This window comes from Protopterus annectens, chromosome 5.part1 (assembly GCF_019279795.1).
Source record: "Protopterus annectens isolate FY-2018-M chromosome 5.part1, PAN1.0, whole genome shotgun sequence".
NCBI lineage: Eukaryota > Metazoa > Chordata > Ceratodontiformes > Protopteridae > Protopterus > Protopterus annectens.
Genome location: NC_056736.1, coordinates 717,758,198 through 717,830,286, shown reverse-complemented (window position 1 = coordinate 717,830,286; position 72,089 = coordinate 717,758,198).

Sequence of the window (72,089 nt, the reverse complement as noted above, 5' to 3'; positions counted from 1 at the left end):
AAAAATATAAAATAAAGTAAAAAGTAAAAAATGCAATACAATAGCATATCAGGTAAAAATAAAATAGAGTAAAAAATACAATAGTCTAATAGTTTGTAAAAGTGAATAGAAGAGTACATATAAGCATGTGAAAATGTTAATACAGCTGGAATGTGAAGCATAGTGACAATTCATATCAATTTACAAAAATGTTTGGCAATACTTAATTATAATTTGCCTCGTCATTCATACCAAGGTCATCTGCCACATACAACATATCGGGATTTGTTCCACAAGCATAACCTGCGATACGTTTTGTACAAGAAAGTCACCTGTGAAGCCCCTGAGATGAATTCCTTGGTGCAGCTACTTTTTAAAATAAAGGTTATGATGGGGGGGGGGGGTACATTTCTATTATTGTACAAAACCCTTGGAAAAACAACATTTCAGAACACACTGTGCTCATACAATGACCTTACTTTGCTGCTGCACTGTGTTCTACATAGACTGCCTGTCCTTCACACAGTAAACAAATGCTCAACACTTTAGGCAGGCTTTGCTGCGACTGTGATACATGTGCAAAGACATCCCACGGAAGAGTCAGTCAGTACCACAATGCAGCAAGAGATAAATGCATGGAAAAACAAAGTTATACTTTTTAGGAAAAAAGTACCCTTCAAAATACTGCAGACTAGCCTAACGCACTCTTATGATCAGTTAAGCCTGTTTATTTTTAAAGATATTATTGTTTAAATAGCGAGATCATCATTTGTAAGTACTTATTTTTCAGAAGTGGTTCACTTTGTATTTCCTCAACTTCTCTGCTCAAGAATCCTGGACAAAGCCAAAAATAATATGGGGGGGGGGGGGGAGCAAATGCTCAAAATCATGGATAATTTTTAAAATCCCTTCCAATTCATGTTTTACATTAGCCTATACGTTTATAGACTAAGACAAAAATAAACCATCCTAGACCAATATATCACGAGTGAGCACAGAAACACATGCATACCATATTAAGAGATAAGGTGACAGTTATTAAATTATTAAAACCGTTACTTCCATATTCTTTCAAACAGTTTTTTTTGACAAGAAGCATCTTTATTAAAACTAATCGCCTATGACACAGGCATTCATTTATATAAACAAACCATATTGACATAATCCTTGTTGCAAGTATTATAAATCACTTATAATCTATCCAATAGTCAAACATTACATGGTTCATTCAAATCCTGCCTTCTTTTAAAACTCATCTCTCCCTTGTATGTATTTTCCCACAATTCCCATTTTCCTCCTATCCTTTTCTAAAGATCCCAATTCTAGTTGTTTTATCTCCTTTACTATACTCACTTCTAGTACAATTGGTTTAGACCAATTTCCACTTTCTAGCAATTGCTTTTTTGGCAGTCACCATTACTAGACTCAGCAAGCATTATTGTCTAGGCAGTTCCTATTCTGCATCACAGCACAGAGAAAGAATCACTTCCTTAGTTACAACAACTTGCTCACCCAGCATCCCTGATAAAGTAGTCTGCCAAATCATACTCTCAGAAGAGATGTTCTCCATTACCTCTTTCTTCTCCATCACACTTCCAACAGTTTCGGTCTGTCTGAGAAAAATTCTCTGGAGTCTGCTTTGGGGTATAATCTATGTAAACATTTCCAAGCAAAAATCCTAAAAATTTTCCAAATATGTAACAAAATCTGGGAGACATATTCCCATTGTTTCTTTGTGAATTACTTATCCAATCTCTCTTCCCAATCCTTTCTAACTTCCTCAGACTGATTTTTGTATAGTTATGCCATAACTTATACGGTCTACTAATTATTCCTTTAACAGCAGCTTATGTTCTAGATTCTAGTAAAAATTCTACCAGTGCTGGTCTTTCGTTAAGGAGCAATCTGATATCAATCCTCGATAAGGGAGACCATCTCTAACCTGCAGTCCAAATAAATTCTTAGTGTCTTCCCATTCTATTACCTTTCCCTAATTCCTCTTTAGCTTTTTGCTCCCAATACCTTGGTTCCTTTGCTGGTTTTCTCCAATAAAATTCCAGCCCCCTCTTGCTTATTGCCTGTATCCCCAATTGCAGTCCTCCTCATCAGCAGAGTCTTTCTACATTCCCATGTTGGCTTAGTTCTTGAATACCTTCTGAATACAATATTATGTATGATCATTCTTATGCTTCGTAAAGTTGTGCATCCAAAGCCACAGTTACACTCTTCCAGTCTTAAACTGACATTACTGAATGAATCCATCTACCCACAACCCCCTTTTCCCCATTTCTGCACACCAGGCCGGGGTGTCGCTTCAACAGTGATAATCACCTAGAGCAAAAGTTTCCGCTGCTGCAGTAGTTTTTCCACACCTCACATTTACATCTATGGCCAATTTAGTGTGTCCAATCCACCTACTGCATGCCTATGGAGTGTGGAAGGAAACAGGAACACCTGGAGAAAACTTAATGAACACAGAGAGGACAAGCAGACTCTGCACATAAGGCACCCCACCTGATAATCAAACTGGGGAACCTTTTGCTGTTAAGCAAAATACTACCTGCTGAGCCACTGTGCTGCCTAACATTACTGAATGAATAACCTGCTGTAAATGGATAGGTCCAGCTGGCTGCAACCCGCTTCTTAGTGGCAGCTCTGGGAGAACAGTCCATTTAAAACAGTGAATGAACCAATACAAAACATGCCTATTATATGCATGTAACCATGCAGTGCAGTTCTCTTCCTGCACAACTGACAACCAAATAAAAGCAAACGGGGGCAGGCTTGGTACAAGATGTGATCATTCCATCTGTGTGATTATCTGGCAAGTGGATTTAGGAGGGCCAAAGCAGCTTAATTACAAAAAATAAATAAAAATCCTTCTACATAAAAATTAAAATAGTGCCTCACCTAGGAGTCGTCAATGTTACTTACCTTATTGATCATTGAGAAGTAAACCTGAAGGCTTCTATGCAAGGTTCTAACTTCTTATATTTAAATGAAGGCCCACTGATGCCTACAGTGTTGTGTATGTATTTTAATCCTGTTCAAAAGAAGGAACGCCTCCCACACAAGACTGTGTGGGTTGTTCCCCACAACAAAAGTGTTTAAGTAATGCTTAATAGAATAGATCAATCACAAATAACACTATAGATTGCTCTGTTGTCCCTTTTGTTTGTACGTCCATCAGCTTAACACACTCACTCCATTAGGAAAGTTCCAATCATATTTATTCAGCAAAGAATCTCTCTCCCATCCTTGGATATCACCCAATATGAGTATTTATACTTTGCAGGAAGCCAGGTATAGGAGAGAGAGTGGGAAATGCAGTGTCTTTATAGTTTTCTTCAGTCAGTGTTAAAACATAAACCACTACCCTTGCCAAAAACGTACACCACCACCCTTGCTGCAAGATGCCTTAGACTGGGTCTCTATGTTAAATGTGACATCTCAAAATCTTAAGGAAACTTACTCTATCCAAGGAAAACACAATAAAGACAAAATGCATCAATAAAATGGAAACACTTTAAAATGAGGAGGGAAGCGAGGGTTACTAAAGAAGCCTTCAACAACTGTGGTCACGTTCTGTTAAACTAGTCTGAGCTCACTTTGTGAGCAATAAAGTGATGTCAAGAGTCACTGAATGTCTGTTAATAAAATGTACCAGTGCAGAAGATAATATCAACATGGAACACTAACATCTCAGCAGTCCAGAATTTTGCCTCATTTTGGTCCGTTTCTCAAAATGTGGCTTTCTGGCAAATCACGGAGGACTGAAGTCAGTAAATACAGACACCCATTTGACTTCGGGTTTCATATCTTTCAAAAAAATGCATGCAAATAAGGGTTTCATATCTTTCAAAAAAATGCACGCAAATACAAATCTGATTTTAACAACTAAATTTATAAGAGCAGTAACGTAAAAAATCTTCCCGATTTGTGGCCTTCAAGACATTTTTGTGTTTGGCCATATTTCTTGTACAGAGAGGTATTCTAAAATGCATACTTACAGGTAAGGAAGCCTCACCCTTTTCCCACCTTCTTACTTTATTTACATTGTTAAAGTTTGTTCTTGGTGAATTTTTTGGCATCCAAGTCTCGAACAACGCAGTTAGCATCAGCAAGCCACTCATAATCCTCTATTTTGTGCATTTGAGACATGGATGCCACAGAATTCAATTTGAGAGCGAAGCTCGAGAGGTGAATCTTGGCGTCCAGATGCCACAGAATTCAATTTGAGAGCGAAGCTCGAGAGGTGAATCTTGGCGTCCATGTTACAACGGATTACAAAATTGGAGGCATGATCATAATTCTTTGTAATTCATTGAGCTTTATCTGCTCCATGTACTACTAATTACAAGGGGGGGGGAAATCGCCAAGTGTTCCAATGACTTTGAAAGCCATAAAACTCTTTAACACCAACTTTTTTTGACGGTGCATGCTAAGATTCTGTTATGTCAGAAAATGTTAGAAAAGGGGGCGTGGCCAAGGATGAACACAGGATAGCAGCAGATTTCTTCAGCTCCACCAATTTCACTTCACTGACAGGAAATAATTACTTTAAAAATTAATTTATGAAGTAATTTTCTTCCTAAATATGTTTGGTTTATCTATTTCTTGAATAATATCTAAAAAAGAAAGAAAATTTTAATAATATTCCTGTCAGAAATCACCTTGGAAATTTTCTTGTCAGTTTCTCTGTCTGAAATGAGTTCCAGTAAGACAAATTCTCAAGATTCCAGCCTCAAGAAAGAACTTCAGTCTCTGATATCTACAATCCAGCAACTTACTGCTAAGATGGATAAACTGGATACTAAAATTGATACCTTCACAGAAAAAACTACAAAACAAATAGACTTGTTACATATAGACTTGCAACAACAGAAGACCCAGATTACAGGCATAGAAGAGACTGTAAATGACATGGAAAATAGAATTCAAGAAGAGGAAGTAAACATTGAGTTTTTGCTGAAACAAAATACATATCTCCAAACAAAGCTTGATGACCTGGAAAATAGATCTAGGTGCAATAACATTAGGATTTTTGGACTGCCAGAAAATATTGAAGGTAACAATATTACTTCTTTTTTAACAACATGGCTCCCTAAAACTTTAGACTTGCCAGAAGCATTTTCTTTTGGTATTGAAAGAGCCCATAGATCTATAACTAATACTAACTCTAACAAAAAGTATCCTAGATCAGTTATAGTTAGATTTCTGTCATCTTTTGATAAAGAGATGGTACTTAAATCTGCTTGGGCTAAAGCTCCTGTTAAAATTAATGAGGCAACTGTGCGTTTTGACAATGACTATTCTTCCTTGGTAATAACTAAAAGAAAGGTTTTTCTGCCATTAATAAGGGAGCTTAAGAAAGCACAGTTTAAAACCTACCTTCTGTTTCCTGCCAAGCTAAAAATCTTCCTTCCTGATGGTCCTAAAATTTTTGACGACTTAGACTCTGCATTGCTGTTTATCAAAAAAAATAAGATTTTGGATAAAATAGAGGAAATGGAATGGGCTAGTCCTTCATTAAAGAGGTTGGCAACAGAAACTTCATGGAAGACTTCAGAGAAGAAAAAGAGACTAAAAAACAAAATGACTTGTTCTATGTTTTTTTTTCTTTTTTTTTCTCTCTCTTTTTTTTCTTCACTATTAATCTTTTTAAATATAGTTACTGCATTTTCAGAAAGTCACAAATATTCTGAAAAAGATTTAATCAAAGTTATTTTCTGTGTACAAAGAACTGTTTTTGTTTCATAATCAGTCAAAATATATGAGGAACTAATAACAAGCTATCATTCAATATGTTTCTCTTTCTGACAAAGAGAACTAAGGTTAGTAACTTGATACATTTTTTTTTCTTCTTTTCTTTTATTTTAAATAATGACATCCTATTTAGATTATGTAGTGGGTAAGGGGTGGGGGAGGGCAGGGAGAGAAGTGTAATGAAAATATGATAAATGGAATAATAACTTATTTATTCCTTGTAAAAAAGTATATATGTTGTTTAAATGCTATTGCTAATTATACTTCCTTGATTATATTGCTTACACTTGTTTACAAATAATTTGTCATGCTTTAACTAATAATAATTAGAACTAAATAATAGTAAATAGTATGTTTCATATTCATCCTTATTAATATAAACAGCAAGTAATATTCCACTGTAGATACTTTTTATAGCTTCCTTTTTCATTTTTTTATCTTTTCCTCTCTTTTTATTTTCTACTCTCTTTTTTTTTTCTTCTGTTCTTTCTCTATTTTCTTTCATATTAATATATTCACATGCTTTTGATCATAGTGATACAGTAAATAATGAGATTTGTATAAAAATTGAATTGGGGCATAAATAATTAGTTCTATTACATATTAATAACGGTGGGCTTAGTTTCACTTTCATAGAGGCTGTAATAACTTGTAAAATACTTTGCGAAGATGTTTAGCTTCATTTATATTGCAAAATGAATGTCAGTCACTTGTTTTTAACAAAATTCCCGCCAGAATGTTAAGGGAGACAATTTGGGATGTGGGTTACCTCGTGAATAGTGTCCTCGAGTTGTTTTAAAAGCTTCAACACTCAGAATTCACGCAGAGAAGCTGAAAGCAGTCAATTTGAACTTTGAACCTGAATTCACACAGACACATCGCAGATTCATGAAGAACACTCTACCAGGAAGTAGAACTGCTGCAAATGCGACTCTGCGATGGAAAATAAACTCTATAACATTTAAATGTGAGTTATCTTTTATAACTACTTATTTATTCATGTTATAATTTATAAAATATGAAAGTTATAAGGATTTTAAATGATTCAGTATCTCATAGTAAGCAAATGTGATATTTTAGAAGACATAGAAAGTGAAACATTTATACATGTGTTTTTGAAAGTTTACTTGACTGCAACATATTAATGTATGTAAAAAACTTATGATTTAAACATATACATTGCTATAATTCATTTGATTTATCTGACTGACAAGCATAAATATTTTTATGACTATTTTGGAAGAAGTTGTCATGTGACATTTTAAAGCAGCAGTTCAGATATACAAAATACAGATGGCTTTCTTCACAATAATGCAAGTATTTCTGAGAATTTACATAGCTATTCTGTATGATTTATAACAATTTCTATAAATATAATATTTTATTGGCAATAGTAAGTATGAGAAAAAAAGCTCTGATACAAGTAATTTAAAGTCTTTTGGAAGCTGTTAACTTCATTTCTATGACAGAAAATAGGTACATCTTAATATATCTAATGTCTGAACCATAATAGCCAAAGTTATTGATTTAAATGAACACCAGAACTTATTTTTACAAACTTTGAATAAATTAATATGTAGATATGCCCTCTTTTTTTTTTTTTTCTCTCTCTCTCTCCCTCTCTCACGTCTTTTATTTCTTTCTCTCTTCTTGGTTCCCAATATCAAGTTTATTTGAATGCTATTTGAGTATAAATGTATTATATTAAATAGATGTACATAGCAGTATGAATTGTTTTTAAAAGTTTCTATTTGTTTATATGATGCTGATTTATCAAATGTGTAGCTTTGTCTTGCCAGATAATCTAATTGAAAGTTGTTAATTTAAGTTAATAACAACTAGTATTAAATTGATAAGGTGGCAGCTGAGGTACTGCTGCTTAGGGTAGGGGGTTAACTTGAGTAGTATGTACTACTCTAAGTTGGAGTTTTTAACTCCAGGCTGGGTGCAAGGTTTAATCCTTACATTATTTTCTTTTGTTCACTGTTGTATGTATATAGTTCTGACATCCACAATACATTTTGTAAGCTCATTGTCACTACAAACAAATTTGAATCTTATACAAAATCCCATAAGAGATTCAATAAATACAGCTATATCTAAAGGTACACCTAAAGGAGGAGGTATAACATTACTTATTTTGTTAATTGTTATTTTGATTATAACTTTTATATGTTTTAAAAATGCCAAATGACTTCTCTAAAAGGAATTTCTTTAAACATTAATGGACTGAATAATCCGTGTAAAAGGGCAAGCCTAATAAGATACATTAATTTACATAAGGACAACTTAGTATTCCTTCAAGACCAACTTAGTATTCCTTCAAGAAACACATCTCCTGAAAAAAGATATTGATAAATTAGCCACAAATAAATATATAGTATTGGTTAGTTCAGAGCACACTCAGAAAAAAAGAGGAGTGGCTATTTTATGGAATAAAAGTATGCCCATTCCTAAAACTATTAAGTCTTATCAGGATGATAAAGGAATGTTTTGTATGGTTACAATACAAATTAATGGGAAGACTTGTACATTAATCAATGTATATTGGATACCTGGAATTGGTATCAATACAGTGAAATACAATCTTGATAAGATCATATCATTCTCTATAGGAGATATTATTTTGGCAGGTGACTTTAATTGTATCCTACATGAAAATGATACTACTACTATAGGAAAAAGGAAAATTACATCTAATGCAAAACATTTAAAGGATTTTGCTAATTCTTATCATTTAAATGATATTAATAATCAGATAGAAAAAAGGTGTATGGTAATGATTTTGAGTCTAACAGACACAAAACTTATTCAAAAATAGAGTCTTTATTTCCAACCAGATGGTAACAGAATGAATTAACTCTAAAATCATTTCATGTCCTATATCTGATCATAATTCAATTGTTTTTGAGTTCATAAAAAATACTTACAATGTTCAGATCAAAAGGATACCAGCATACTTAACTCAACTAAAAGACTATAAAGAATATATACTTTCAGAAGTACAACATTTTCTAGACATAAATAGTACTCCTGAAGTCTCCATTATTTATGTTTGGGATGCTTTAAAATCATATCTATATGGACAAAGTATCAGATGGTATAATAATAAAAGGAAATCTTGGGATAAGGATTTACTAGATATTCAAAGTAAATTAGACTCTTATAAGCATAAATAATAAAGAAAATATTATGGACAAAAAAGTCATTGAAGAAATAAACAAACTAAATGAGAAATACAAAGAAATGTTAACTCAAAGTTAAAATAACTTTAGAGAAATACAAGTTTTTGTCTTACTCAATAAGCCCCAAATACTTACATAGACTTAAAAACAAAACAAAAAGGTTGAATAAGCAAATTCATATCAAAGAAATATTCTCTCTAAGGAAAAGAAGAATGTTTCTAGTCTACCAGAAATACCAGATGAATTTAGAAATCACTTTCACAAAATTAATCATAACAACATTAACATGGAACCTAAAGATAAAATAAAGGAATTTATAACTACAAACATGAACAAAAAAACTTAATAAACAACAGATTAAACTATTGGACAAAAGTATTTCATATACAGAGGTAGTTACACAAATAAACAAGCTTAAATCAAACAAAGCACCAGGTAATGATGGCATTATACCAGAGATATATAAAATTCTTTCTAAAAAGTACATACTCATTAATACATAAGGTTTTTATTTTGGCCCAAAATGAGCTAATAACCCCCCCCCCCCATCTTATTTCGCCAATTTTAAAACCTAATAAAGTCCCAACTAGATGTACTTCATATCGACCCATTTCATTACTTAATGTTGATTATAAAATGTTTATGAGTATTTTTACTGACACAATCATCCCTGGCATTATAGATATAGAACAGACAGGCTTCATTGTAAATAGAAATACTTTTGATAATATAAGGAGAACTCTAACATTAAATTGACTTTGCAAATAGGAGAAAGAAAGATTTAACACTTCTTAGTCTCGATATAAGTTCAGCATTTGATTCAGTAAGTTGGGACTACTTGTTTACCTTACTGAAGTGCACAAACTTCTCTGATGCATTTGTAAATCTAATTGAGCATCTATACAAAGGAGCATTGGCTTATATTCAGATAGGAACATATGTCTCACAAAAAATACCCATTTTTAAAAGGTACAAAACAAGGGTGTCCACTCTCTCCACTATTATTCACTTTAATAATGGAGCCTTGGGCTAATCTGATCAGAAATTGTACTGATATAGAGGGATTTGAAATAGATGAAAATACATCTAAAATTCAACTCTTTGCAGATGATGTTCTAATTACATCAGCAGGATCTAATTCTTCTATGCAGTCTCTATTTGATAAAATGATGAATTTTAAAAGTATTTCTGGTTTAATATTCAATGAAGAAAAAACTAAAATACTACCTATATATACACGAAAAAATGTTCTCATTAGTGATTTTACTAAATATGTACCCAATTCAGGTCAGATAACTTATCTAGGTATAATATTAACTAAAGATATTAAATCTATTATACATAATAATTATAATACCTGTCTTCTTAATATACAAAATCTTTTCAATACCTGGAATAATATGTTTTTTACTATGGAAGAGAGACTTACAATTATTAAAATTATAATATTCCCCAAGATATGATAATATTCCCCAAGATATTATACTTAATACAATCAATAATACTCCCACCTACAAAAATAATTATCAAAAAATTAAATACACTAATGTTAAAATTTCCTATGGGCACCTAATAGACCTAGGATTGCATTAAAGAAACATACTAATAGCTGGTCTCAAGGGGGTATTTCTTTTCCAGACTTTAACTTGTATACTATCTCTTCTATTATTACTTTGTTAATAGATCAGTCATATGTTGCAAAATGGAAAGATTACTGGGAACTAATTAGTATTCACTTCATGAAAATCTCCTTAACACATAAAAATAGGATTGTAAATAACTCCATGCTATGGTTACTAAAAGAATTTTGTACTTCACCTATTACACCTAAATATATAGTTAGTTACCCATTAAACATTATTATTATTAGTTATCGTAATTTTATATTCATGCATCCTAAATATAAGGAATGGAATTTTATTATATTCCCTTTAATGTTATACTCAAGGTATGCTTTTGTCATCCACTTCTGAAGGAACTCATTTAGCTACAGATAATGATCTAAAGTACTGGTATCAGTTGCTATCTGATAATAAAGTTAAAAATCTAGATTTCTTAAAACAAGAATTTGATCTAAGAGAAACTTGTTGGTTAGAAGTTCAGACCTTTAGACAACATCTCATTAATAAACTTGATCTAATGTCTATAACAGTTAAATAATCTATTCCAACACTGATTGATTACTTGACATTAAATTTACAACATAAAGTTTCTGATAAAGGTAAGCTTTCATACATACATAAAATTATCAGACAAGAAACTTTTTACAGTGTAGATACCTACTGGAATTATTTCACTTCCATTAATGGTGACCCACCAAATCAACAAGACAAACAATATATATTGGAATCTGCCTACAAAACTACGTCTTCCATTGTCTGAAGACTTTTTACATAGATCCTTTTATACACCTTTGATGATGAATAAAATAAATAATAAAGATAATCTATGTAAAAGATGTAATGTAGAAATTAATGCTGACTGGGCTCATATGTTTTATGACTGTATAAAATTGAAAGAATATTGGAAGTCAATCAATGATTTTTTGCAGGCTCTTTTTACAGATAATTTCATTATTTCTAAATCTCTTATATTATTCAACACACCTGTACCTCAAGGTGTTAAAAAGGTTAAGCTTCCCTTGTTATGGTGTATTCTAGCAGTGGCTAGAAAAATAACAACCAGAAATTGGATTTCAGATACACCTCCTTCGTTCAATGAATTTAAAAATGTTATGACTATAGTGTGCCATATGGAATTGATGACAATAAAATCGAGAACTACTAGAAAAACATCTTATTATATTGTATGGGATACTTTACAAAACTTGTTAAAAAAATCTTAACTTCAATAGTATGGTATTTTAGTTTAATTAATTGATCTGATTGTAGTGGATGTCTTTGTAAATACTTTGGTTATTTTGTTGAATGTTATAATCATATCTATTTTAATTACTTGTATAAAATTGTTATGATATTTCTCTTGTATGTTAAAATCAATAAACTTGTTTTAAAAAAAAAGAAAATGTTAGAAAAAGTGAAGAACACATCCCAGCACAGACAGCAAGCAGTAATAAGTGTGTGTTTTTATTCTGCCGCTGTTTTCTGGTCAGTACTGGCAGGTTTAACTGCCTAGCAAGATGTCCCAAAACAAGTGAAGCAGGGGTGCTTAATCATTCACACGGGCCTATGTTAAAGTTAGCAAATTTATGCAAAATAATTTGGCCTTAAAAGGTGGGGGGGGGGTTGATTTGTGTGCGAGTAATATGGTTACCACCACAGCAAAGCAGCATGACCATCATTAAAATATATATAAAAAAATGTTTTAATGACAGTCATGTCTTGCTGAATATTCACTTTCAGTGCAATTTAAAAGGCACAGTAGGCATTGCTACTGGTACAGAAGTGTTTAAAACGGTTACGATTAAATGAAGTATCAATAAAGTAGTATCATCATTAAACAAGTCATTAAAAATCAACTTGTGTCTTACTGACTTGTCAACTTTTAGCCCTGGACATGTACATGAGTTTTTTTGTCAAACTTGCCTCTCGACTTAGCTAAGAGGGTATAGTCAGAGTTTATTATGTAAATGCTATGTTTATATACATTTTATATCACAAATTAAAAAACATATACAGCCACACTTGCTATCACGTCTGCTACTTTAAAATGTCTACATATACATAGAAAGTTACTAGGCTAAGGGCCCTAGGGCCCTTACAAGCCCAGCCAAGTTCTACCTTATTTCCAGGATCAGCACCTATTGCCCCTGTCCAAGAGGAACATAGGTAGAGCCCCCGGGATGAATTTACAGTTACCCATCCAATCGTCCAGATTGCGTTTGAAGAGGGCCAATGAGGTGTTCTGTTTGACAAGAAGTGGTGGTGTATTCCAAAAGTGTGGTAACCTCTGGGAGACAAATCTGTCCCTCCAGCAGGTTTTATTAGTGTGTCATACCAGGTTAAGGTCTTAGAGCAAGTAACCCAAGTACCATTTGACTTGTGAATATGCAGCATTTGCAATAAAGCAGGGTCAGCGATTGGGAATCTCTGCCTTGCATACAAGGCAATGAGTAGTATGTATGAATCCGAATAAAGTGACAAATTTCAGACGATCCACATACGACAGATGCTGAAGATCTTTAATCTTCCTTGTGAGGAACATTTGTGGTCTTTCCAATTGTTGCAGGTGCTTGGAAATGTACATACTTAAAGGGGCGTTGTACTCAGTTATTGGCCTGTGAGGGAATAGTACAGGGAGGTACTAAACTGTTTTTTTTCTGGAGACAATGCCCTTACTTATGAAATGAGCATTTCTTACCACCATGGAGACAATATGAATATCACACATGTACAACACATTTGTACTGCATGAAAGACCCTGATTATGCTCAAAAAAACCGCTAAATTATATCCTGGTTCAGCACTGCTACAGCATTTTGCTAAGTTTGGGTCTGCACCAAAAACAGAGCACGGACCAGTAAATAGCAGCAGCAGGGTATGAAAAGGCTTCATTTCAGCTCCAGTTTCTGCCCGATGTCTGCTACAGTATACAAGTACTTTGGTTGCAACTGCTTCCTTTAACTAGGAAATACGCAAGAATATCAACCACTTCCCCACTGCTTTACTTGCTTTCAAAGCCTGAACAACACATAGCATTTTTTTAAATCTAAATTTTTGACCAACTAGTAGTACATGAAGATAAATCTCCATGCACTACAAGGAATTAGGATGGGATCACCGATCACAATGAAGAATTATATGTTCTCAACATGGATGCCAAGATTCACCTCTTAAGTTGAAAAATAATATGCTAGTTATAATCTGTGACAATCATAATTCTTTGTTATATCTGGACATTGAACGTATGCATCTGCTTACATACACACACTATATTATATATATATATATATACATATATATATATATATACACACATATACATATATATATATATATATATATATATACACACATATACATATATATATATATATATATATATATACATATAAAAAAATTGTATTATATACACACACAAATCTTATATAAATTGTACATGCATACAAATATATACAAACTTTCACACACACACACCTGTGCAAGTGCGTACCCCTACCTGTATACACAGGAAGTTAATACGATCATATAGAAAAAAAAAAATGCTTTTGCTATAGCCACCTGCCCCGATATCCTCACACTAGGTCCTTCGATTTCACAAATTTCACCTTAGAATTACAGTACCTTTATGGCTTCATGGGGGTTCCCGAGATTCTGAAAAATGTCTCCCAACATATTCCTTCTCTCGTCTTTCCTCTATACTACACAGAATAGGATCTTCTCAACTGCCCTTGTGCAGTTTCTGGCAGCACTTTCGCTGCCTGCCTCTACCAGGAATCCTTTCCAAGATGAGGTCTATAAGGCTGAGCACATGACTCTGCTCTGGAATGGGAGCCTTTCCTACCTCTCTATAAAGAACATCCTTGCTTCCTACTGCTAGCATCCCAGTATTCCACTGCTCCTGTCTGCTGCATTGTCACGTCTTCCTTACGCTTAGATTGTGCATTTATTCACTCACTTATTAAAAAAATAAATCATTAGTCCACTTTTTTAAAATCCCTTTACAGCAACAGTATGGAACTGAGGGAAAAGTTGCAATTGTACATTACAACTTATGCTTAGAAGTAGCAGTGAATCTAGCAAGATACCGCTGTATCAACATCAGTGCAGTGAAGCTACATTACAATCATCCAAGTTATTTGCATCAAAACTTCTTTTCCACTGGGTTAGATAAAATTCAAAGTAGGAATAGGAAAGGATTAGATAAAGAAATAAAGACATTTGCAATGAACGACAGTCTACCTGGGGTCAAAACCTTGTTTAAATGCAAGGGGAAGGATTATTTTTGATACGGGATGAGAGAATGTTTCAAACTCAGAACAATTAAAAAAAAAAAAAAAACTGTCCTGTAGTTTAGACTACGAAAAAGAGGGCATTTTTGCAACAGTGATGTGAGCAAAGAGAATGCGGAAAGGTTTTGCGTGTGTTAGTGAGGACATTAGTCTATAGAAATGATTAATCAATTACCATTTGCTGATATCAAAGTCTTTTGTCAAATGAAGATGCTCACTTTTTTCCAGGAAACACATTCAAGAGTGTGGTGCAGTCTGTTTATCAGGAATTAAAAATACTAATTTTTACTGAAAAAAATGAGAGAGTCTGAAATTAGCAAGATGGGAGATTTTATACGAAGTAAAAAAAAAAAAAAAACAAACAAATATCCTATAATGTATCTAGAAAGATGCTTAAAAAAATGACAAATACAACTACCTATAAGGCCTATTATATCAACAATACCAAAAAGCACAGCATTCATTTTACTTGGGATTGCCATATGTATAGATTCCATGTTATTTACTTTCACCGTACACAGTTTATTAACTATGCAAACAAAGTCTCATAGGTTACGACTACATTGACAGTCTAATAACCTTGGAAGATAATCAACATCACCAACTGACAGTAGAATTAGCATATGCCCATGCATGAAGTAATCAAATTTCTTTTTAAATAGGGGAGGGGCCGACACCGTTTTAGGGGGAGTGGGAGTTTATTCTAATGGTGCGAGAGATACTGGATTATGAATCTACTGCATCCGCTACTTTTGTTAAATGTAGAGTTTGAGATCAACTGTAGTTTCTGGGCCAAAGACACCAGACACTCCTGACTCCTCCTTCTAGAAGGTTCTTTTTATGACAATGGAAGACCTGAAACTGATGCCATGCTTGGCAACTGTGGGACAAGTGGAGGACAGTTTGCAGTAAGGAGGTAAAACTTGTGACCCTATCCCAGTAGGTTCACAGGAAAGAGAGGTAAACACATACGTGACCTCGCCTCTGGCATACAGAAGTGGTGAAAGAAGGCTTGCTGTCCAGTCCAACATAACCAGGCCCACTTTCAGAGATCAGGGTAATGTTAAAACAACTGCTAACCTGGCTCAAAACCTTACAACTTTATAAGAACCAGAGGAAACAGGGCAGACAGCTGGTTGTAACATGAAAGCCCAGGGACAGAGAGATGGACAAAACTGACACTTGTGAGAGGTTGTATGGGGCAGAGTTCAATAAGATGGGGTGCGCTCTTCCTATGAAGCGCCAGTAAAGGTGGAGACATTCCAGAGCGGGTTGCGGTAGGGGCTATCTGAAAATACTACGGGAAAGAAATAAGAGTTGAAATGAGACAGGAGAAAAGTTCTTGTTCCCGATATAACTTCTTAAATGTAGAAGTAGAAGCTGAAATTGTGTACTATCATTAAAATGACCAGGAGAAGTTAAAAAAAAAAATGCTATGTCACCAGATGTAAAATGTTCTAAAAAGCAATAAAACTTACAAAACTTAAAAATACTATTAATTATCCAGTATTAAGCTCATATCTTGCTGAAACCAGGGTAGCTAGTCCAGATAACAGGCTTACTGCTTCTGGAACGGTTTGTTCTGAGCATGTTTTCCAGGCCATCTTATACTGGAAGGGGCCTATCTGCACTTTTGTTAGAGAATTGTGCTGATTGGGAAATGTCTGGTAAAGGGAGGCCAGTCTAGGGCTTGGAATAAGCATCCTCATTGGTCCTTTTGAATCTTTTTAAAGTTTTTTTCAAGTTTTTAGTACTTGGGTCCTGCATATGAGCAGGTTTCTGCTTGTTTGCACGTTACGCAGCACCACACACTGCCATATAGTTGTGCGCCAAAGCTGGACAGTTAAATTCAGCACATTTTCTGTAAAACCCAGGCAGAAATATCCATCCAATGAGCTCTTCCGGGACAGATTCCAAATAGCCACCCCTAGTGACAAAGGCTTCAACCTAGCATCACGGACAGTTGTACTACCCTTGTTTCTCCTGCCAGCCTTGTTAACTTGGGTCTCTTGGTGTAGTGTAGCAATTGCCCCATGCACACACAACCCTCTACTAACAACACACACTGCTAGAGTGCGAGAGATGTACTGACACCAACAATCTAGAATCAAGCTTTCATCCTTCTAAGTTGGGAACTGCTGATTGAGAGCCCAGTGTCCAAGTGTATTAGTTCTGGTTTAGGCACTTGGGCTTCAGGCCAGTTATTTTACATTAAGAAGGTTCGTGGACTGCACTCTTGTGGGAGAAGAGGCTGGACTCTGCCCTTCTGAGCTGGGAATTTTCTGGTTAAAGGTTTATAGTGCCTGAATATTTGAACTGTATCTTACTGAAATTGGTTCACCTTGTTTGCTCTAGCATAGACTAGATCCAGGCCTACTGAATCTAGCTTTGTTTATATACTTGTTGTTTGTTTGCTTGTTATTTCCTGGAAGCTAATTCACCTAATGCAACTTCTCAGCTTCTGTGGATCACTAGTGATATCTGCATTGCTTACTGTACTTATTTCCTTGTTTCACTTGAAAGAAAGTTACTGTTTGTCGTTTTGCATTTAGTTACTTGTATCACATTGCACTCAAGTTACCTGGCACTTGCTCACTAAAGCAATTATATAAGTCAGCACTAAAATTAAAAGCACTACACCCTCACTCCCCACTGGCCCTTGTTTTCAATTAAGGATTTCCCAATATTATTCTAGCATGTCCAAAGGTCAGTTGTCAATCTCCTCTCCGGTCCAGCTGGTGAATCTGGGAATCTTGAGGCAATGTTATAACTGCCTCATGTACACAGACAACCCTCTCCTCCTCCCACATAACACAAATACTTGAGAGATGCAGCTATTTAGCCAAACTGGAGGCTGAGCTCTCTCAACTCAGGACTGGCAAGACCAGACAGGAGGAGAAGGCAACTACACACACCACAAAACCAGCCTCACATAATGCTACCACTCCACTGAATCAAACACATAAACACACAAAGACATACTCGGAGGCTCTGAGTAAAAATTTACCTAAACAGCAGAGGCCTCCAAAGCAGACACCCAAACAACTGCTACCTCAAGACACCCCACAAGCAACACATAAACCACAAAAGCAGTGTGCAAAGCAGTCACAGCCCTTAAGGCCAAATACAACACCAAACATACTTGTCATAGGTGACTCCATAGTCAGACACACTGACGTCCCACTCACCAGACTGAACAAGGAGAGGGTCACAGTAAGCTGCCTATCGGGCGCTAGAATCCGCCACATAACACAAGCACTGGTCACTCCACAGCAAGTACAAATATGACACAGTCATTGTCCATGCTGGTGTGAGCGACCTGAGACGCACCTCCCTGGACTGCATGAAAAGAGACATAGAGGAGCTCTCTGATTATGTAGCCCAGGCAGGTATGACCCTAACCCTGAGCAGTATCCTTCCTTCACCAAGAATGATGCCACAATATAGAGACAAGATGATCAGCTTTAACAATTGGCTTAATGTCTGGTGTCATTCAAAGGGGATCCAGTGTCTGTCTGCCTGGGATGACATGCTTGACAAGCCACGCTGCCAAGGGACGGCTTGCACCTGTCACCCTGGGATTCCGGATATTGGCTAAGGCTCTTGCCACCCCATAGTGCCTTTTTAGGCAAGGCTCAAATTCTAAACCTACCACCCTAGAAAACAAAAATGGGAAGAAATTGAGGGTAATGCTGCTCAATGCCAGAAGTCTAAATCTCAAAATGCACGCACTCGAGGCCCTTCTCAGTATGGAGAACATCGATGTCTGTGCTGTAACTGAAACCTGGTTCAAGGCTCCTGAGAGCACCCGGCACTATTAGGTTTTACCTCATATCATGCGTTCCGGCCCCAAAACCCGGACCACTCCACAAAAGGACGGGGTGTATCCATATTCATAAAGGATACTCACACCTCCAGGTTGGTGGCAACGCATGAAGCTTCGGAAACCATCCAGGTGCAACTAACAATAGACAAAACTGCTCTACAAATTGTAGCATGCTACAGGCCACCCTCTCAAACTCAGGAACCCCACACAGCCTTCCTGAAGACACTGGAGGGTATAAATGTATCTCCAAACACCATCATATTGGGTGACTTCAACTACCCGAATATAGACTGGGAACATTACTCAAGCCCTAACTTTCTAGCCCAACGGTTCCTGGAGTTCATAAATTCAAATGCCATGGAACAGTTAGTCACTGTTCCCACGAGAGGAGAAAATATACTAGATCTCATTGTCACAAACATGGGGACAAAATGCTCCACACCGGAAGTATATCCCTCATTGGTGAGATCTGATCATAAACTAATCTCACTGGAAATCCACATCCCGCCCCACCCCAAACAAAAAGACCATAGTGAAGAACTTCTCTAAAGCAAACTTCACACTACTCAAGACTGGTGTGGTATCCTTCAAGGCCCCTGAGTCAGAGGAAACCACAACCCAAGCTCGGAAGCCCTTACAAATGCCTTCTATGAACACCTCCAGGACTGCATGGATCAGGCAATCCCAAATAAAACCAAGACTCTTTCCACAAAGGGCAAACGTCCAGTCTGGTGGACCCCAGCCATTAACAAACTTTACAATAAGAGGAGAAAGCTATTACATGATAGAACAAAATCCATAAAAGGGAAGTCACCCCTGATCATTATTAGTAAAAAATACGAGCACTCATAAAATCAACTAAGGCCAATTTTGAGAGAAAAATTGCCATGGATTCAAAGGACAATCATAAGGCCTTTTTCAGCTATGTTAGGAACCTGGGTGGAAACTCACAGATATGCTCAGAATTAGTCCAAAATGATACAAAATCACTGAACCCACAGACATTGCCAACATACTGGCAGACAGGTTCAGTGCAAACTTCACCCCTCTCCCCTAAAGGAGAGATAACTATCCCAGCCGAGTGTAGCCTCCCGGACATCTCAAATGCGCAGGTGAAAGCTGCTCTCTCTAAAGCTAAAAACACAGCATCAATGGGACCGGATGGTGTCCCCGGCTGTGTGCTACGAGCTAAATGAGGAATTAAACCCGCACATAAGGCAGCTGTTTAATCTCAGCCTTACCACAGGATACGTGCCCAAGGAGTGGCGTCACGGCAACTGTGGTCCCACTCCACAAAGGTGGCCTCACGGACCCTGGTAATTACCGCCCCATAAGCTTAACAAGTCTAGTCTGCAAAGCTATGGAGAGGATCATAATGGAGCTCATAAACAAAGATATAGGGGACTTGCAGACATTGGACCCGACCCAGTTTGGCTTTGTCAAGGGAAGATCATGCCTTTTGAACTTGGTCGACTTCTTGAAATAGTCACCAAGGCCATTGATGAGGGAAAGGCAGTCCATACAGCCTACCTTGACCTTGCAAAGGCTTTCGACACAATACCCCACTCGGTATTGTAGAAAAACTTACCAGCTTAAATGTAAACCCATATGTCACAAGATGGGTTGCAAACTGGCTTAAGGACAGAACCCACAGGGTTAGAGTTGCTGGCGCTGTGTCAGACTCCAAGCCGGTCACAAGTGGTGTCCCACAGGGCTCGGTCCTTGGCCCCTATTGTTTGGCATCTACTTCTCAGAAGTACAGGCCAACATGGGAGGACTTTGGCTGACAAAGTTTGCAGATGACTGCAAACTGGGCGCCATAGTGGAAAGTGCATCGGACACTGATATCCTTCAGAAGGGACTCACGGAAACAGATAGCTGGTGCCAGAGCCATGGCCTGAAGTTAAACGCCAAAAATGTATAGTCATACCCTTCGGGAAAAACAAGGTAACCCCAAGCTACCATATAGGTGGCAATCCACTAAGCACAGAAGAGGTTATCAGGGACCTGGGGACCCAGGTTGACAGTGGCCTTTCTTTTGACACTCACATTGCTAAAGTGGTTAGAAAGACCTTCTACATTGCCCACCTGATCATGAAGGGATTCACATCCAGATCTAGTGAGGTCATTGTTCCCTTTGTACTCTTCACTTATCAGACCAATGATAGAGTACAATGCCCCATTCGGGATGTATCTCACCCGACATCTGCAGCAATTGGAGAGACCCCAAAAGTTCCTCACCAAAAGGATAAAGGGACTCCAAAATCTGTCATATGCTGCCAGATTGAAGAAACTCCAGCTCTATTCAGTCGCATACCGTCTGCTCAGAGGTGACATGTGCCTGACATACAAGGCCATGTCCAACCCGGAATTAATGGACATGCTCCACCTCAAAAATCCAAATCCACCAAAACCACTAGAGCAAGCGACTTAAACCTTAGCACGGATATAAATAGGACGTGCTGGAGGGATAGATTTATCACTCAGAGACTCCCTATGCTGTGGAATAAAATCCCGGTCCATGTGAGGCAGAGCACCTCGCTGACTCTGTTCAAGAGAAATCTAGATCTGTGGATGGGAGATCGTAGGTTTACCCCGGGAATCATCTCTGGGTCACTGCTGGACAGAGGCACAACAAACTAATGGGCACAGTATTTTTTCATATAAGGGGTGGCGTAAGCCACAATAATTTGGGCTAGGCTTATAAATGCCTTAGGGCAGATAGCCTAGTATAAACCTATGAACCTATGAACCTATGAATACTCTCACTCACTCAACAATAACATAGAGAAATTTGCCAACTCACCCACCACTACATATGCTCATAGTGCCACTATTCATACACATAGTAGGCAAACACAAATCCACATACATGGAAGTTCTTGAAAAACTTACCAAAACACCAGACACCTCCAAAACATGACTGCCACAACTAACACAAGTCGCCACAGCACCCATGACACATAGCATCACCAGTGTTTCACCCACCAAGCCAGTACGGCAAAACACTCAAACTAATTTTCTTGTCATTGGAGACTCAATAGTGAGACACATGGATGTCCCACTCACCAGGTTGGACAAGGACAAAGTCAATGTTAGCTGCCTGTCCTGTGCTAGGATTCATTAGATCACGCATGCACTCAGGTCTCTCAGCAACAAAGTACCATTACGACTCTCTCACAGTTCATGTTGGTGTGAATGACCAGAGACGTACCTCACTGGAGATGAGACATGGTTGAGCTCTCTGAGTACCTGTCCCAGGCAGGTATGTCCCTAGCCTTGAGCAGCATACTACCCTCACCTAGAATGATGCCACAGTATAAACAAAAAATGACTGATTACAACAACTGGCTCAGTTTTTGGTGTCATTCAAAGGGGATCCAGTTCCTGTCAGCCTAGGAAGCCATGGTCGACAAACCTTGCTGCTTTGCCAGAGAGGGTTTGCACCTGGCACATCTAGGCTTTCGGCTGCTGGTAAAGGCTCTTACCTCCCCCATAGTGCCTTTTTTTTTTTTTTTAAAGAATGGTTAATTTTGCATCTGTATTGTTGACCCAGAAAAAATAAGGGTCGTGCTGCTAAATGTTAGGAGCTTAAACCAAAAACTGCACCCCCTGGAAGCACTTCTATCACTAGAAGATGTAGATGTCTATGCACTCTCAGAAACTTGACTCAAGGCAGACAGCCCACACTGTACCAGAGAGGAAAGAAATCTCCCACACTGTCCAATGAGGAAGTACGGTGACTAAAACAGAAGGTGTCTGTACTGTGACAGGTAAACTTCTCACTGAACTGATGCAGTAATGCACGCATTTCAACAGGCCTCCCTCCAATCAATAAAGAGACTGAAACTCAGAGTGGAGCTGCCAAGGACAGTGAGACAATTAAGTACATAATAGTAGCCTACTCTTTGGCCTGACCTAGCCCAATTAGTGTCAAGAATTCACCAGCTTCTCTGTAAATATATCTCTACTCCTCAGACACAAGACAAATAACCTAAATGCATCAGCTCTGCTACTTCACAGACAGTCCTTAGCCCTTCCTTTCATTCAGGATTCTGTGGTCTCAGATAATGCATTTCCCTCCTACACAATAAACAAACATTCATTCCATGTAGCATCTCTTTGAATTTCTAAGCCATTCACTTTCCTCTGGACATTAGAGGCTTCATGATGTGAACCTTAAACATCAGCATGCCTCAGCACTCTCTCACACACACACTAGCCACTACTGCATACCTGTCAACTGTCCAGATTTTCACATCATATTTTTGTTGTGTTCCTCATAAAAACTGTGGTCCTCTGGCAAATCACATAAGTCACTAAATGACAGACATCGGAGTTCCAGATTTAGTATCTTTCAGAAAATGCATGCTAACATGAGACCTTTTAGTCTAGCAACCAAGTTTATAAGAGCAATATTTAAAATTTGTCCCCATTTTTGTACCCTTGCCCCCCCCCCATTATTTTTGGCTTAGTCCAGATTTTTCTGCTAAGAGTTGAGAGGTATGCGTTGCAGACCAAAACAGTACTATGAGAAAATATGGACAGAGACCATACAAATTTTAAGCATACCCTACTCTGAGTTATACTGGGAATTATGTAAGGAAAGTCACACTGTTAATTTAAACGGATGGACACTTGGGCCCCCAGGATGTTCACTCTGTCAAAACAAAGCACCGTTTCCAAGAAAAAAGTCAGTGCAGCCTACAAAAGCTACACCACCAAAAATAACTTCACCTTGGCAATTCACACTTCCCTCTCACAAATGTCAGCAATCTGCTACAACAACCTTCATAAACAAAATATGTCAAAACTGAACACATTAAAAAGTTAACATAAGCTGGGAATCCAAGTATGTTGTTACAGGAAAGGGTACAATATAACTGGTCACAAGCATGTTCGGAGCCCAAGTAATTATAATTATTGCTTAAAAGTTGTGCAGTTTAGCATCTGTCCTACACAGACTTTTAAGTATTAAAACATAGGTTGAAGCCAAGTGCAGCTTTGTAGTAAAAGCCTTCAACTGAGAAGAGAAAAAAAAAAAAATATATATCTTAAAATTACAGAACCAATTAATCAGCTATAAAAACACTTGTAAATAACGTCTGCATTGTTTAAAACTTAAAAATAAGGAAAATATACAATTATAAACTTGATCCAATACTGTTGCTTTTAAGACAAGCTATACTGCTTAACCACTAAATTAGTATATTCATTGTTCTTTTATGTTCCTAACATGTTAATGCAATCTAGTCTTAAACTGTCTATTAGTTTCACCAATACAGGACTTGCTGCAGGAACCAGAAATAACAAACTCACAAGAAAAACGTCTTAAAAGGACTAGATTTCTGTCCATTTTTAAAACCTGAAGTCACACCATTTGCTGCAAGACATCACCCAGTTGAGAACTGTAAACAAACAAAAAATTTAAAAGTAAATAATTTTCTTTTACATACATAATATAACAAAAAGAAACCCAGATAGTAAAAAAAAAAAATGTAAATGATTAGCCCAGTATTACCCTGACAAAAATAAACGCTTCTTTTATGACTCTTTTTATAACAAAGCCTGTAAATGACTAGATGTACATCTTAAAAAAAAAACAACATACTTCAAAGAATAATACCTACAAACAGGCATATCCATAATTTATTCTTCCAGAGACTTGGGGATGGATTCTTCCATCCTTGGTGGTCTGGCACCAGATTCCACCTTAGAACATATCAGAGGTACCATAAAGCTGACACAGCACCATAGGTTAGACACATTTCTGAAATAAAACATGTTAACTACTACAGTGCAGATTTATTTGCAACACTGTTTGATCTTTATCATCTCCTACATATTCTCAAGAAATCCAAAAATAATCCAGGTCAGGCAGAAGTCAGTAAAAAAAAAAAAAAAAAACGACATCAGAAACCCTAAGACGAAGAGACAGGGTGAGTAAACAAAAATGAATGTCACCACTCCATTGCTTCAGGAAATGTGCAAACTATTTTAGCAACTATATGAAGCAAGCAACTGTACCACAAGCTTATGAGCAGTACCTTATAAATGAAGACTGTAATCAAAGCAATTATACTGATCCAGTCTTCCAATCTGAACAGAGCTCATACATATTTTAAAAACAGTCCCTACTATAGGTTACACAGGACACTATGTAAAGAAAGTCTTGCCCTCACTTTAAAGGAGTGGACACCAGGATGTTCACTCTCAAAACCACCAGAGTTTCTAAGAAAACTTAATGCACCTATACCAAAAATAAATAAATAAATAAAAATCCTGCCCCAGCAACTCAGGCATGCTTATCTCACAAATAAATGTCAGCAATCGGCTACAGCAATCTTAATAAAACAACTAAAGTTGTCAAAAGTTCTGGAAACATTCATGTCAAGCATTAGCCAGGAGTATAACGATGTATAAAAAGGGGACATTCGAGCTGGTCACAAGCAAGTTTATATCTTTATTACTTGAAAGTTGCACAGTTGGTGTGATCAGAATTTAACACAAGAAAGAGGGATGGGCTATGTGCTATGAATGCACACCTGTGTTTGCTTTGTTTTATACTCTAACAGATGCAGTGAGCACAGAAAAACAAAGACACTGTTGTACTCATAGATAAAGGACCACCAAAAGAATCAGTAAAGCGTTCCACTGCAACAAGTTCATTCATTAAGAGTTTAGTAATCTTTATTATCAATAAATTTATACAACTAAATCGAACCATCTGTTTTTGTTTATTTAAAAAAAATAATAATTAAACGGTGCCAAGGAATATATCCTCCAGACTTGAAACAAGCATGAACTGCCAAAAAATGACTTTAAATACATCCACACAGCACAAGCTAGAATCAATCGTACTAAATAAAGAAGAAATGCAAAACCCTTAACAGAGCAGGTGGCGTTGGCAGGAATCACAGCGTGAAAGATCAACCTAGCAACTGTATGAAGAGAGAGGAAAAAAGAAGACTTCACTTGATAAAGTTTGTCACACTCTTTAGGGTATTCACCCACCACTCTCACATTACTCCAAAAGCCTATTTTCAACAGCAAACTGCAATATATAAGAAAAGAAGCCCAAACCAGAGTATATTTCCTCGGTAAGGAGGTTTACAAACACTGCCAGGCTGCACAATGCAGGTTACACGGCACAAGTGCTACATAGCGGTAACAGACTAGTCCACCTTGCAGACGCCACAGTCAGTCCCAAATGAATGACAATAACGTAAACAATAAATAAAGCTCCCAAACAACCTGCAAGTATTATGTCTATGTAACATCTTCAGTGCCTTACTGATGAAACTTTAAAAAAAAATCCAACCAAAGCACCGTAAACTTACCTCCCAGCCACCAAGAATAGCACTCCGTTTCACCACATCTCCAACACACAACAAGCTTCAGTCAGTCCTCTCAGTCTTACTCCGCCTCACTTCAGCCTCTATTTTTTTTCCACTCTCTTCCCAACACCCCGGTATTGTCGCGAGCGAACTATTTCGTTACCTAGCAACACGCACACGCCTCATCTTCTTCTCTACTTCCTTATTGGAGGGCGTACAGTCTTCGGGCTCAGTGATTGGAGATCCTTAACGCCCGACACAACAGTATTAAGATATAGCGAAGAAAAATAGAAGTGAGTTGAACGAAGTGCGCTGGTAAAAGGCTGTTCAACTAGTGACTTAATTCTGGGTGACGTAACTCCAAAGAAACTTGGATTATTAGAAATGACGCAGTTCTTTAGCAGCATGACTAGTTTGCAATGACATCATGAATCACCGAGTTATTATTTAATCTTATGTGTTGACAGATTCTAGATCTACAGGTAATCTTGCTCCCCGTCATACCTACCAACTGCACCTGATTTTGTCTCAAAATTTAGGTCTGTCCCTCTTAATCCCTTTTAAAACTTGCGACTGATTGAGAAGAAGTGGTGAACTGCACTTAATAAATAATTATAGTAGTTAGAGTTGTAGACTTATTTCAGTTTAGAAAATATACATTAATTCCCATTCTATTATTCTGTCAATGTCTCAAAATACTAGTGCTAATATTTTAAAAGTGTCCCTGATTATTTCTGGATTTGTTCCTGATTGGAGGCAGCGGCCTTAGGTCAGCTGGTGCCCTAGGCAAAGGGGCTCCACCGTGCCCACCCACACCACCCAGGTGCCCCCAACCTGGTCTACCTACATTAAATAAATACTGTAAAAGCGCCCCTGCTACAGTGGCGCCCTAGGCGGCCGCCTAGTTGGCCTATGCCTAAAGCCGGCCATGCTGATTGGTTGAAAGCTATGCTCCCTGTAGATGGGAGGGAAATGGTGTTAAACCTGGCACTGCAATGATATATGTGATATAAATATTTTAATATTGTTCAAACCGGGATGTGATTTCAATCTCATAGGTTCACAGATGTTTTAAGCTAAGGACCACAAGAGCCTCTTTAAGCCTAGCCATGCATCCCAAATCTCTGACAAGTTCTGGTACCCTTGATAAGTGTAGTCAGGGGCTTGGGAGATGAACCATTTACAGGCTGCCGTGCCCATTAGAGACATAGCTGTCAAACCAGGGATGAATTTCTTGTTCCTCATCCAACTGTCCAAGTTACACTTTTGGGTTTGGGAGAAACTCTGGATGGGGAGGCTGTTCCACAGACAGGTTAGTCTCTAGGATACATGCCTGTCTCTCCAGCAGATCTTATTTATATCATAGGCAAGGATTAAGTCTTTATAATGGGTAATTCTGGTGCTGTTTGTTTTGCGGGTATGCAGGAGATCCATCTGAGTGGGGCCTGACAATGCCTTGTATGCCAGGCATAGATCACCCCTCAACAGCCTGTAGGAGAACGAATACCGGGATAGGGCCTTGAGACAGTCTGCAAAGGATGTGTTACTTACACCCTGTATTCTTTTAGTGAAGAACCTCTGTGGACATTCCGATTGTTGGATATGTCTGGTTAGGTACATACCAAAGGGGGGCATTGTAGTCAATGATAGGTCTGATGAATGACAAACAGAGTGGTACAATGACTTCCTTGGACCTAAATAGCATACCTTTGTTTATTAAACAAGTTATGCAATATAGAATGATTTCCTCACTACTGTAGATATGTGATGGTCAAAGGCTAGATTACTGTCTACGTGTGTCTCCAAGTCCCTGACTACTGGGTCAGCTCTTAGTGGTGTGCTGTCTATATGACAGTTAGCAGGGGTGGATGACTTCCAGAAGGATACTATTATGCATTTCTTGGCATTTAGTTTTAGTCCATCTCTCTGACACCAGTTATTTGTCTGTGTCTGCACTTCTTGAATAACATTTGTGTTGGTGGGTAATTCGATGACAGCTCCTAATTTGCAGTCATCTGCAAATTTAGTCAGCCAGAGGCCATTGACATTTAGAACATTTAGAGCCTTAAGCTCCACCCACATTTCTTGGTCATGCCCATTTTTGGTGTTCAGCATCAAACTGTACCTGCTCCTACCAACTGGATCACTTTTAAAATATATATCTCCCAGTTTTTGCTGTACTGTAAACACCAACAATCAGCTATAGCATTTGTAAACTATCATGCATTCTGCTTCTGGTTAATACAATTTAACCACTACACAAAAGGTGTGTCTCTGTAAAAGTGGGCTTTATTTACAAAGAAAATTATATATAGGGTAACATAGTGACTGCGGACCCTGTGAACATACTGTAGTGATGTTGCACCTGCTGTTTGTCTTGCATGCATTCATTAAATAGTGCAGCACACAAAGGAACTACAGAGTTCTTGAGTCAAGCAGCAGGCAAGTAAATGACAGAGAGGTTATCTATAGCAATTGATGGGGAGAAGGTGGTATGGAAAAGATCAGATTCATGACCTCAGAGTAGTTGGAAGCTGAAGAGGAGTCTTGAAGGAAGTCTATGAAAGTGTCTCTAAAACGAGATGTTCTTGAACTCTGAGAGAGATAAGTAGCTGTTATCTTGTGGAAATTATATCAGTATGGTAAATCCTGTTGAAAATACTACTGACTGTAAGTACTGTTTGCTTTGACGCTATTGGCTCACTAGATAGCACATTAGCATCGCAAGTACTGTTTGCTTTGACGCTATTGGCTCACCAGGTAGCACATTTGCCCTTGGTGCTATAAGATCAGGAAAATGCGGATTCTATTGCCATAGTAGGTACTTGGAGTAATTTTCTAATACTGACATTGCAGTGCAGCATAAGGGGATTCCTGCACTTCCTTCAGATGACATATTAAACCAAGGTCCCATCTGCTTGAGTTGGTGTAAAAGTACCCATGACACATCAAAAAATGAGAAAGAGAAGGTCCATGGTGTCCTAGCCAAATTCCCTCTAGTAAGTATGAATACCACCTTGAGTCTCCCATGAAAAGAGGATATTGGCCTAGTGGAACTAATCCAATCAACAAACAGTAAATAACATAAATTTAAAAAGCCATTTATGAAGGAATACTGCAACTGTGAAATGAACTCTAGAAAATCACTTATGAAAGAACTGGATTTTGCTTGTCACTTCATATTTTGTTGCAAGAAAGTACTTTTCCTTTGTCAGTCAAGTTCGTCTAAAAACTAAAAAAAAGTATTTTTATGAACTGGTATTATAGTTGGAAGCTCTATAGATTGGTACATCGGTGACTGCAAACAGCAGAAAAAAAAAAAAACCTGTGACTTCTAAAGCTACCTGAAAGTTTGCACTGCCGGAGTTATTTTGCCCTCTCCAGAAGGGAATGCAATCTTCCTGGCTGAAATGCTAATTAATGCCTGTCAAGATGACTTGGATTATTTGGCTGCTCTCAACTAATGTGATAGACTGAGTGAGAATCACGCAAACCCTTGTGCCCATATGAGAATTTGCTCTGCCAAAGGGGATCCTCATGAAAAGGAATACAGACACAGGCCAGCACCTGCTTCAGTCTCCATGAAAGAAGTGCAACAACTTGGTCAGGCTTCAAGGAAGAATTGAATAGCCCCTGCTCAACAGATATTCACTCTAATAAACAGCATCTAACTTGCCAAGAATAACAAAACCCAGCACACATCTGGAAAAAAAATCAGAACAGTAAACTGATGTGGAATCCTTTTTGGTGGTATTTGAGAAAGATGTATTTGAAGGAAACTGGCCCCATGCTTAGTGTGCAGAACACTGTCATCACATCTGACCAGGGACTCATCATTAAAAGCATACAATGAGCTAACAGATGCTGATACCCATGTCTAAAAAAAGCTGAAAATACAATACTGGGTATTACTGGGGCTTCACCTGATTCATCATCCCTTAAGCTTCACAACTGGAAGTTTGGGGTGGACCAAAGAAAAAAAAAAATCTCAAACAAATAAACTCTGAGTGTGGCAAAATATAATTGCAGCAGTCCAAACTCAATGGAGAAAAACACAGGATACCACTTTATTGTCTCAACCTAAAACAAATCCACACAAAGGCTTTCATACTCTAAACTACATGACATCCTGTGTTTTGCTCTTCTGAGCCTCTTATTTGGCATGGACAGAGATGTAAGGTCACAAATGGCAGATTTAATACATATTTTTGCAGAACCAACGAAGCGTTCAGTCTACAAATGTCACCAAAAATGTTGCTACAAGAACGCCAGTCCACGGACTCCAGAGGTAATGAAACCACTCAAAATCAAAATCACCAACAAATGCAGGCAGCACAAAACGTTGGCATAAAACATCTCCTTTTAATGGTTAAGCACTTTTACCCACTGAATGTGGGCTTCATCAGAACATCTAATTACATTTTGTTACAGTTTAAATACTTCATTTTGGCACCAACCAAATAGTACATGTTTTCTTAAAGTGATAAGTGCACCAAAATTACATCTCTCTATATAAACTGTTATACCCTAATACATAAATGTGTTCCTATGCAAAAATACTTAAAAATGTTAAAAACAAACGTTGTTAAAATATCACTATAAAATGCACAAATCAACACACTTCACAAAAAGCATGCTGTAAATGTACCCTTTGACTATTCACTGAATATTTTTAACTGTTCACTGAATTAAAGGGCTTGTGTACTGAACCCAAATCCATGTACAAAATCATTCAGTACATCAAACACTGTTTGTTCCATTGTTACAAGTATTTCTTTTACAAATAGGAAAAAACTTAACAACAAAAAACTTTACAATGAAAAAACATTACTATTGCACAAATATAATTCTATTCACTAATAGCAAGGTTTTTTCAAATATTTAATAATTGAAATACTATTAGGTGTGCATTGACTGCTTCCTTACTAATAAAGGTTTGATAGGTATATGATCATTAAGACCCGGTGAGGTAGATGCATCTGTAAATAATTGCCACCATACTTCTTTATACCCTAAGGTGGCCTTGTGGTTACCTCCTCTAGGGTCTATTGTAATGTTTTCCAAAATAGCAAATTTAAAACTGCGATTGTCCCCACATTTCTCTATATGTCTATAAAGGGCATTGTTTATGTTCTTTCTCCTGATACTGTATAGGTTGTCATAAATACGTTTTCTGAAACTTCTCTCAGTTTTCCCTATGTAATATCCTGAGCATATCGTGCATTTCGCCAAAAAGATCACAAATTTAGAATTGCAATTACCTTGTCGAAACCTGATTCTGGTTTTATTAATATTATTTAATGTGATCCCTTCATCTTCCATTATTGCATGACATTGATTACAACAACCGCATTTTTTGGTATGCTTCTTGCAATAATCTAAAATTTTCTTTACTGTCACTTGTTCCAAGTACATTTTAATATTGCAGCCCATTTTGTAGCTCAGTGTGTACAAAACAACCGGGTTTTAATGATCATATACCTATCAAACTTTTATTAGTAAGGAAGCAGTCAATGCACACCTAATAGTATTTCAATTATTAAATATGGAAAAAACCTTGCTATTAGTGAATAGAATTATATTTGTGCAATAGTAATGTTTTTCCATTGTAAAGTTTTTTGTTGTTAAGTTTTTTCCTATTCGTAAAAGAGATACTTGTAACAATGGAACAAACAGTGTTTGATGTACTGAATGATTTTGTACATGGATTTGGGTTCAGTACACAAGCCCTTTAATTCAGTGAACAGTTAAAAATATTCAGTGAATAGTCAAAGGGTACATTTACAGCATGCCTTTTGTGATGTGTGTTGATGTGTGCATTTTATAGTGATATTTTAACAACGTTTGTTTTTAACATTTTAAAGTATGTTTGCATAGGAACGCATTTATGTATTAGGGTATAACAGTTTATATATAGTGATGTAATTTTGGCACACTTATCACTTTAAGAAAACATGTACTATTCAGTTGGCGCAAAAATGAAGTATTTAAACTGTAACAAAATGTAATTAGATGTTCTAATGAAGCCTACATTCAGTGGGTGAAGGCGTTTAACCATTAAAAGGAGATTTTTTATGCCAACGTTTTGTGCTGTCTGCATTTGTTGGTGGTTTTGATTTCGAGTGGTTTCATTACCTCTGGAGTCCGTGGACTGGCGTTCTTGTAGCAACATTTTTAATACATAATTTGAAATCATGGCTAGAACCTTGTGCAAGTACTGTAAACATTTCATTAAAATTGACTGTAGACAAATTTAAAAGGACAATCCATGGCAATCTAAAACAATGGGTATCTAAGAGTGACCCTAAGTATTCTGAACAGCTAGTTGTTAAAGTATAATGTTTATTGTTTACTGAAACTGCAAATTCCAGGTCAGAGTAGCATACACTAGGTAGGTTCATAGTTTAGTACTAGGCTAACTGCCCTTGTGGGCCATTTTAAGCCTAGCCAGTTACCCCATGTGAGAATCAAACCCTGCACTTTGTGTGTGTAAGGCAAACACCTTACCCATTATGCCAACTTCCCATATATATTGCCAACCTTATATATATATATATATATATATATATATATATATATATATATATATATATATATATATATACACACTACGGGTTACTAGTAAGCCTTTACCTATGTTTCTCTATCTTCAGAGGAAAATGTTGCCATCTAAGTTAATTTGTTTTAAATGTTCAAGAGTAGGTCACATGCAATACTGTACAGTTACTAAATGCAGTACTATATCACTAAAAGTGTTAATTCTAGCCATCAAGCTGTGTCTAGAATTTCCATGTGGAATATGAGCCACTGAAATGAGATATTGCCAAACCTTTATTTAGTGGAATTGTGGGCTCTGTTTTTTTAATTTTTTTGCCATTACTAAACTTATAAATCTACTATTATACGATTGTAGTAGAAGAGAAAGAACTGCAAAGATTGCTGTGCCCAAGAATCATGAAAGCATGATTGTATTAGTCAGAACACAATATGTTTGCAAGCATAAAATAAGTGAACAGAAAATTGAAGTAATATGTATACAAAGATACAAAGGAAATATCCTATAGCACATGTAGCTATACAAATCCTTTTAGGCAAATGTTGTAACCAGTAGCTTTGGTGTCTACCTTAAAACATGATATGGTAATTGGTCAAGACTTTCCCTATTTAGACACCTAAGAAAGATATGGGAGGAAGGAGTTTAGCCAGATATTTTGCCAGAAATACATAGCAACAGTAAAGAAAAATGCATAGAACTAAAACACATGACTCCTGAGGATAGTTATAAAAGAGATCAGTGTAGAGACAGATATAAAGTGTAAATAGTTAAGAGTACAGTAAGAGAAAGAGATGTAGAAACTGAGAGACAGTCATATGCATTTCTTACTAAAGTATAAGGGAGAATAGGGGGATGAGAGTCTCAAGCTTCTCCCTGCTACACCAAAGCATAGAAGTAGTCAGAAAAATAGCAGTACTGTAATGATGAAGAAACAAACAAACAAAAAAAACTGCTGAAGCAGAGTAAGGGAAACTACCAGACAAGATAATATAAGAAAATTATTTTCATGAGCTACCTTTTGTAAAGGATAAACTAGATGAAAGGGAAACCCCTGTGCCTGTATCAGTAGAAGAAGATGCCATAACCTCCATGTCACATCAGAATACCAGTGGAAATAATGCAGACCTGGCTGCCCTCCATATATGCCATATCAGTTTCAAAAAGGCTTAGTGATGATATGATATACTAAGCAGAGTTCGAGAGAATATCGCAAGAGTAGATAAGGGAGCCAAGAGAACAGAGCAGTCTGTCTTATTACCCATATTTTGAATTGAAAATGATATATTCGACAGCATAACTAAGACAAAGAGCACAGATTGAGACGTTTTCATTCCAATGACTTTTAAAGTACTTATAATGAAGTTGGTACAAAGTCATATTTTGGATGGTCATTTAGAAATGGTTAGGGCAAAACAAGGATTCTAGCTAGAATTTTATGAGTCCAGTTTTATAAAAGACATACAAAACTTTAGTGCAACTTTCCCAGAATGTCAAAAAACAACACACGACCCAAGGTTTAAGAGTCCTTTGATATCCTTACCTATTGCGGAAGTAAGGGCTGTCACTATATCATGGTAATCATTGACTATGCAACAAAATTTTCTGAGGCAGCATCCCTATAAAAAGTTAATACGAAAATCAATAGCAAAGGCTCTAGTACTTCTTTTTTCTAGAGCAGGAATTTCTAGAGAAATGACTACTGTCTAAAAGCCACAGAACATGTCCTGAAATCCAAGTAAGTGAGACTGTATCAATTTCTAACAAAACAAAAAAAAAACAGAAAGTAAGGGAGTTTGTACTCAGGAATAAAGACTTATATTAAGAGATGCCTGGCAAAGTGTGTTTACTTCAAAATGACATAAGAACATTGGTGAGAAAGTAAATTTGGAACCATAACAAACATCAAATTCCCATTGACAAGCAATTGAGGAAACGGTACAGAAAATTATCATACATTTCAACTGTCCAGATTTTCACCTCCTATTTTGGGGCTTTTCCTAATAGAATTTGTGGTTTTCTTGTAAGTTACTAAGGATTGAAATTGCTAAATAGTGACATACATTTGAGTTTCAGACTTCGTATCCTTCAGAAAAAGCATGCTAAAACAAATACTGTTATTTTAGTAACTTTCTAAGTTTATAACAGCAATATTTAAAATCTGTCCCAATTTTGAAGCCTTTGTCCCCCCATAATTTTAGACATTGTCCATATTTCTTTTGCTAAGAAGTTGAGAAGTATGAAAATTATCCAACTTGAGGTTATACACAAATCCCAAAGTGATCAGAAATGTCCCATTTCACTGCTTCCCCAAACCCGATGGCTCTGTAAGATGTTGCACTGACTTCAGAGCATTAAATAGCACATCTAAATTTAGCATGCACCAAGTAAATGAAATGGTTGAAAAATAGACCAAGGCTGAAATTCCATCTGCTTTGGGCCTAACCAAAAGTTACTAACAAATGCACCCACTCCCAGAAGCTAAGACAAATGGCATTTTCAATATTAGATGGATTTTTATTTTACAAATCCTACTTTTTGGACTCCATGGAGAATTAGCAGTGTTGCACAGGCTGATAGATGAAATTCTTAGACATCCATAATGGAGAGGTAGCAGCTTGCCTAAATGTAATACTCATGTTTTTTGAAGACTAGAAAAGCCATTTCCCTAAATTTCAAGATGTTTTAAATTCCTACATCAAGCTGAGATGACTGTTAACCCTGCTAAGTGCAAGCTTGATATTACAGAAGCCCATTATTTGGGCTGGGTAATGGGCTGCAGAAGCCCATTATTTGGGCTGGGTAATGGGCTGCAGAAGCCCATTATTTGGGCTGGGTAATGGGCTGAGAGGATAATGATACCCCAAGATGAGAAAACTGAATCAGCAAAAAAAGGCCCACAACAACCACTGAAAAGCGGGTTAGGACTATTTTGGATGGACTAGCTTTTACCAAAAATTTATTTCTGACTTTGCTACCACTGCTCACCCCTGATTGATCTGACCAAGGGTAAGGGTCCCTTAAAGGTTAAGAAGATGTTTGAGGTAGAATTAGCCTTTAGAAAATTAAGAAGCATGCAGTGTTCAGCAATAAAACAATAGCTCCAGACTATAGCAAGGGAGATGATTTTCTGAACTATGGTACAGAATCTGGATTGCCTACACATGGAAAGGCTGCGTCTAATTTATTTATTTTATTTTTATTTAACATTTGTTTACTGGGAAGGTCCGATTGAGACTGAGCCCATTGTCAGCCAAGGCCTGGGGAGAAACTCTCCAGATGTATCTCTTTGGAATGGTGGCTACCAAAAAAGCAATTACTAGAAAATGGAAATCAAAATCTAAACCAACTTTACTAGAAGTAGTGAATATAGTAACAGAGATAAAACAACTGGAACTGAGATCTTTATAAAAGGGTAGAAGCAAACTACATAGGAAAAAATGGGTATTGTGGGAACAATACATACAAGGGAGGAATGAGGTTTAAAAGAAGACAGGACATAAAAGAGCTATGTAATGTCTGACTGAAAATTATTGGGTAGACTATAAGTGATGTATAATGTTTGCAGCTGGGAATGTGTCAGTGTAGTTTGTGATGTAAAATGCTTGCAACTAGGATTGTGTCCGTGTGGTTTGTTTTTATTTATATAAATGCATGCTTTCTTATGTAGTAAGTGATGGTTTACTAAAGCTGTTTCTTGTTTTAAAAAAAATGGGCAGGAATTGAATAATTTATGTAATGCTGCTTAGGTTATATGACATATAGCAAAATATGTGAAGTATAATATTTGTAAACGTGAACTTGTATTACAGTTTGATAGCTTTTATATAAATGTAAATTTGCCCATGTCACAAGTGCTAATTCAATAAAGGTGTTTAAAAATATACAAAAATAATACAATAGCTCCAGATTTTTCAATCAATTCTTAGCGCACACAGATGCTACTGAGGTAGGGATGGGTGCATTCTTGACCCAAAATAAAAAGGGTGCGGGGGACTATTACATCTGTTTTACAATTATAAAATTCAGCAATGCCTAGAGACCTTATTCAGCTACAGAAACAGGCTGTCTTGATCTAAACTGTAAACTTGCCACCCAAAAGTATTATTTGCTAGGTGGAGGGTGGCCTAATGGTTAAGGTGTTTGCCTTACAAACACAAGATGCAGGGTTTGAGTCTCACAAGGGATAATTGGCTAGGCTTAAAATGGCTCACAAGAGAAGTTAGCTTAGTACTAACCTATGAATTTGTTGACCATACTCCTCTACAGTGGCTGAACTGTCATAAACAATGAAACAAAGATGTTCTGATGGGTTGTGGACCTTGAGACTTACAATTTCAAAATCCATCATCATCCAGGCTACAGACCCATAAATGCAGATGGACTGTCTCAGGCTTACATCTTATCCAATAGGCCTGCAACTGGTGATCCTATATGTTGGAGGTCTTGTGGCATAATGGTGTTGTAGCCAAGGAACACACTGTCTGTGGTGGTGTTATATATGCTTTCTGTCTTGCAGTAGTTAAAGGCTGTGTTGGGAAAGGAACTCCAGTGTCATACAGAGGAGAAAGGCATATTATAGAGAGTCTTGTCAATGGAAACCAATATGGAGCTGATGCTTTTTGGAGGATATAGTGGCTTGCACCTATGGAGGCGATCATATTCCTGACCTGGTAGAGAGAAGTTGAAGAGGAGTCTTTAGGGAGGTGTAAAAAAGTGTCCTTAAAACCAGAAGTGTAGAAAGTATCCTCAAAATCTGAGTGGAATAAGAGCAGCTGTTATCGTAAACTGAAGACCTCATGCTCATTATTTTATTTTATTTTTTTAATTGACTTCATAGCCAAAATCTAGCTTGGTTCTTGCTCATCCCCAGGATAAACTATATCCCTAAATATGAACATGCATCTTTTTGTACCTAACAACTCTTTACCCTTATAGGATTATAGAAAGTTACTAGGCATAAGTTGCATGGAGGTCATTTCAAGCCTAGTGGTTTCATCCCAATGCAATACCATAGATACTCCAGTCATTACCCAGGATTGTATTTATTAATGATTGCCCATATCCAGAAGGGTTGTGGGCACTATCCCCGGTAAGAATTTACGGTGCCCCATCTACTCATCCAGGTTCCTTTTGAACAGTGTCATAGAGGTTCACATGAACTGGCAGCCTATTCCAAAGATGCTGCAGTAGCTGGGAGACAGATCTGTCCCTCCAGCATGTCCTATTCAAGTTGCAAGCTATATTTATGTCCCTGGAAAGTGTAGTTCTAGTCCCGTCTGATTTTTGGATGTGCTGCAAATTCATTAGGTATGGGTTGGAGAATTCGCTGCACATCCGTAGTCTTCACTCTCTTCCTTACGTTGATCATTTTCTCTCCCCTCGCTCCTTATCTAAATATGCCATAACCTTGTTTTTTCCTCCCGCTTCATATTGCAATTCCTGTTTGTATTATAGTAACCTATTTTAATTTCTCTAAACTGGCTAAAATCTCTCTTAATATAAAATCATTGCCATGCAAGTTGTAGCTGTTTTTAACCAATATTCCACATTATGTCTAATTTGGTATAATTATTTAAACTGGAGATGTTTTTATTATTTTTAAAGATTGTAACGTTATTGTTCTTAAAATGTTTTTATAATACTTTGAAGCTTTTTTCCCAGGATTCCACTGAGAATGGGCACCCACCCAGTTGGACTTTCCTGGTAATCAAATGTCAATCAATCAATAAATAAATAAGTTTTCCAATGCTAGTCCAAATTTCTCCTAGTAGTATAAATACAACCTTGGATCTTCCCTACAAAGAAGCCACTAGCCTAATAGGAATAAACCAGTTAACAAAGGCTTAATAAATAACTAAAATGCATACATATCTATCTGTATATGTATGTTATTTAATTATTAATTATATAGTCTTTATACATATATGTTTATATATATATATATATATATATATATATATATATATATATATATATATATATATGGGTCTACTTCACTTGACCTAAAACTCATTTGGCTGACACCCAATTGACCTAAATTTCATTTGACTGACAACTCATTTGACTGACTCCCATTTCACCAACAGCTTACAATGCTGAATTTCAACATACTAAATCTTAAACCATAGACAAGCAAAGTTAGAATACCAATAAGTAACCTTTTCCAGAACTTAAAAACTATTTACTTACCCTCTTAACAGAAATGGGACAATGTACAACCAAATTAGGTGGGGGCTGTGCCCCACCTCCCTAATTATATATACTAACTCCAGGATCGCACTACAGTGGGGAAAAGAGCATATACCCTTAACTTGCCTTACAGTACTCTACACACTGCCACTACTGCTGGGAACGCAGAAAACATTCGACAAATTACTTTAGATACTTCCCATAAAAATGTAAATAGAAAACCCCACATTTAGAAACACTACTACACTACTTTCTACATGACTATCAGAATTCTAACAGTCAGCACTATAAGTTACAGTAATTCTTTTTATCACAAGCAGGTCACAGGTGAAGGAAAACCCACAAAAAGTCTATCCCCGGGATTCATGAACCTTGCGCCAGGCACACGCATAGCGTAGGCATTACAACGCCAAATATGGCCGCCGAGCGATTCAGGTACGATCCAATCCCACGTGCTCTACCGGCGTGCGCCGGATCTGCGCCACCCCCGGCGTAGGTATGCTAAACACCCCATGTGCGGTGTTGCACCATGCAAATGCAAGGCATATAGCGATCCACGAAGTGGCGCAGGCGTAGCATAAGGCCACGGCAATGTAAACCAAAAAAAATGGTTTGCATTTTCCCAAACATAACATAGGAGTAACGGAAGGCTGTCAGCATCAGGTATCACACTGTTGCCATATGCCAATGGCGAAATACACAGAGAACGTCAAAAGAAAACATGCACAACATGTAAATAATAACATAAATGGTATGTCCACAGAAACTCACAGCAGAACCCCAGGACATGTTTGCAGAAGGTGCAAAACAATGAAATAATATGACAATGTTATAAAACAGCAGTGTAATACACATCAGCTTCACAGCCACAATACACCATGGTATGCATGGAAAGCCACAACCACGGTGCAAGGGTTGCCAATGACTCGCGGCAGTGTTCGGGCGGTAACTATGAATTAGTAGTCAATGCCATGCAAATGAGGCAGATAATACTGAATCGCAAAACCCCCGCCGGCGTAAGGCTGTACCAAACGGCGCAGCGGTAATACACTGAGGAGTGGCTCAGAGGGAATACATGTCACCTGCAGAGGGGTGTGCCACTGTAGGAGGAAGCACATTGGAGCTCAGCAAACCTGGGCTGTACATTGCACATCACAGCTGCAGGACCGGCGTGGGGAAATAGTTGAGCTGAGAGCACACAATGCGTGCAGAGGTGCATGTGCACGAGGATGACTACGTTCCCTTAACCCAGTCATGTGACGCTCGTCCCGCAAATAACATCGGAAACAGGAAGGTGATGTTGAGAATATGAGGAAATGCGGAAGAAGTGTAATTGGAGTAGTAATGAGCAATCAACACTAATCAACCCACGAAGGCCAATCGGCGGCAGCTGCCAACTCTGCATGCAGAAACCTGCAAAACGGGATAGGGGAGGCATATGAATGCAAAGAAAGTAGGGGAGGTAGCAGACTGCAAAGAGTGAAGACCTGACACAGCAGAGCCAAGCAGACAGGCAGCACAGCACACAAAACGCACGATATGCCATGTCCCAGAAACTACACATGACAGGGCTCTGCAGGATGCATGCCAGGAAATAGTAGATGCAACGTGCAGAAATAGTAAGGGAAGGTTGAAAGGTAATCCATTGCAGGCAAGAGTAATGCAACACCAAAGGCAACAGCGTTGCAGTGCCAACGGTAAAACACGGAAGATAATCCCCAGATACGGCCGCACAGACACACCCTATGACATCACCGGGTGTACAGCACAACAGTATAAAGTGTGAATGCACACAACACACAGCCGTGTATTCCCAAACGCCGCACCATAGGTGTAAACACACGGGAAACTTTTAAAATGTACATGTTGGGTGCTGCCGTGGCGTGATCCATCAGCATGTGTTAGAGACAGACGGTGTTGTGGAGGAGGGTGCCGACAACTACCGTGAGGCCTCAGAGGAGAAGGAGAGTGTTCAGACCAAGGGTAACCTACCAGGGGCTACAAGACCTGGAGATAGTAGAGCGTTACAGGGTGGATAGGGACACGTTACAGCAAATAGTGGAGCTGTGCCGGCCATGCCTAAGAACAAGAAACAACAGAGGGGAGCCCATCCCAGTGGACACAAAGGTATGTGTAAGCTTGCGAATACTGGCCACAGGTACCTTTCAAAGGCCAACTGGGGATATAATGGGCATCTCACAGGCATCAGCATCCAGGGTACTACACCAGTTTCTGGATGCCATGTTACCACATGCCAATGAGCATATATACTTCCCCAGATCTCAGGAGGAGTTGGCTAACAATATGCGCCACTTCCACCGTGTGGCACAATACCCGGAGGTACTGGGTGCGATAGACTGTACGCACATACAAATCAAGTCACCACCTGGGGAGCAGGGTAGACGCTACATAAACCACAAGGGATTCCCCTCCATCAATTGCCAGGTCGTGTGCAATGCACAGGGCATTATCATGGATGTGTGTGCTGACAGCCCTGGAAGCTACCACGATTCCCATATCTGGCATGCCTCACAGCTGTACCAGGTATTCGCCAGGGGGGACATCCCACAAGGCCACCTTGTGGGGGATGCTGGCTATGCACTGGAGCCATGGATGATGACTCCCATCAGAAATGCACACACACACATGCAAGAACACCATAATGAGGCACACGCACAAACCAGAATAATCATAGAGTGTGTGTTTGGGATGCTGAAATCATGGTTCCGGTGCTTGGATACATCCGGTGGAGCCCTGCAGTACTCTCCAGGCACATGTGCCCACATATTCATAGTATGTGCCATGCTACATAATATGATCCTGCCCAAGCAGCTGCTGCAGGGACATAATGGTGAAGGGCCACAAAGCCCACCACAACTGCCAAGGCCAGTCCAGGCACAGAGGGTTCAGGACCATGAGCACACTGTGCCAGCCCCAGTAGGCAGACGGAGGTGTACCCAATATGCCTATGCCCTGGCAAAGAGGGAACGTATAGCACATACTCTGATAGCGTAGGCCCCATGGACTGACACCTCCCTACCTGCACACACAGTGAAATGGACGGCACACAAACATGACCACCCATAAAGTGTACCGTATGGGTGGCCCCATGTGTGACTCCAACATAGGCAGCCCCCAAACACTGTACACCCAACAGCCAGTGGAGCATGGAATGCCAACACTTGAACCATAATGTGGTCCTACAGCAGACGGCGTTGCTGTATGCTGCCACGTTAAGCACAAGGTGTATACATATAAACATGTATATATGTGCATATACATATATGTAGATAGATATAATTACATATATAGAAATATATGTACACATATACATATAAGTACTACAGTTAAGACAGGGAATCAGAGGGATGTAAGGTGACAGAGATGTAACACGCAATATCTGTACATAGTATACATAGTGAAACGACAACCTGAGCATCCGGGAGGTTTAACAGAAGAGGATACCGCCAACCATGGAAAGGGCAACATATCGAAATGCATAACCGCGAGTCGGAATGATCGCCAGGCCACAGTACAGTAACAGTACATGCGCGGGTAATAGTATGATGATATGAGGGGGGAGGTAGACACCGCCGCCGGTGATGCGTCCCACGCAGGTACTGTGTGCAACCATCCCCGTGAGTGCCGTAGTATGTGTATGTGTGCGGTGAGGGTGCCGTGTGTGTTGCTGTGCGAGTGTAATGTGTGTGTCTCCGTAATATGTGTATGTTGGTGCCATGTTTGGGGCAGAGTGGAATAATATGTGTAGGCATACGGTACATTAGCCACAGGCATATGTACACCAGTAGTCCCAAAGTAGTAGTAGTGAGAGCCCCACCCTGGCTAGGCGTGTGGCGACGTAGAACGATACAAAGTGACAATGTCCCAGATTGTAGCACAGGAATATACCCCACAGGAAATGGAAAGGACGTATGTACTAATCATGCCCATATGTATGACACCGATATGCTAATTGCAAAACGATACGTTGGCAAAGTCACACAGCAATAGGTATGTACCGCGGAAATATGTATGTGCTACCCCAGTACTGACCATGGCCACGTATCGGCCTGTAAACACCGCTGTGTGTTCTACAAGTGTCAAACAAGCAATCCCCACCTGAATAGGTGGCAACCACTGGCAAACAGGCCATCCCAAGAACAGGACCACAATGACTGTAAATATCTGGGACAGAATGACAAGGGATAGTCGTCACGTACAAACAACTGCTGATATACCACAGATGTGACGGAGGAATACATGCATGAAGCACACATGCCAGCGATACCAACACCACATGACAACAACACAACCTACACTCCCAGACCAACAGACAATTAACTGTCAACTCTCCAGGCAGGGATGGAGCACACAGACAACCATACCGTGTATGTAGAGATGCAAGGCCCACAACCCGTATCCATCACCTACAACCTCCGATATCCCCCATTGTACATATTAAAGGAATACAAGCTGTAATAGCAGCACAAACATACAGGTAGTCAATGACATCTGCATAACCGCAACATCTCGCGTGGGAAACACAATCAAAGGCGGATGCATACTTGCATGCGTTGTTTAAAGGAATACAACAGCCATGTTACACATCCGAATGCAAAACGCCATCAACAGACGTCATCAGGACAGGGACGCCCACATGTCGAACCAAATACTATACCCAACACACACAATCCACGGCTAACACCACTGCGAAATGTACCTGTCGCCACACATAGCAGCTGCAGTTACACATAACATAACACAATACAAACCATCTCCACGAAGGTAGGGCAAATAGCCAACGCCCAGGTGAGGAATCCAACCATACCCCACTTACGACGCGTAATGTCCGAATGGAGTAGATGCACAGGTGATATGCGCACAATTACTCACTGAGGAACATCAATTGGTGGGATGAACCCACATGTTGCAGGTATCGACGGATATAAGGATAACTCCCAGGATATTCAAACCGTATGCTCATACCAAACCAGCAGTGTACAACCGAAAGAGTAATAAAAAGGAAAACCGATACACGGAACGAAACACGGAACGAAACACCGACAAGGTATGTAGAACACACGATATGTACGGGTGTGTAATGCATGATGTGTATGACGAAGCTGTACTGTATGGGAATGGTGTTTGTAAGTAATGACACTTGTCCATAATGCAGTGAGTGGTGAAAGGTGGTTATGTAGTGCTATCCTGCTGAGCATACCAATGACTGTGGACACCGTGTGCACAGCAGTGGGACATCATGTACACAGCCGAGACACCACAAGGGCTGCCACAGGGGGGCATTAGAGAGAACAATGCCAGACCACACGCCGATGCTGGCAGTGGATGTCCAACAAGGAAGTGTCATAGCAGGGGATAGGACATGTATGTATACTGTCACAGCACACATGTGTATGGGCATATACCATCGATGTCATACGTAATGTGCGGCCGACGTGCATGTATGCCTTGCAGTAGGGGATACTATGTCAACTATGTGTAATGTAAAGCTGTCATGGTGGATATGACAGACATTATACACAGTATCACAGGCATATCATGCATAATGGAGGTATTACCTATTGGTATGTACAATAACAGGATACATATGGCATGTAGGTATGGGACAGAGTAGTAGCATCATAGCCATCCGAAATGGAAGGTACACCAAGTAACCATGCCCAAAGGATCTGTAGCAGGTGCATCGTGGGCAACAATGAAGTCTGGCAGGTCCATGTGTAAACACATGTGCAGTGTACACAGTAGTGTCACCTCCCCATGGTAGTGTCCTGTGAACAGCAGAGGCGGGTGTCAACTGCATGTCTACACAGTACCGCTGCTGTGGTGGTACCATGACTACGTGTCACTCAAACAGCAAGGGAGGTATCACATGAACAGTGCCACTGTGTGTCCCTGTGGGATGTGCACAGGACCTATGTTCCACAGCATGGTGTATGTTGTGTCTGCGGAAGTAACACAGAAGCCCAGCTCATGCAGTGTGGCATGTGTGCACATATCCATGAGCAGTCCGTTCACACTGCCCACCGCAATTGTCATGTATGAGGAGTATATGCATCAGTAATGCGGAGGACATGGTCCGTGTCAGAGCAGAAGACACCCTTGTGTATGTGGTATGCAGATGTGTACAAATGTGTTTTCCGTCTGTCAGCCGCATATGTAAACCGTCCGAGCCTGGTACACATCGTGGCATGACAATGCTGTGCCATGTAAAGTTGTAGCCGTTGTGGAAGGTACACCATAAATGTGGTATTGTACACTTGACCGTGTGTAGATGTGTGTATGCCACAGGTACAATGGCTACCTATGTACCAGCATCACACACAGTACAGATAGGTGTGGCCCTGCAGAAGTGTATCCATGCCACAGTGGAATACGGTAACCACAGGACCGTGTGGGGCATATGTGTGTACAGCAACCATGTACAATGTGATATGTATGTACGGGGCCAGTATCCATGTGATAATCAGTGGGTGAATGTTGCTATGCAAAGGTGATGTGCATGCACCATGTGTCATGCATCCTGATGCCATGACACCCACATGATGTATCTGCCACACTGACACCTGTATGGTCATTATCGGTATGAGTTGGTGGAGCTATAATGGCGTCAGGTATGTAGGTGTGGGATATCTAGGCATGGACAGTACTCTGTGACAGCATGTTGTGTATGTAAGCAAATAGTGAACACGAGGGGCTCCATGACTGAGGACTGTGTAATGCCATATGTACCTGACATGTAGTAGGTACTATGATATGCTTGCACCACTGTGTGTCCTGTCCAGGAGTCATATAGCCTAACATCCTGAGACACAGGGTATGATGTGCAGGTGGATGTGTACGTTGCCAATACCAGAACGTGGAATGGTGCTGAAGGGCAATGTGAGGACAACGTCTGATGTGTTGGCCTGGTACGACAGGTGGCCAGCATGTGTATGTGGCGTGCTGTGGCACACACAAGCCCAACAAGGGTGCCAGGAAAGGCATGGTGGCCATCAATGTGTGCGTGAAGCACGTTCGTGAGGATGTGCCCCAGTACCATTCAGAACGGTCCAGTCATGGGTGTATGAATGCAGTCCCACACGTGCAATGCAGTGCCACCCATGGGTAGTGCGACAGATGCGGCTGTGCAGTGGTCAAGGTACACAATGTCCGACAACAGGCTAGCAGTGAATATAGTGGGCTGGTGCGGAGACACATACCAAACAGGTTGGTGGGACATAACAGCTAGGGACATCGGAAGGTGACATCGGGCCAGTGTCCCAGGACATAACGTGTGCATGTCAGTACCATGTATGTGTCCACAGGGACACTACGATGTCCATGTATGGATTGCGACCCTGTAGTGAGTGAGAGTGTGTATTGTTGGTAAGTACATCATCGCCTGGCACGTTGCCAACATTATCTCGGTCTGCAATGCCTGGGTGACTATTGTATGTGACATTGAATGTGGATGTAGCCAAACAACACAGACATACCACCCCACTGCCTGTGGCCCCACACTGCAATGTGCGGCAGTCATGTGTAGGTAGCTAGCCTTGGAGCATGTGATGGACCTCGAGGACCCACCATGGCTGACAAGTGATGCACCCCACACATGTGAATATACACCACCGTGCAACAGCCTGCACATGTGCCCATACATCAGATGTGCATGGAACATGACCACCACCGTGGCGTCTGTGAAAAGGTCAGTACCGCCATGTCTCTGTGTGAAATAGCATGGCCCCTACCATTGTGTACATGCTACGGAAGTGCACTGTGGTATGTGTCAGCATAAGTATGTACACTGTCCATCTGCCGGGGTGTCATGCCATTAACAACTGCTGTCATCAGACGTCAGTAGTACTGGCTGTAGTACACATGTTCCTTGTATGCTGCGATGGGTGTGTTTCCAGGGTGTGGCTAGCAGGGCCGTGAAGCATATGTGTTCATCCACCAAAGGGGGGATAACCCCAGGTGCAACACACCAGACACATGGAGGTATTGTGCATGCTGAGGGTAGTGTAGTTATGGTATGTGTTGTGTAATGTGTCAGCCAGCTGGGTGGAGTGCATGCCTCAAGCATGTGTAGGTACATGGGTGTCTATTCTAGGGAAGTGTGGGTTGCTGACAGCACATGGCAGTATCAGCTGTCTGAGGCCCAATGTACAGTATAACAACACAGACAGTATGTAACCTGTGGTGTACAATGTCAACTCTGTTGCGTGTTACAATGTGTCTAGCGGTCACAAACATGGGTATCTGCACATTGAGCACCTATGATGCATTGTGTTCGGCAACTATCCAGGATGTGTGCAAAACACTGTGTGATGTGGGATCCCCTCACCTGTGGGTGTTGCAGTCCAGGTATGTGCCTGGGAGGTACGATCCGTGTACAATCCGTACTTGCAGGCGTGCTGCGCAGAGCATGGAGGCAGGTCCCAGTCACTGCAGATAAATGTGAGTGGTGCAATAGTGTGTGCCTTGCTTGTGTGCAGCACAGTGGAAGATGCAAGCATTGTCCCACATGACCCCATGCCATGCCTGCCTGTTACAGCCCTGCTGGAGACAGTTATGTGACACCGCCACAGAGGCAGTATAGCATGTGAAGATGTACATGTGTGCTCCACACCCCAGGCAGATGGCTGCAGGTCATGTGTGCCACAGCAGTGTGGTCGACCAGGACTGTCATAGCGGTCAGATACCACATGCCTGTATAAGTACAGTATGAGCATAGGCAACAGTTGCAGTGACACAGCAGGTCAATGTACAGTGTCCCTGTGTTCAGACCACTGCCTACTGTACACTTGGCTAGACACGCACCCAGAGTGTGAATACACCGGTGAGCCATCACATGTCCCAGTACACGTAGCCTGTGTAATGCCATCACAGGGCGGTCACAATAACACGTTGTATGAGAGATATGTTGTACCAGGTGATGTGTCATGTGTGCATATGTTGAGTTGCACAGCTGTTCACATGTCCGCAACATATCAGTGCAAGATGCCTAGTCTAACATGATGTGTGGAACTGCACTGTGATCCACAACAGGGTCATCCGAGACAGGTGTGTTGTGAATGGTGTAACCCATGGTTCTGCGGGATATACACCAGTGCTGTTGGCTGCCATGCTGGGGGCCACCAGTGGTGCCTACAGTGGTCATACAGACATACTGCACACATTGTTCTGGCAGGAATGTCCATTGTTGTAGATGATGTGTTACTACGTGAAGGTAGGTGTGTGTTGTGAATGTTACCCATCCAGATGTGACCATCAGATGCAGTTATGGTTGTCGCCAGCATCACACCCATCCACAGCTGTCAGCACCCTGTCCCCAGAATGGGTATCAGCTGCCCTCATACTGTGTGACTAATGTGCAGATGGCGGAAAACCTACTACTGGCTGGCTAACAGTGTCATCTAGGAAGGCTATGTGATGTCTGGAATATGCCGTTTTAATGTATAATGATGGTATCCCAATGAAGTACATGGAATCACATATAGTAAGCCATGGCTGGCATGTAAACCATGTACAACAATGACTGTGTGACAGACACAAACAATGCGGAGCTATGTTGAACATGCACCCATGAGAACACCAAATGAGGTATGTTGCACATATCGATGTACAACTGTCAGCTATGGGCACAGCATGGATGCAGACGCACATCCCCCACAGGCAGTACCACTCCATGTTGGTAGGGGGCATTGCACGAGTACATGTGACAGTTGCTGTACCGCCACATGTACTGCATATCCGTCATATAGGGGTAGCAGTGGTACGTGACTGTTGGACATGCCTGTACATATGACCATGTCCCACAGGATATGTGTTACGTGTGTACAACACCTGTTGTACCGTCATCAAGCTGTGAAGTGTATGGCTGCCAGTGTACCTGTGTGACATGTTGTGCAATGGGTGCAAAGGTACGCAGTAGCGCATTGCATGCCCACATATCCCACACAGGTGCATAGCCTGAACATACAATACAAAGAGGGTGTTGGATAATAGCAACCCACAAGAGGAGATGGGTACGGGTGGCAACCCGCTACCACCTGTCCGGGTAAGGTGTGCATGTCCATGACACATTCGCACCTGAGATGTTAGCAGTACAGCTGTACAGGGCGGCATGCATATTCGATCACTAATACCCCTGCGTGTTCCACCACTGGCCTGTTGACAGACAGACGCCAACACAATGTGCAGCATTGACATGTGCACAGCACATCACCGCTGGCTACAGTAGAACAGGTTTACCGTGTAGACACGTGCACAGAACATCTGCGCCAGCCACAGTCAAACACGGTATGTATTGAACCCCACCATCATTGTAGCCCATGCCACAGACAGATGTTCATGCATCTGTGTATGTACGGCTGGGAATGTCCCTGGCCTAGCAGTATAGCTGTGTCAGTGTTGCGAACAACATACTGAATGGGCTGGGTGTGTGAGTGCGTCATACGTGTATGGTTCGATGGATGATACCATCAGTGCCCCCGCTATGTGAACATCCCTGTCCCCATAAATGGATACCTATGCTGTGCCCAACACCACGGTCCCTGTGGGAGGGATGGTGCTGTGTGGTGCACCTGCTGACATGGCGGTGGCAGCAGGCACTGGATGTAGACATATGTGGTACCCATGTCAGGCCAGGGTACCATCCATGTGCACGGGATATCATTGTGTGGGCACATACAGCACTGTGTTGAACAATATCACAGCACATAACACCTGTCAGGGGTAATGTGTATGCATGGATGTGTGATACCAGCATGCACCATACACACCCCCACCAAGCAGCATGCAGCCTACCTTGCAGAAGGCCATTGTCCACACCATGATGATAGACATGCGTAATGTCCATATACACATAGCAATGACATATGGAATGGACAGCCACCCTCCCAATACCAGTACCCCCCAGGTGGGACACATCCCTGTGCCATGTATGTGACATACCCTGCCATACCATGCAGCCCTGTCCAGCAAGGCTGCACGTGCCATCACAGTCATACATGGTGCGATGGCCAAATGGCACTTGCACTATCAACCGTCCAGAGCAGTAATGTGGCACTGATGCACCTTGTGGTGTCACAGGTGCTGTGTGTTGGCATGTACAACGTGCACGCGCACATGCTATGTATGACCATCCCTGCTAATGTCATATGATTACACAATGTCCCATGTGTATCACATGTGCAATACAGGTGAGCTGTGGCAGGTTGTCCAACACCTGTGCAGTGCTGTGTAGATGTACATGGCACAACACATGCATGTACAGGTGTCCACATGTATGTGTGCAGTGCCACCGCTGACATCCATAATGGCTGCGTCTGTGATGCCTAGCGACATATACACAGCATCCAGGTGAACAGTAGAACTGTGTGCACATCGAGACACGTGCCAACTGGTATGAACACAGGTGCAGGCAGGTACACATGTCCACAGCAGGTTACCATCAACATGGTGTGTGTACAGTGTGATGAGTTGACACACGGATATGATATGATACCCGCTGCCTAACGGTGTGACAGCAACACGTCAGCTGTGTCAGTGCCATGATGCATCGCAGAGATTACTGTGCAGATGTCGTACATGTCATAGCAATGTATGTCCAGCGGTATGCCAGTACATCAGTGTAAATGTGACCTGTCACCATCATTATGTCTTACAGATAATGCCTCGTTCATGGCTGCCAGCCTTCAGCCGCCAGGAGGATGACGTAATCATACCGTTGCTCCATGACAACTATGACCTGCTATTCAGCCATGTTCCACAGCAAGCGCAGCAGCGGGATGACCTGTGGCAGGATATGCGCAGGAGGGTTAACGACGTGGGTGGCAACAACCGCACCTACCAGCAGATACGCCGACACTGCATGGACCTAATACGGCACGTGAAACAGCGTGCCGCCGCAATCGCCAGAGAACAAGGTGGAACAGGTAGTGGGCCACCAACCCAGCCCCCACTCACACACACGGAGGAGCTCCTGGCCAGTCTGGGGACACCCAGGGAACATCATGGAGAAACACTCGCTGCCATCGTGGAGGAAGGTGTCTCCCAACCAACGAGCCTGGAGCTGCCTGGTAAGTCAGTCTTGCATATGTGTATGATATCTGCCGTAGGTGTGGGTGTCACAGCACACCACGGAATGTACCAACACATGCCAGGTATATGGCCACACAAGCCGCATACTACAGTATGCTACGTTGTGTTTGCAGATGTGTGCATACCACATGCTATCACACAGGTACATGATGTGACATGCACAGCGCTTACTGTGGCTACAGACATGGATAATGTTTATACTGCTGTGTCGCCCCTATACAGGTACCTCTGGTGTGTTGCACAGCCATGGGTCCGTCGCAGGTGAGACTGTTGTTAGTAACAGGCATGTTACAGTGTATAGATATTCGCCATGTGGCCAGGTATGACATGCACACCTGGGTTCTGCTCCAGTCATGGTATACAGGTTGCACCACCAGACACACACGCCACCCATGTACAGTAGATACAACCATTAGTATACACCGGCATGAAACCACAGTACCTGTCAGTGTGATATGTGCAGTCAGCTATGCATACAATGGTGGAGGTGTTCTACAATGGATGCATATGTAGTATGCATTGGAATGCCATTTGTGGTACGCACACAGTACCACATAGTGAGCTGTTTTCTGGCCAGCACACAGGTGTTACCAATGTGACATATGCCCCTGCATTGTGTGCACACATTGTGACACAGCACACGACATGTCCCACACACGTGGTGTTCTGTCTGCAATATTGTCACACCATGACATGACCTACGCCCGACATAGCAAACATCCATACTGTTGTCTGCATAGCCCTCTGGATTGTGACACCTCCGACTTGTATGGGTGTATGTCACATGGGCCACCACAGGGATGGGTACACGATGCCCATCACACACAATTGTCCATGACCCAGTCAAACATGGCCATGGGTGGTAGCTACAGGCATGTTGCCACACAGTACGTCTGGAGTGGATAGACACCGTTGCACATTGTCCACACATAGTGCGATCATAGCTGTAGTGGACCACCTGTACATTTGATGTGGTACACCAGACCACCGGAATGCCTGTCTGCAGCCACCGGAGGTGCCACCAATGTCTACCATATATGTGCTGTGGAACAGCATGACTGTGTTGCAGACATGGCAATGCAATGCGTCCATGTTATGCATCGCACAGAAACATACCTGTGTCCTGCTGCCATGCAGTGGCACAGTGCCTGTACTCCCCACTGTATAGCTATGTACACGGCTCATACCAACCACACCTGCACAGACATCTTTGTTACACATGCATTCTATCTGTAGCCTGTACACATAACACTGCACTGTGACGTCCAGTATGATGCAGTGCAGGTGGGACACCATTGTCACATGTCCACATGTTATCGCACATGTCGGCGGAGTACATGTCAAAGTGACGCCAGCCATGTGTACTGTTAACCTGCCTGTGGCCACACGGTGTATCACGGTGATGCATGCAAACTACCATGAATGTGTGTACTGCATGCCTACTGAAATGACACCTGCTTGATGTAGTGTGCACCCCAGGGCAGTATGCATACTACCACTATTAATGTCTGGCCTGCATTCACTGAGCTGTGGTGTGGGAATGCTGCATGCCATCTGCAATATCATATGCATGATGTGTCTGCGTGTGTGTGTGTCTGCATGTGTGTGTCAGCATGTGTGTGTGTCTGCGTGTGTGTGTCTGTGTGCGTGTGTGTGCGTGTGTGTCTGCGTGTGTGTGTGTGTGTGTGTGTGTGTGTGTGTGTCTGTGTGCGTCTGCGTGTGTGTGTGTGTGTGTCTGCGTGTGTCTGCATGTCTGTAATGTATCTTACAGTATGTCTTTGTATTCACAGGTGGTGTAGGTGCGTTCCCCTCCTGTGGTCCATCTGATGCTAATGTCCCCACAGATACTAGCGGTGATGACCATATGCATGAGGCACAGGCAGGGTTGTCAGGGGCAGAAGCTGTGCCATTGGTTGCCATCCCACCTATGTCCCCCTCATCCCCGCACACGGTTCTGATGCCGACACATACCACATCACCATTGCCCATAGAGGAAGGACAGTCAGCGTCTGTTGGCATTGAGCAGGAATGTGTGGTGGCTACAGAAGGTGCGCCAGACACACCATGTTGCCAGTGTAATGACTGGTGATGTGCCACACAGGCATGTGGCTGGTGCTGCTCGTAGGAGGACCTCTGGCAGACATGCACCTGCTGTACAGGGTGCAGCAGCTGGTATCACCAGTCGCATGTTCCAGACTGTAATGGCGGCACAGGCACGTGCTGAACGGCAGAACCAAGAAGGGCAGAGGCTGCAGAGGACCACAATCCGTTCCCTAAATGAGAACATCCAGTCATTGGCGAATGCTCAACAGCAGATTGCTAATGTACTGGATAGGCGATTAGGTGAGATGGTTGGAATCCTCGACCGAGGCATGTCAATCCGCGAGCGTGAGCTGTCTGTGCTGGAACACCTGGTAGGGGTGAGGCGTAGGACACGTGGCCATAGGCCAGCAACACCACCTAGTGTAGGTCAATGTGCGCACACCTCTCATGCCCACTCACACAGTGCCGGTAGCAGCAGCAGTGCAGCTGGTGCTACACCAACCACACCAGGACACAGCAGGCCATGTGGACATGACCCTGGCCGGTCCCAGCGTGGACACGGTTTCAGCGGACATGTGTCATCGGAGAGTGGCCACTCCATACCTCCACCCGGTAGTGCCCGTGCGACCCCAGGCAGGCATGGGTCACGTGGTCGCAGACGGACACAGTGAGCCGTACAACCTGCACTGTACAGTCTGGGGCTGCCAAGTATACCCCATGTAGGCATTACATATGGCTGAACTGTGTACACACAAACCCACACACGGCAGACACAACTGTAGGGCTCCACCACATCCACATGCATTCTGCACAGTCATGCCCAGTAAATGCCCCGGCCCTTACACACACACACATGATGTCATCCATTGGTACAGCCTATGCCCCTGGCACACATATCACCCTGTGCATATGATGAAGCCTCTGCCGCATCACTGTCATCCACACCATCGGTGCACAGTTATGCAAATATATTCTGATGCACAGGGTGGACAAGATAGTGAGAGGTGTATGTGATACCTGTGTACACATAGTGTGTGATGTGTATGTTGCAGTGGTTGTGTATGACAAGTGACAGGTGCGTATGTGACATGGGTTGTGTACTGTCATCATGCAGCAGAAATACCATGTAGTGCAGGTGCAGCATGCATTGAGCTGTGTACACGGTATGTGTGACGGTTACATGTGTAGCACCATGTTGGTTCTGTTAACCTGTATGCCTCATATGGTGTACTCGCATGTGCCTACTGGGAGCACTGTTATCAGTCCCACACGTGTCGCTGTGGGTTACCCACAGGCACATCTGGCAATATCAGCATACCACAGGTACCTGCAACCTGCCTGGACACCTACATAGGTACATAGGTGCATAGGTACATACCAGGCTATGTGCCCTATGGCATGTGTAAGCCTAGCCAGAGTGTGTGTGGCTTTCACCACCCCTTAGGATGAGGATACTATATCCATTGGTCTGCTGTCCCTCTGTCCAGCAGTGACACAGAGATGATTCCTGGGGCATACCTACGATCTCCCATCCACACGTCAGGATTACTCTTGGACAGAGTCAGTGATGGGCTCTGCTTCACAAGGGCTGGGAATCTGTTCCATGGTGTAGGGAGTCTCTGGGCGATGAACCTGTCCCTCCAGCATGTCCTATTTATGTCCGTGTTGAGGTTTCTGTCTGTTGCTCTCGTGCCCGTGGTTGTTTGGATCCTAGGAGGTGGAGCATGTCCATGACATCCAGGTCGGACATGGCCGTGTATGTCAGGCACAGATCACCTCGGAGCAGATGGTATGAGAAGGTATAGAGCCGGAGTCCCCTCAGTCGGGCAGCGTGTGACATATGTTTCAGCACCTTTATCCCTGTGTTGGGGAATGTTTGGGGTCCTTCCGAGTGCTGCAGGTGTCGGGTTAGGTACATTCCGAATGGGGCGTTGTACCCAATCATTGGTCTGATGCGAAGAGTACAGGCTACAATGACCTCCCCTGATGTGGATGTGAATCCCTTCATGACCAGGTGGGCACAGTGGAATGTCTTCCCAACCACATTGGCAATGTGAGTGTCAAGAGAGGTTACCGACAAGTTTGGTACCCAGGTCCCTGATCACGTCTACCATGTTTAATGGATTACCACCTATGTGGTAATTCGGGTGAACTGTCTTTCCCAAAGGGTAGGTCTATACCTTCCCTGGCATGTAGCTTCAGGCCATGGCTCTGGCACCAGTTATCCATTTCTATGAGACCTCAGGTGGATGTCTGTGTCTGATGGGGTGTTGATTATGGTGGCCGGTTTGCAGTCATCTGCATACCTTGTCTGCCACAATCCCCCTATGTTTGCATGCACATCGGAAAGTTGAATGCCGAACTGGAGGGGCCCAGGACTGAGCCCTGTGGGCCACCCTCGACCGGCTTGGAGTCTGACATGGCACCAGGAACACTAACCCTGTGGGTTCTGACCTTCATCCGGTTGGCAACCCATCATGTGACATATGGCTCTACATCTATGCTGGTGAGCCTTTCTATGATGCCCGCGTGGAGTGTGGTTCGAACGCTGTCGCCAGGTCATGGTAGTCTGTGCAAAGCGTACTCCATCAATGGCCTTAGTGACTCTTCCGAACAGGTCGACCAGGTTCAGGAGGCAGGATCTGCCCTTGACTAAGCCGATGTGGGTATGTTCCAGTATTTGCCATTCCCCAATGTCTTCATTTATGGGCTCCATTATGGTCCCCTCCATAGCTTTGCAGACAAGGCTTGTCAAGCTTATAGGGCAGGGATGTACAGAGTCTGTAGGAGTACTGCCTTGGTGGAGTGGGACCACAGTTGCCATATGCCATCCATCAGGTACGTAGCCTGTAGTAAGGCTAAGATTAAACAGCAGCCTTATGTGCGGGTTGAGGCCCTCATTGAGTTTGTGTAGCACACAGCCGGGACACCATCTGGTCCCATTGATGCTGTGTTCACTGCTTTACAGATAGCAGCTCTCACCTGGGCATTCAAGATGTTTGGGAGGCTAGACTCTGGTGGGATAGATACGTCCCCTCTTGGGGGGGGAGGGAGGGTAGATGTATGCATGGAACCTGTCTGCCAGTTTGTTGGCAATGTCTGTGGGTTCAGTGATCATTGTACCATTCTGGACTAATTCCGAGCATAACTGTGGGCTTCCACCCATGTTCCTACCATAGCTAAGGAAGGCCTTATGGTTGTCTTATGTGTCCTTTGCAAGTCCAGTCCCACAGGCGGCCTTGGATGATTGTATGAGTGATCGTATGTTACCGCCAGTATAAATCAGTGATGCCTTCCCTGGTAGTGATATTGCTTTGTCATGTAGTAGCTTTCACCTCTTGTTGTACGGTTTGTTAATGGCTGGGGTCCACCAGACCATGTGCCTGCCTTTGGTGGACAAGGTCCTGATGTTATCAGGGATCGCTTGATCCAGACATTCCTGGGGGTGCTCATAGAAGGCATTTGTAAGGGTTTCAGCAGCGTGGCCTGTGTTTACCACTGGCATGGAGGCCTTGTAGGGTACCACACCAGTTGTATGACGTGTGGGGTTCGCTGTGGAGAGGTCTTCACTGTGGTCTCCCTTGCCGGTGTTGGGTGCAGGATGCGGATCTCCAGTGAGATCACTATATGGTCTGACCTCACCGTTGAGGGATGTACATCCTGTGTGGAGCATGTCGTCCCCATGTGTGATAATCAGGACTAGTATAGTTCCTCCCCTTGTGGGTATGGCGCATGGTTGTTCCACAGCATTCGGGTGTATGAACACCTGGAACCTTTGGTGTAGGGTGTTGTGTCCTGGGTAATGTTCCCGGTCTATGTATGGGTGGTTGATGTCACCCAATATGATGGTGTTGTGAGAGCATTCATACTCCCCAGTGTCTTCAGGAAGGCTGTGCGGGTATCCTGGGTTTGGAAAAGTGTTCTGTAGCGTGCAACAAACTGTAGGGCAGTCCTACCCATGGTTAATTGCACCTGGATGGTCCCCGCTGCTACGTGCATTTCTGCCAACCTGCAGGTGTGGGTATCCTTCATGGAAATGGAGACTCCTCCTCCTTCTGTGTTCGGTCCGGGTTATGGTCCTGAACACATGATATGAGGTATGACCTGATAGTGCTGGGGTGCTCTCAGGAGCCCTGAACAATGTTTCAGTCACAGCACTGACATCGATGTCCTCCATACTGAGGAGGGCATTTGAGGGCGTGCAGCTTGGGCGTAGACTACTGGCACTGAGCAGTATTACCTTCTTTTTTCCAGGTTTGTAGTCTAGGGTGGTAGGTTTATCATTTCAGCCTTGCCTGCAGTGGGCACTGTGGGAGTGGCAGGAGCCTTTGCCAAACTCTTGAAGACCAGGGGCGACAGGTGCAAGCCATCCCTTGCGAAGGGGCGTGGCGTGTCAAGCATGTCATCCCAGGCAAGAGGAAATTGGATCCCCTCAGACTGACACCGGTAACCAGGCAAATTATCAAGGGTGATCATTCGGAGCCAGTATTGTGGCATCATACTTGATGAGGGTGGGATACTGCTCAGGGTCAGGGACATGCTGATCTGGGCTACACAATCTGAGAGCCCCTCTATGTCTCCTTTCATGTATCCCAGGGTGGTATGTCTCCGGTCGTTGACACCAGCATGGACAATGACCGCGTCATACTTGTACATGCTGCGGAGTGACCTGTGTGCGTGTGTTATGTGGCGGATTCCAGCGCCCGACAGGCAGCCTACTGTGATCATTCCCTTGTTCAGTCTGGTGGGTGGGACGTCGGTGTGTCTGACTATGGCGTCACCTATTACAAGTGTGTCTGGCATTGTGTGTGGCCTTAAGGGCTGTGACTGTTTAGCACACTGACGCTGAGAACTATGTGTTGCATGTGCTATGTCTTGTGGAGGCAGTTGCTTGGGTGTCTGCAAGGGAGGCCTCGTTAGGTTTGTTACATGTTTTAACAGTGCCTCTGAGTATGTCTTTGTGTGTTCATGTGTTTGTTTAGCATTTGTGATAGTTCCATGTGACACTGGGTTTGTGGCGTGCATGGTGTCATTCCCCTCCCGTTTGGTCTTGCCAGTCATGGTTTGAGAGAGCTCAGCCCCCTGTCTGGCTATATAGTTGCATCTCTCACATGTATTATGTTTAGTGGGGGAGGTGCGGCTTGTCTGTGTCCATGAGGCACCTGTAACATTGCCTCAGGATGCCCAGATTCACCATCTGAACAGGAGAGGTCGCTAGCAATTGACCCTTCGACATGCCAGAGAACGTGAATGCATTTGCTGTGTAACTAGGTCAGAAGGCACCTATAGGGAAGTGGGTACTCAAGGGGATTCTAGGCTAGTGTAGTACTCCATCTAGTATACAAGTACTTTACCTATGTAGGAATACCGTGGGAGCAGGTGCTGAGCTTTTGTGATAGAGAACAGACAGTTGAGATTGCAAGTATAGAAGTTCTACATGTAAACCTGCAGAGCACGGAGCCAGATATAGTGTAACATTGTTTACACGGTACATGACGCACATGTCCACACATATACTGCACCTGACGCCTGTGGTCGGTGCCACATGCTATGGTGGACAGAGACATCACATACATGGCATGACACAGTACAGGTATGGTGACATTCTGCAGGTGTCGTACACAGCATGCTGGCGACTGACCGCAGGTGTCACCTGTCAGCTGTGGTGCACGCTGTGCAGCAGTTGGATGCTGTACCGGTACAGGAATATGTCCGCAATCGCGGGGTGTACACCACTATGGTGCACACCCCATTGTGTGCAGATGGGGACACCTGCCTGTGTGGTCAGCACCCTCACAATACAATGCACCCACACGCCATGTCACAGGGGGCGGTCTTGCACAGGTGGCCAGTATGGCTCACAAGTATGGCATTGACAGGGTCGTACAATGCAGCACCAGTATGGGATGGTCACCCTGTGTGGTTAGTGTCCATTCACAACACTATATCTGCATACACCCTCACAACAGGCAGCAGACACACACACATGTTGACACACTGACATGGTGGTGACCACACATGTCTACACGGAGGGATGACGTGTTGCATGTACTGCACCATCCACATCCATGCACCCCACACTGAGGTATGTACAGATCTCTACCATGGTGTACAGTGATGTGTGGCACATGGCACATAGTCCCCCCAATCTGTGGCATACATGGGCACACATTCCTGCACACATGTCGGTGCTGGGAATGCCACACCCGCTATATGGGATATGTGTAGGCGTGCAGCGGTATGTAGTGCATCATGCGCATTAACACTGTATCCGGCAGCTGTGCCGATATATGCACTTGGGAGGTGGTAGGGGTTACAGTGGCCATGTGACATATGGTCGATGACACCTGACCGATGGGTATGCATTATGGCAGCACTGTCATGTAACGGTGACATAACAGACTGTATGCACATGGCAGGGTAGGATGGTGTGTGACACACCTGTGACCACCACCTGCACACATTCATGTGGGCAGGTGTTTAAACACATGATGTACACACATACCGCCATGCGTGCTGTTACTATGCCGCCATATGATGGCCTCCATGATGGGTATGCATGTGGTAGGGGGTGCAACTGTGTTATGGACATCGGACACCGCTCATGCATGGCTGCACCGTGCACAGTACACGTGTCACATGTATCCTCTGTTGCCATGTGTGTATGCATTGCTACGTTGTGACATGTGTGTCGACATGCATGGAACATGGACTGTGGTATGGTTTCACAGCTGTCACAGGCAAACTGTACAAGGGTATGTGTCCCAGTCAACACCGCTACACCCTGTAGGGGGTGCATACCACAGACATGTGTCCACCTTCCATTCGTGTGTATTACCGCACGCCAGTGTTATGCATGTGGTACATCACAGGCTTCGTATGTGTCCTGTGTGCAGTCCATGCACACAGCCAGGCAATCACATATATGACATATCCGGACTTTGTTTCACTGTGGTACAGCTGCAGTCATGTGTCATATCTGTGTCACGCCTGTGGTATGTGGAGCACGCCTGTCCATGTATACCGATATGGGCGGACTACATCACACCTGTGGGATCATTGATAGTACATGTGTACTCTGCATGACGGGCGTACACCGCCATATAGACCTGTGGACATATGTCACATGCTGTTGCTGGACCGTGAGGCATACTGCTGCACCGATGACATGGTGCTGGCATGGCAGCTACAGTGTTCACTGCAGTGTGTACATGTTCAGCCTGCACCCGTGACGCCTGTCATGTCATCTGTGTGCACGTAACTGCATGTGTCCACCCCTGTGCGTGTGTATGGGTTTACCTGGCCGTGACTTGCGGTTGTGTGCACTCCGTCTGCATGCCGGATGGCGTGAAACATACTAAATGTGTGAGCATGCCCGGTTGCTGTTGTGTGGGTGGACACACGACGGTCCACACTCTGCCCTTCCATGATTCCACCCCATGTGTATGCATGTCTGCACTCTGCAGATTCTAAGAGTGTGAGCATGCCCAGTAAGCAGCTGTGTAGATGGACACACAGTACAGTGCACACCGCGCCCGTCTGTGTTGATACCCCGTGTGCATGTATGTTTCCCCTTTGCAACCGCCACATGTGTGAGCATGCCCGGGTTGCTGTTGTGGGTGGACACACACGACGGTCCACACTCTGCCCTTCCATGATTCCACCCCATGTGTATGCATGTCTGCACTCTGCAGATTGTAAGTGTGTGAGCATGCCCAGTAAGCAGCTGTGTAGATGGACACAGTACAGTGCACACGCGTCTGCCTGTGTTGATACCCCATGTGCATGTATGTTTCCCTTTGCAACCGCCACATGTGAGCATGCCGGGTTGCTGTTGTGTGGTGGACACACACGACGGTCCACACTCTGCCCTTCCATGATTCCACCCCATGTGTATGCATGTCTGCACTCTGCAGATTCTAAGAGTGTGAGCATGCCCAGTAAGCAGCTGTGTAGATGGACACACAGTACAGTGCATACCGCGCCTGTCTGTGTTGATACCCCGTGTGCATGTATGTTTCCTCTTTGCAACCGCCATGTATGTGAGCATGCCCGGGTTGCTGTTGTGTGGGTGGACACACACGACGGTCAACACTCTGCCCTTCCATGATTCCACCCCATGTGTATGCATGTCTGCACTCTGCAGATTCTAAGTGTGTGAGCATGCCCAGTAAGCAGCTGTGTAGATGGACACACAGTACAGTGCACACCGCGCCCATCTGTGTTGATACCCCATGTGCATGTTTCCCCTTTGCAACCGCCACGTGTGTGAGCATGCCCGGGTTGCTGTTGTGTGGGTGGACACACACGATGGTCCACACTCTGCCCTTCCATGATTCCACCCCATGTGTATGCATGTCTGCACTCTGCAGATTCTAAGTGTGTGAGCATGCCCAGTAAGCAGCTGTGTAGATGGACACACAGTACAGTGCACACCGTGCCCGTCTGTGATGATACCTCGTGTGCATGTATGTTTCCCCTTCGCGACCGCTAGGTGTGAGGGCATGCCCAGTATGCCATTCGGGGGTACACAGTACAGTCGGCACCGATGTCTGCTACTAGGCGTGTAGCCATGGCCAATGACATTCTGCATAGCCTCGGTGGCCGTCCAGGTGAGTCATATGTGGTTGGTATGCCACAATGGCTGCTTACATCATGCACGCCGGTTGCCCTCTCATAGGGTATACTGTCTGTGGTGCATCCCGTATCCATGTCATGATGTTGTGCTCCGTAGTTAGTTGGTATTCCCGAGTGCAGCACTACCGTGTTACTGTACACCCACCTTGGGATGGTAACATGCTGTGTGACTGCGCACTCTGTCTTCATTCCCTATCGGCTGCCTTGCCTCTGCAGAAGATATCACCCACCTAGGTGTATGCCTCCTGACAGTGCTGTGCTCAGTAATCTCGGTAGCGCGTTCTGTAACTGCATCATGCTGTAGTGTGTTCATGTAGGTAGGCGTAGGTTCAACTCCCGGCCCTTCCCTATGTGTGTGTGTGAGTTGTGTGTGTGCGTGTGTGTTTCCAGCTGCCCTTGGTGAGAGTAGTTCCTTTAGTCGCTTCGCAACACATACCTTGGCTATTGGCATCTATTCCTTTACGGATGATGTCACCCGCCTAGACGTATGCCTCTGACAGTGCTGTGCTCAGTAATCTCGGTAGCGCGTTCTGTAAATGCATCATGCTGTAGTGTGTTCATGTAGGTAGGCGTAGGTTCAACTCCCGGCCCTTCCGTGTGTGTGTGTGTGTGTGTGTGTGTGTGTGTGTGTGTGTTTCCAGCTGCCCTTGGTGAGAGTAGTTCCTTTAGTCGCTTCGCAACACATACCTTGGCTATTGGCATCTATTCCTTTACGGATGATGTCACCTGCCTAGAAGTATGCCTCCGACAGCACTGTGCTCAGTAATCTCGGTAGCGCGTTCTGTAAATGCATCATGCTGTAGTGTGTTCATGTAGGTAGGCGTAGGTTCAACTCCCGGCCCTTCCCCGTGTGTGTGTGAGGTGTGTGGGTGTGTGTTTCCAGCTGCCCTTCGTGAGAGTAGTTCCTTTAGTTGCTTCGCAACACATACCTTGGCTATTGGCATCTATTCCTTTACGGATGATGTCACCCGCCTAGAAGTATGCCTCTGACAGCGCTGTGCTCAGTAATCTCGGTAGCGCATTCTGTAAATGCATCATGCTGTAGTGTGTTCATGTAGGTAGGCGTAGGTTCAACTCCCGGCCCTTCCCCGTGTGTGTGTGAGGTGTGTGTGGGTGTGTGTTTCCAGCTGCCCTTCGTGAGAGTAGTTCCTTTAGTTGCTTCGCAACACATACCTTGGCTATTGGCATCTATTCCTTTACGGATGATGTCACCCGCCTAGAAGTATGCCTCTGACAGCGCTGTGCTCAGTAATCTCGGTAGCGCGTTCTGTAAATGCATCATGCTGTAGTGCTGGGAATGCCACACCCGCTATATGGGATATGTGTAGGCGTGCAGCAGTATGTAGTGCATTATGCGTACCAACACTGTATCCAGCAGCTGTGCCGATATATGCACTTGGGAGGTGGTAGGGGTTACAGTGGCCATGTGACATATGGTCGATGACACCTGACCGATGGGTATGCATTATGGCAGCACTGTCATGTAACGGTGACATAACAGACTGTATGCACATGGCAGGGTAGGATGGTGTGTGACACACCTGTGACCACCACCTGCACACATGCATGTGGACAGGTGTTTAAACACATGATGTACACACATACCGCCATGCGTGCTGTTACTATGCCGCCATATGATGGCCTCCATGATGGGTATGCATGTGGTAGGGGGTGCAACTGTGTTATGGACATCGGACACCGCTCATGCATGGCTGCACCGTGCACAGTACACGTGTCACATGTATCCTCTGTTGCCATGTGTGTATGCATTGCTACGCCAGACATGTGTGTCGACATGCATGGAACATGGACTGTGGTATGGTTTCACAGCTGTCACAGGCAAACTGTACAAGGGTATGTGTCCCAGTCAACACCGCTACACCCTGTAGGGGGTGCATACCACAGACATGTGTCCACCTTCCATTCGTGTGTGTATTACCGCGTACGCCAGTGTTATGCATGTGGTACATCACAGGCTTCGTATGTGTCCTGTGTGCAGTCCATGCACACAGCCAGGCAATCACATATATGACATATCCGGACTTTGTTTCACTGTGGTACAGCTGCAGTCATGTGTCATATCTGTGTCACGCCTGTGGTATGTGTGGAGCACGCCTGTCCATGTATACCGATATGGGCGGACTACATCACACCTGTGGGATCATTGATAGTACATGTGTACTCTGCATGACGGGCGTACACCGCCATATAGACCTGTGGACATATGTCACATGCTGTTGCTGGACCGTGAGGCATACTGCTGCACCGATGACATGGTGCTGGCATGGCAGCTACAGTGTTCACTGCAGTGTGTACATGTTCAGCCTGCACCCCTGACGCCTGTCATGTCATCTGTGTGTGTATGTGTAACTGCATGTGTGTCCACCCTGTGCGTGTGTACGGGTTTACCTGGCCGTGACTTGTGGTGTGTGCACTCCGTCTGCATGCCGGATGGCGCGTAGCACATACTAAATGTGTGAGCATGCCCGGGTTGCTGTTGTGTGGGTGGACACACACGACGGTCCACACTCTGCCCTTCCATGATTCCACCCCATGTGTATGCATGTCTGCACTCTGCAGATTCTAAGAGTGTGAGCATGCCCAGTAAGCAGCTGTGTAGATGGACACACAGTACAGTGCACACCGCGCCCGTCTGTGTTGATACCCAGTGTGCATGTATGTTTCCCCTTTGCAACCGCCACATGTGTGAGCATGCCCGGGTTGCTGTTGTGTGGGTGGACACACACGACGGTCCACACTCTGCCCTTCCATGATTCCACCCCATGTATGCATGTCTGCACTCTGCAGATTCTAAGTGTGTGAGCATGCCCAGTAAGCAGCTGTGTAGATGGACACACAGTACAGTGCTCACCGTGCCCATCTGTGTTGATACCCCATGTGCATGTATGTTTCCCCTTTGCAACCGCCACGTGTGTGAGCATGCCCGGGTTGCTGTTGTGTGGGTGGACACACATGACGGTCCACACTCTGCCCTTCCATGATTCCACCCCATGTGCATGCATGTCTGCACTCTGCAGATTCTAAGAGTGTGAGCATGCCCAGTAAGCAGCTGTGTAGATGGACACACAGTACAGTGCACACCGCGCCCGTCTGTGTTGATACCCCGTGTGCATGTATGTTTCCCCTTTGCAACCGCCATATATGTGAGCATGCCCGTGTTGCTGTTGTGTGGGTGGACACACACGACGGTCCACACTCTGCCCTTCCATGATTCCACCCCATGTGTATGCATGTCTGCACTCTGCAGATTCTGTGTGAGCATGCCCAGTAAGCAGCTGTGTAGATGGACACACAGTACAGTGCACACCGCGCCCGTCTGTGTTGATACCCCATGTGCATGTATGTTTCCCCTTTCTAACCGCCACATGTGTGAGCATGCCTGGGTTGCTGTTGTGTGGGTGGACACACACGATGGTCCACACTCTGCCCTTCCATGATTCCACCCCATGTGTATGCATGTCTGCACTCTGCAGATTCTAAGTGTGTGAGCATGCCCAGTAAGCAGCTGTGTAGATGGACACACAGTACAGTGCACACCGTGCCCGTCTGTGATGATACCGTGTGTATGTTTCCCTTCGCGACCGGTGTGAGGGCATGCCCAGTATGCCATTCGGGGTACAGTACAGTCGGCACCGATACTAGTCTGCGTGTAGCCATGGCCAATGACATTCTGCATAGCCTTGGTGGCCGTCCAGGTGAGTCATATGTGGTTGGTATGCCACAATGGCTGCCTACATCATGCAGTTGCCCTCTCATAGGGTATACTGTCTGTGGTGCAACACGTATAAATGTTGTGATGTTGTGCACCGTAGTTAGTTGGTATTCCCGAGTGCAGCACTACCGTGTTACTGTACACCCACCTTGGGATGGTAACATGCTGTGTGACTGCGCACTCTGTCTTCATTCCCTATCGGCTGCCTTGCCTCTGCAGATGATATCACCCACCTAGGTGTATGCCTCCTGACAGTGCTGTGCTCAGTAATCTCGTAGCTGCTCTGTAAATGCATCATGCTGTAGTGTGTTCATGCAGGTAGGCGTAGGTTCAACTCCCGGCCCTTCCCTGTGTGTGTGTGTGTGAGGTGTGTGTGTGCGTGTGTGTTTCCAGCTGCCCTTGGTGAGAGTAGTTCCTTTAGTCGCTTCGCAACACATACCTTGGCTATTGGCATCTATTCCTTTACGGATGATGTCACCCGCCTAGAAGTATGCCTCTGACAGCACTGTGCTCAGTAATCTCGGTAGCGCTTTCTGTAAATGCATCATGCTGTAGTGTGTTCATGTAGGTAGGCGTAGGTTCAACTCCCGGCCCTTCCCCGTGTGTGTGTGTGTGTTTCCAGCTGCCCTTGGTGAGAGTAGTTCCATTAGTCGCTTCGCAACACATACCTTGGCTATTGGCATCTATTCCTTTACAGATGATGTCACCTGCCTAGACGTATGCCTCTGACAGCGCTGTGCTCAGTAATCTCGGTAGCGCATTCTGTAAATGCATCATGCTATAGTGTGTTCATGTAGGTAGGCGTAGGTTCAACTCCCGGCCCTTCCGTGTGTGTGTGTGTGTGTGTGTGTGTGTGTGTGTGTGTGTGTGTGTTTCCAGCTGCCCTTGGTGAGAGTAGTTCCTTTAGTCGCTTCGCAACACATACCTTGGCTATTGGCATCTATTCCTTTACGGATGATGTCACCCACCTAGAAGTATGCCCCCGACAGCACTGTGCTCAGTAATCTCGTAGCGTGTTCTGTAAATGCATCATGCTGTAGTGTGTTCATGTAGGTAGGCGTAGGTTCAACTCCGCCCTTCCGCTGCGTGTGTGTGAGGTGTGTGTGGGTGTGTGTTTCCAGCTGCCCTTCGTGAGAGTAGTTCCTTTAGTTGCTTCGCAACACATACCTTGGCTATTGGCATCTATTCCTTTACGGATGATGTCACCCGCCTAGAAGTATGCCTCTGACAGTGCTGTGCTCAGTAATCTCGTAGCATTCTGTAAATGCATCATGCTGTAGTGTGTTCATGTAGGTAGGCGTAGGTTCAACTCCCGGCCCTTCCCTGTGTGTGTGTGAGGTGTGTGTGGGTGTGTGTTTCCAGCTGCCCTTCGTGAGAGTAGTTCCTATAGTTGCTTCGCAACACATACCTTAGCTATTGGCATCTATTCCTTTACGGATGATGTCACCCGCCTAGAAGTATGCCTCTGACAGCACTGTGCTCAGTAGTCTCGGTAGCGCGTTCTGTAAATGCATCATGCTGTAGTGCTGGGAATGCCACACCCGCTATATGGGATATGTGTAGGCGTGCAGCGGTATGTAGTGCATCATGCGTACCAACACTGTATCCAGCAGCTGTGCCGATATATGCACTTGGGAGGTGGTAGGGGTTACAGTGGCCATGTGACATATGGTCGATGACACCTGACCGATGGGTATGCATTATGGCAGCACTGTCATGTAACGGTGACATAACAGACTGTATGCACATGGCAGGGTAGGATGGTGTGTGACACACCTGTGACCACCACCTGCACACATGCATGTGGACAGGTGTTTAAACACATGATGTACACACATACCGCCATGCGTGCTGTTACTATGCCGCCATATGATGGCCTCCATGATGGGTATGCATGTGGTAGGGGGTGCAACTGTGTTATGGACATCGGACACCGCTCATGCATGGCTGCACCGTGCACAGTACACGTGTCACATGTATCCTCTGTTGCCATGTGTGTATGCATTGCTACGTTGTGACATGTGTGTCGACATGCATGGAACATGGACTGTGGTATGGTTTCACAGCTGTCACAGGCAAACTGTACAAGGGTATGTGTCCCAGTCAACACCGCTACACCCTGTAGGGGGTGCATACCACAGACATGTGTCCACCCTCCATTCGTGTGTGTATTACCGCGTACGCCAGTGTTATGCATGTGGTACATCACAGGCTTCGTATGTGTCCTGTGTGCAGTCCATGCACACAGCCAGGCAATCACATATATGACATATCCAGACTTTGTTTGACTGTGGTACAGCTGCAGTCATGTGTCATATCTTTGTCATGCCTGTGGTATGTGTGGAGCATGCCTGTCCATGTATACCGATATGGGCGGACTACATCACACCTGTGGGATCATTGATAGTACATGTGTACTCTGACGGGCGATAACCGCCATATAGACCTGTGGACATATGTCACATGCTGTTGCTGGACCGTGAGGCATACTGCTGCACCGATGACATGGTGCTGGCATGGCAGCTACAGTGTTCACTGCAGTGTGTACATGTTCAGCCTGCACCCCGCGACCTGTCATGTCATCTGTGTGTGTACGCAGTAACTGCATGTGTGTCCACCCCTGTGCAGGTAACGGTTTTACCTGGCGTTGGCGGTGTGTGCACTTCGTCTGCATGCCGGATGGCGCGTAGCACATACTAAGTGTGTGAGCATGCCCGGGTTGCTGTTGTGTGGGTGGACACCGCGCCCGTCTGTGTTGATACCCCGTGTGCATGTATGTTTCCCCTTTGCAACCGCCACGTGTGTGAGCATGCCTGGGTTGCTGTTGTGTGGGTGGACACACACGACGGTCCACACTTTGCCTTTCCATGATTCCACCCCATGTGTATGCATGTCTGCACTCTGCAGATTCTAAGTGTGTGAGCATGCCCAGTAAGCAGCTGTGTAGATGGACACACAGTACAGTGCACACCGTGTCTGGCCTGTGTTGATACCCGCGGTGCATGTATGTTTCCCTTTGCAACCGCCACGTGTGAGCATGCCGGGTTGCTGTTGTGGGTGGACACACGATGGTCCACACTCTGCCCCTTCTATGATTCCACCCCATGTCTATGCATGTCTGCACTCTGCAGATTCTAAGTGTGTGAGCATGCCCAGTAAGCAGCTGTGTAGATGGACACACAGTACAGTGCACACCGTGTCTGCTGTGATGATACCCCCGTGTGCATGTTTCCCCTTGCCCGCTAGGTGTGAGGGCATGCCCAGTATGCCATTCGGGGGTACACAGTACAGTCGGCACCGATGTCTGCTACTAGGCGTGTAGCCATGGCCAATGACATTCTGCATAGCCTTGGTGGCCGTCCAGGTGAGTCATATGTGGTTGGTATGCCACAATGGCTGCCTACATCATGCACGCTGGTTGCCCTCTCATAGGGTATACTGTCTGTGGTGCATCCCGTATCCATGTCGTGATGTTGTGCTCCGTAGTTAGTTGGTATTCCCGAGTACAGCACTACCGTGTTACTGTACGCCCACCTTGGGATGGTAACATGCTGTGTGACTGCGCACTCTGTCTTCATTCCCTATCAGCTGCCTTGCCTCTGCAGATGATATCACCCACCAAGGTGTATGCCTCCTGACAGCTCTGTGCTCAGTAATCTCGGTAGCGCGTTCTGTAAATGCATCATGCTGTAGTGTGTTCATGTTCCTTTAGTCGCAAGCACACATACCCTTGGCTATTGCATCTATTCCTTAATGGATGATGTCACCCGGGCCTAGATCGCATGCTCTGACAGCTGTGCTCAGTAATCTCGGTAGCAGCTCTGTAAATGCATCATGCTGTAGTGTGTTCATGTAGGTAGGCGTAGGTTCAACTCCCGGCCCTTCCCCGTGTGTGTGTGTGAGGTGTGTGTGTGCGTGTGTGTTTCCAGCTGCCCTTGGTGAGAGTAGTTCCTTTAGTCACTTCGCAACACATACCTTGGCTATTGGCATCAATTCCTTTACGGATGATGTCACCCGCCTAGAAGTATGCCTCTGACAGCACTGTGCTCAGTAATCTCGTAGCGTTCTGTAAATGCATCATGCTGTAGTGTGTTCATGTAGGTAGGCATAGGTTCAACTCCAGGCCCTTCCAGGTGTGTGTGTGTGTGTTTCCAGCTGCCCTTGGTGAGAGTAGTTCCTTTAGTTGCTTCACAACACATACCTTGGCTATTGGCATCTATTCCTTCACGGATGATGTCACCTGCCCAGAAGTATGCTCTGACAGCCTGTGCTCAGTAATCTCGGTGGCCGCTCTGTAAATGCATCATGCTGTAGTGTGTTCATGTAGGTAGGCGTAGGTTCAACTCCCGCCCTTCCCGTGTGTGTGTGAGGTGTGTGGGTGTGTGTTTCCAGCTGCCCTTCGTGAGAGTAGTTCCTTTAGTCGCCTAACACATACCTTGGCTATTGGCATCTATTCCTACGGATGATGTCACCCGCCTAGAAGTATGCCTCTGACAGCACTGTGCTCAGTAATCCGGGTAGCGTTCTGTAAATGCATCATGCTGTAGTGTGTTCATGTAGGTAGGCGTAGGTTCAACTCCCGGCCCTTCCCCGTGTGTGTGTGTGTGAGGTGTGTGTGGGTGTGTGTTTCCAGCTGACCTTCGTGAGAGTATTTCCTTTAGTCGCTTCGCAACACATACCTTGGCTATTGGCATCTATTCCTTTACGGATGATGTCACCCGCCTAGAAGTATGCCTCTGACAGCGCTGTGCTCAGTAATCTCGGTAGCGCGTTCTGTAAATGCATCATGCTGTAGTGTGTTCATGTAGGTAGGCGTAGGTTCAACTCCCGACCCTTCCCCGTGTGTGTGTGGGGTGTGTGTGTGTGTGTTTACAGCTGTCCCTGTAGAGAGTAGTTCTTTTAGACGCTTCGCAACACATACCTTGGCTATCGGCGTCTATTCCTTTACGGATGTTGTCACCCACCTAGACATATGCCTCTGATGGTGCTCTGTTCAGTGGTCCACGTAGCGCGTTCCATACCTGTGTCATACTGTTGTGCGGTTGGGTAGGAGGGGGTAAGGTCAATCCCCATGCCTGCCAGCTGTGTGTGTGTGTCTATGCTCCCAGCGGCATGGGTTCATAGGTTATGGCTTTAGAGGTTCCACAGAACACTTATATCCTGCCAATATCTCTGTGTTTGAGGATGGTGAGACGCAGCTCGTGGACTGCCTGTGTGCCTGCTGTGGTTGGCGACCTCCATAGCGTGTTCTCCACGTGTGCCCTGCTGTGGTGTGGTGGGGTGGTGCTGTGTACGTTACACTCCCGGCCTTGCCACATGTGTCCATCTGTATCTCTCTCGATGTATATATACATACTTATGTTATGCTCATAGCGCTGCTCTTGCATGGACAGCTGTCTATCCCATGTATCGCATATTTGCACGGCTGACACATAGAACTGTGGTACGATGCATATCCACTCATTGTCCATGCAACGTCCGTATTCCGGCACGCCCTAGAGACATCTGCTGGATATCGTGGCAGACATCTATCCTTGCTGTACTGACACTGTACCGCATTACGCCATAAACCTTATGTATAATTGCCTGTTTATGGTGTGTGTATGTCTATCTGAGCTGTGTGCATGGTCATGTGTATGTCCCGCTATAGCCGTCTGTGCAGGTGTCGCCACTATGGGTAATCCTTGTAGACTGCTGTTTCATGTGCACTTCAGCACATACCTGCAGACCGTACTACCCTCCCACGGCAGCACGGGAGCTGCCTTAGATCAACCGCTGCCCTAGGCGATAGGGTTCCATGGCCCACCACCACAACACATGGTGCCCCCATCCTGGTGTGTACCTACATGACATAACTACTAGAAAGGTGGCCCTGCTAGTGCGGCGCTCTAGGCAGTCACTGGTTGGCCTATGCCTACGACGGCTATGAGCACATCCCAAGGCATACTTTTACATTCAGTGTTTTACAAAGGCTAGATTTTAATCCCAGAGGGGGGACCTTATCAACTATACTTTAGAATGCGGATTGAGATGGATTATTAGGTGGAGAGCTGACCACACACCAGGGCTGAATGATGAAGCACAGATTAAGCCTCTTTTGAGAAGCAGGTGGCTTAAACCCAAATAACAGGAATGTAGTTTAGGTACAGCTATACATTTAACACCTATTAGTCCACTCTTTCAGTTGTTTACCACTGTTTTACATTGATATAATATACATATTTTCTATATATATATTGTTAGATTTATAATTGATGAGAATTAGGCATAGTACAATATAATATAATACATGTTTTAATAGGATGTTTTTAAAGGTGTTAATATATGTGTGTATTTAACATTGCGTCTGCGCTTTATATGCTGGGGTTAATTGTTCATTGTTTGATGAGAAATTGACCAATGAAAGTGTAAGGAGGGATATTTAAAGCCTGGATGCTTTTATGTTATGTGTAAGTCTGACGGAGCCTACGGGTGAAAGCGCTTACTTGTATATAAAGGAACCTTTTTATACCATTTGGGCACTGTCCTGGACAATTTCTACGTTGACTGTTTCATCTACCTATGTGTTTTTTGGATTGTGTGCCATAAGGTGCCAGCGGTTATTTTATGTTGATTAGGTGTATTCCATGGTCAATTGACATTAATCATATTACTTCATTAAAGGATCTTCTTTATAAGTGGGAATGCCATAGTTTAACCATCCTATGACCTTCCTAGTTGAAGTTGTTAGTGAGCCATTAGTATGTGTTCCACAGGTCACCCATTTGTTCCGCATTATGGAAGCGAGTGATCCCCATTTTGGTGATGGCAGATTGAGAG